General features: G+C 31.8%; 4 protein-coding genes, 1 long non-coding RNA gene and 1 other non-coding gene across 8 annotated transcripts; 3 read left to right on the top strand and 3 right to left on the bottom strand.

Moving 5' to 3' along the window:
* Positions 1 to 6,375: 6,375 nt before the first annotated feature.
* On the bottom strand, positions 6,376 to 17,238 carry Vha100-2 (V-type ATPase subunit a family protein Vha100-2). Its single transcript, XM_078189939.1, has 13 exons — positions 17,098 to 17,238; positions 15,721 to 15,900; positions 15,282 to 15,410; positions 15,086 to 15,168; positions 13,805 to 13,931; positions 13,222 to 13,398; positions 12,008 to 12,220; positions 11,675 to 11,888; positions 10,857 to 11,283; positions 9,930 to 10,057; positions 9,344 to 9,573; positions 8,110 to 8,504; positions 6,376 to 7,550 (listed from the first exon to the last, which is right to left on the bottom strand). Exons 1-13 carry the CDS (start codon positions 17,212 to 17,214, stop codon positions 7,454 to 7,456), a joined length of 2,517 nt encoding a protein of 838 aa, XP_078046065.1. The 5' UTR covers positions 17,215 to 17,238; the 3' UTR covers positions 6,376 to 7,453.
* A 19,916-nt stretch (positions 17,239 to 37,154) lies between these two features.
* LOC144475459 (U4atac minor spliceosomal RNA) lies at positions 37,155 to 37,275 on the top strand. The gene has a single exon (XR_013494875.1). It is a non-coding gene; the product is annotated as a U4atac minor spliceosomal RNA (small nuclear RNA).
* Positions 37,276 to 39,783: 2,508 nt separating this feature from the next.
* On the top strand, positions 39,784 to 45,135 carry LOC144474869 (uncharacterized). Its single transcript, XR_013494791.1, has 2 exons — positions 39,784 to 39,975; positions 44,801 to 45,135. It is a non-coding gene; the product is annotated as an uncharacterized LOC144474869 (long non-coding RNA).
* An 11,082-nt stretch (positions 45,136 to 56,217) lies between these two features.
* LOC144474902 (thiamine pyrophosphokinase 1) lies at positions 56,218 to 64,249 on the bottom strand. Its single transcript, XM_078190285.1, has 7 exons — positions 63,566 to 64,249; positions 63,392 to 63,487; positions 58,433 to 58,609; positions 57,924 to 58,186; positions 57,747 to 57,851; positions 57,368 to 57,530; positions 56,218 to 57,191 (listed from the first exon to the last, which is right to left on the bottom strand). Exons 1-7 carry the CDS (start codon positions 63,984 to 63,986, stop codon positions 57,055 to 57,057), a joined length of 1,362 nt encoding a protein of 453 aa, XP_078046411.1. The 5' UTR covers positions 63,987 to 64,249; the 3' UTR covers positions 56,218 to 57,054.
* LOC144474901 (mitochondrial protein C2orf69 homolog) lies at positions 59,995 to 62,628 on the top strand. Of its 3 annotated transcripts, none has more exons than XM_078190283.1 (5): positions 59,995 to 60,034; positions 60,959 to 61,560; positions 61,640 to 61,767; positions 61,827 to 61,986; positions 62,061 to 62,628. In XM_078190283.1, exons 2-5 carry the CDS (start codon positions 61,432 to 61,434, stop codon positions 62,580 to 62,582), a joined length of 939 nt encoding a protein of 312 aa, XP_078046409.1. In that variant the 5' UTR covers positions 59,995 to 60,034; positions 60,959 to 61,431; the 3' UTR covers positions 62,583 to 62,628. The 3 variants fall into 3 exon arrangements, with proteins under 3 accessions (XP_078046409.1, XP_078046408.1, XP_078046410.1); XM_078190284.1 differs by lacking the exon at positions 59,995 to 60,034 and having other exon boundaries at positions 60,583 to 61,560; positions 62,061 to 62,304; positions 62,380 to 62,628; XM_078190282.1 differs by lacking the exon at positions 59,995 to 60,034 and having other exon boundaries at positions 60,580 to 61,560.
* A 690-nt stretch (positions 64,250 to 64,939) lies between the features above and the next one.
* Cct7 (chaperonin containing TCP1 subunit 7) lies at positions 64,940 to 67,938 on the bottom strand. Its single transcript, XM_078190602.1, has 6 exons — positions 67,808 to 67,938; positions 66,953 to 67,213; positions 66,412 to 66,741; positions 65,852 to 66,324; positions 65,504 to 65,773; positions 64,940 to 65,442 (listed from the first exon to the last, which is right to left on the bottom strand). Exons 1-6 carry the CDS (start codon positions 67,808 to 67,810, stop codon positions 65,157 to 65,159), a joined length of 1,623 nt encoding a protein of 540 aa, XP_078046728.1. The 5' UTR covers positions 67,811 to 67,938; the 3' UTR covers positions 64,940 to 65,156.
* Positions 67,939 to 72,089: the final 4,151 nt, after the last annotated feature.

Genomic DNA, 72,089 nt, shown 5'->3' with positions numbered 1-72,089 from the left:
TTTATTTAACTAGTTTTCTGTTGCAATTGTGCTAGAAAAAGAGTTCAAGTTATTGTAATTATACTGTATTTGATTTTTCATATGTTGTTTAAATACAACATTATTGTAGAAAGCATAATTCAATGATGGATATTAAAATACATATCCTTCTTAGCCAATTAATTGTTTTTGAGGAATATACTCGTCATGAGGAAATGATTATATTTTGTGTTATGTCAAGTATATTCGTCAGGAACATCTATAATAAATTCTCCCTAATCGTCCCTGAACTTGTAAAAAATGGTTAATTTTGGAAGAGTAGATACGATTACACGAGCCTCGTAGATCGTTTTTATGCTTGTTAACAGTCGGCGGCTATAAAAACGATCCGCGAGACTCGAATAATCGTATATTTTTCCAAAACGTTTATTTTTGTCTACAAGCTGGAAGACAAATGGAGATCATTTATTGCCACTGGTAAAATATACATACAAATAGAACATCAAATAAAATGAATATGAAGGGAAATGCTAAGTTTTTGGTTACCACGCTCTAATAATTTCGAACGGGTTTAAGTATTATAAATGGCAAGGTTTATGGACATCAACCAAGATTTTTTAGAAGCAGTTACCAGTTATTATTGTTTCCTTGAAACCGATAGTACATTGTTTTCCCTTGTACTAGCTCGGCTGATTTCACTTTCCTAAAGTAATTTTGTTTCAAGCTCTGATAAATATTGCTGTGTTTCGAAAGCAATTGACACTCTAAGTTCAAGTATATTTAGTGAAAGTTTGAAGTTTAGAAAGTGCAAACTTATTATTATTAGACTGCGGATGTGTAATCTTTTCAAACGCAATAAAACGTATCAATTTTAATAAAATAAAACCGCTACCAGACCTAATAGCATTTTTAAATCTTTTAGTTAACAAAGGAAACTTTCCTCTAAATCTAATTCTTATAATATAACTATAAGAATATGAATTTGCAGAAAGATCCACGTTATAATTATTAGTTTAAAACGAGATCTGTACTGTTCGCATTTCACGCATGAAATAAAATTATTTCAATACAATTATATTTACTATTTCCTTTTAGCATTTTTCAACAGATTCCAAGGCTGCGTTTGTTTAATATCCAACTGAACAACATAACACAATTTGTTCAATCCTACGTAATCGAAGAGCTGATACATAAAAAGGATATGACACAGATAAGTGGCAATATGTGAATCTTACAGTCACTACTATCATAAGCTGAAAAGACTGTGTGATTACCCATGTCTAAACTGCAGATGCGAGATACCACGCTTCCCCTGTTTCATTAGCAACCCTCTAAGTGTAAAGGGAGAATCAACATCAAAGTCTATTCAGCTAGGGTGAACCGGAAGATTAGTAGGTGAAAACGACGATGCGTATTTCTAAAAACTCGTAGTTTCTGACGAACGGAAAAGTGAATGTGAATAACAAAATTAAAGTCAGTCTATATATAACATTGAAATACAAACTGAAAGAACAATACGACGAGATTACTAGACTGCGAATCTTACGCATTTATGACAAAAATTGGTGGGTGTAATAAGAATAATTATTAAAAAGTTTAAATGGAGTGAAAAAGTGTTAATGTAGAACATATACAATGTTTTATATTATAATTTATAGAAAGATGAAACATATTCGTGGATATATCAACATCTTATTTATTAAATTATATTAACATTGTATTTATTAAATCTATAAATATATTTATTAAATTTATTATTATTTATTAAAATATTTACTAGTATTTATTAAATTTATAATAATAGTAATAATCGTTTCGTTGAATTGAATAATTTTTGCCAGGATTTGTATTTATTACTAGACTCGCTATTTCTTTCGTTATATCTGTTAGAAGAGTTCTTTTCTTGCGATTTCTGCTCCATATTTCTTTTTGTTCTTTTATTTACCTTTTGTTATTACCTTCTCTCTTTTATATTTTTCATCACTCTTTTCTCTTACTTTTCTTTATGTTTCCGCACAATCCTTTCTCATTTCATAAACACTATAGCCGCTTTTATCCCTATTTGAGACCTACTTAAGAAAAGAGAAGCGGAGAAAGTGGTACAACCGACCCCGACCACCGATTTATAATCATCCCCGAGCATGCTTTCCAACTTGAATTATAAACTCGGGCTAACGAAACGCTTGAAAGTGCTTAGTAATGATCAATATTACGTTAGAAAGAGTAAACTTTATGATTGAAAGAAAGAAACACATACTTGCATGTTGTCGGTAAGTGTATATATTTACCTATCTATTTATTTTCATTCATAATAATTTTACTAAACTGAAAGAGTAATGGAATAGTACTTTTACGGCCATCAAATATTTGTACTCTTTGCATTCGATTATTCTTTTTAGTCACAAATACATAAAATTCGCAATCTATTCACCTTTCAGATGTATGGGAAAAAGAATATGTGTATAGGAAAAACTGTTATTTATTATTACCTATCAAATTTACAAGCATGTAAAGGTCACTAACCGTGATTTGATGAACCGTCGACCGTCACGCACCTGTTTCCTCGATATTTTATTTATCTTGGAAACAAAGAGTTTACGATAAAATGTAACTGTACCATACCAGAAAACGCATCCTCGTCACGTGGAAGTTTTCTCAATAAACTGAAACGCCGGTGCTGTTTGTATTGTTTGCATTCGAAAATGTAAAATGGTTTAGCCAGGTGTGATGTACAGTACAATTGCCACAGAAAGTATTATAACAAGTTTAAGTCTAGTTTTAGTCTTCCTGACGAAGATTTTCATTAAAATTTTGATCGATCGGTATAAAGTCTTACATTGCCTGCACTAATTGGAAACTTTAAAATAGGTTTCACGTTGGTAAACGCCACATTCGAGCCAGTAATTGCATCAGTAATTGATCGAAATGTTGTGAATAGGATGTTCGAACCGTGCCATGAAAGCAATCAATGATCCCACTTCAGTATCGAGTGAAAAGTTAAACACGCAGAGGTTGCACTTTCGTTGTACTGGAATTATCGAATCCCGGCTTTTCCTGAATTAACTAACGTTGGTTAACAACTTATGATATACATCGACTAAAGATTCTGGACATTAGATTAATTACATAAATAAAAACAGTTTAAAGAGAACACATTTTACTCCAAAAAATATTCTAGTTCTGAATGTCATATTTAAACAATTTTTGAGAACTTTGTGTCAATACATCAAGTTGGTGCACATAATTTAATCGATTAACACGTTTGTCACCGCGTCACCCATATTTGGGTGACACTAATTTCTGACCAATTTTGAAAATTTATTTTTATAGCAATATATTCGAGCAAAATGAATTCGACTATGATTTTTCGAATGCGAAAGAGTTCTAATGTCATCCCCTATGATAAATGTGAACTTTTTAGTTTTATTTTGATTAATTAAATTGCTTTAATAATGTGGGAATTTTAGTGTCTAATTGTCGGCGACGAACGTGTTAATTTAGTAGTATTAATGTTGTCATTTACGGTTTATTTACGAAAAAATCGACTACATTGATTTATCGAGCGAAAGTCTTATCATAAAGATGTGTTTGAACTGCGAAACCCAGTCTCACAGAAAAATAGACTTGAATTGATCAACTCCTCAACTGTCCAATTACATATTTCATGCTTCTTAAAGAGTATAAAAACACAATTTGTTGAAATTTGTTGTACACAAAAAGGTTCAAAATTTATTAATTCATATCGGTCTCCTTTATAATTCGTAATATTATAAATTCACATGGGAGATGAATACGTTTAAATTTTACAATTCTCTGTTACAACTTTAACAAAATAAACTGCAATTCTGCCGAGTTGCTTTCCGATTCATTGAGCGTTTAATATGTGTGTACTTCTGTCTGTACCTCCAGCAAATTGCCCTTTCCTAAACAGAAACTTTTCGTGGTATGTTTCTGGAATTGCAATTAATTTTACATACTTTCCTGTACGAGGAACATACAGATTCCACAGATCCTCGTCACGCGCATTCTACCTCTAGGTACCGCACCGCACACTGTACGTAAGTATAACTGTTCTTTCTTCAGAGTACGAGGGTACGAGACAGAATACACCTGCCGTTAAAATTCCTCCGTTGACAATAAAGTTTGTGCAATAGCAGAATTTTCGTAAAAATGTAATACTTTAGAATATTCTCAAAACGTGAAGTGTTGGAAAAAGGTGCATTTCGATATAAACGATAACCATAAATCACGCGCTTTCATTACGGGAAAATTTCATGGACACTGTATGTATAGATATAACATATTTACATAATATGTGTAGATATAACATGTATTTAAATAATATGTGTAGATATAACATGTATTTAAATAATACATCGTTTTATTTTGTTTCGTGTAATTTTCAAATCGATATACATTTGTTTATTTGAAGAAACAGATGATATTTCTCCACATTATTTCACAATTACACTCAACTATAGTCTTTGACATAATTGTTGAAACAATATCTGAGAAAAATATTTCAAAAATATATTCTTACCTTACGAATAAACTATTTAAAATGATTGTAATGTTATCTCATTATAACTTGCGATTTTATGTTTAAATTTTAAACAAGTACTTCTTGCAAAATATTATTAATTGAAGTTTTATTTAGTGTGACCAATGCCCTATTTTGTAAGATTTTTGTAAGCCTATAACGATGTTATAGATGTTGAAATTAAGATCGTCGTATTGAATATTCATGAAAATTCTTTTTCTGTTTATATTATATTATTTGTAATATATTTTTGAAAATAAATCAACTTCAAGGGCGCGCTAAAAGGAATAATGTAATTATTTTCTCTCATATTTCTCTTATCACTGTACTGATAAAATCGATTTCTTCAGATAGTTACTAAAAGTGATTGTACAATGCGCACACATTAATGTTCTGCTAAATATGTATTAGTCAAAGGATGGTTAGGGATGTGCATGACACATTCAATTTAATGCGACCTTGTTAAAATATAATTATATATGTACATACATATATAATTATTAACATTTTCGTCACTCTTCCTTGTCGTTATAGCAATATAATTGACCTGTATTGTATACATGTATAACGTCATTTTGTTATTGGTTAAGGAATGAAATACTTAACGTTGATTACTCAGAACCATTTGTACTTTAACACTAGCGTATTTACATTCCGTCCTTCTCAGGTTCGTCATTTCCTGTCTTTTTTTTTATTAACAAAAGGGTATATCATGTACGCGTCATGTATATCATTTACATGTTGTGATATATCGTGCAGTCCAGAAAGCTGTTCCAGCATCCCTTACATTATATATACATTGCTATTATATATCATTACATTCGTGATACATATTTAACAGGATATGTTTTGATCCTTGGTTAACTTATGCAATATTGTTCCTTTAAACTAGATAGAACTGACGTTGGAACAATATTTTAATTTGGCTTATTAAAATAGAATGAAATAGCTCGCTAATAATGTGAATCATTATTTTTAGTAAAAATATTGTCAATATAAGTAAAATATAAAACACTCGTACATACAATGAAGTTACTTGAAAGTTTGTGAATGTAAGAGAACTTGGTAGCACAAAAAATAATAAAAACAAATCTTGTATTAAAAACAAGTAAGCAGAACAAGAAGGGACGAAACAGAAAGAAGAAGGGACGAAACAGAAAGAAGAAGGGCCAGAAAAAATGAAAATAACAAGATCGATATTCGAAGCACATTGGTAAGTCACGAATGGATAGAGCACTGTCTGTTGAAAAGTATAGATTTAGTAAAACAAAAAAAAAGTGGAAATTCATAAACGAAAAGAGACAACATTTAAATAGAAGAAAATAAGATTGCACGTGAAAGAAGAAAAGTACAAACAAACACGTAAATATGTACTACGTATTTTAAAAATGAAGAAATAAGAAGAACAAGTGTAAGTAGATTACCAAGAACAACAAACGATAATGTTTGATAAAATGGAAAAGAAATATTAAAAATACTAGTTGTTAGAGCAAGCAATTAGCTTTTAATTAGCATTGGTGTTAGTATAATAAACTAAACATCATGTTTTCAGGCTGCTGATTTGTACAAAGAGCAGATGAAATAAAAGTAGAGAAGAAGAAGAAAAATGGCGGCATTCAAAATAAGTCTTTAAAACATTGATTTTAAAGAAAGGCAGATGCGAGAAAAAGAAAAGGAAGAGAAAAGAAATAGAAAACAGTACCTCCTAAAAAATAACGCTACGACTTTAATGAAATATAAAGCAGGACAGGCAGTATTAGACACGTATTTGTTACATAAACACTATGAACTCTCTAGAAGCACCAAACTCTAAACACGATCAGTGTATATTTCTTTTAAAAAATAACAAGTCCGCATTTATCAAAATATTGTACAATTTTTATTGCAAAATATACCTGAATACATGTATTTATTTGCTAGTCTGGTATAAAATCGATACAAAGAATCAGTTTATAGAAATTAGATAATTTTATGTTTTCTGCTCACAACTCCATATAACACATGATAGTATGTGTCTGTATATGTCAATCATAATACGCAAGTTTTCTTATTTTATAGCAACTGGGACGTGGAAGAAAAATATATAGAATATACATCACAATCAAATTTTGTAAAAAAAAGAACAAAAACGAGAAAGTGGAAATTGAAATAATGAAAATTTTAAAGCAGTGCCGAAAGCTATGGAAGAATATGGTACGGAATATAATAAAACATGCATTTATTTATTGTGTTATAATAGAAGAGACTAGAAAAAATTATCAGATGCAGACATGATGAAGGAAACGATAAAACCGAAAATCTAAAGGCAGTATATGTAACAAAGATTAGAAACGCTGCGACGGTTACAAAATAATACAGACGAGCAGCATGTTACTGTGAGCATTGCAGCGTTTCGAAACAGGAAAGAGAAAATGCGCGAAGAAGTTCCGAGGACGAGGGGAAACAAACGAAAGCACTACAAAGCTTGTAAAATTAGTATCAACAAAATAGTTACATGCAAACCACCATTTTAAGGCAGAAAGATGCAAAAATAAACATTTACCATTACTTCGAAGTCAGTTTTCTCAAATAAAATAATTTTTATTTTAATCAATACGTTTGTTCAGAAAAATATCCTTGTTCGCAAAATAACTTTGTAATTTGATCACACAATTTACACGACCGTCGAATCATTGTCGACGAATGTAAGAGATATGCGTACATTGAACAGTGTTATCTCGTGATTTTACAAAGGAACAATATTTTATACAAATTTAATACGCAAATCAGTTAACCATTTAATTTCGTAGAAAATATCTTGTTAAGAAACTTATGAATTTCTTTCCGTTCAGTCGCAATTTATAGTTTTCAATTCCTTAGAAAACGGAAAGCAGTGTTAACACACGATACAGTATACGTGTCTATTTAGAATTATTGCTGCTGACCAAAGGCTGCCTATTCTTCGCTTTCCTCTGCCTCTAAAATACTCTTGAAACAAAATGGTTGGAAGGGATAGCCCAGACCTTCGTAGAATTTGCTCATGAATTCCACCCTGAAATAATGACCTAATCGTTAACAACCGTCGGCAAATATTACTTGTTAGTGCAAGATATTGTGCTATTCAGTGGCTATTTTTGATACAAAGAGTTCAAGAAATTAATTTATTATAATATGAAAAGTGAAACAGAAAAATTATCTACTCTTTCTATTATTATATTATTAATATGACATTAAATTATATTTATTTTTATATTACTAGTACTTGTATTATATTCATATTAGAAATCGTATAATGATCATGGTAAATCAAACTTTCCATAAAACCACAATAGTAACACCGTTTTTTATGCTCATTCAAAAACCCACGACTATGAAATTCAATGCGAATTTATAGAATTTACAATTAAAAATATAATTTCGTAGATTTGCGATAAAATTTGATACTCAAAATTCTACAAGAATGAAAGATCACGAGTAACCCATACTATGAACCCTGAAAACAATTTAAAAAACCGCACAATATTCATTTAGCACAAAGAATATAATTTGAGGTACCGTGGTGTTAAACGGCGCGGTATAAATATTAATTCTGCGATTGTATATCTACTCACCAATGGAGTCGGAGAGTGTGAAGGAAAGCAGACAACCCTTCCATCATGACTAAAATGGCGAGAGTGAAAAACGCCCAGGCAGCGAAAGAAAAGAACAAGATCGCGCTGTATACATACTGGCCCCCTGAAGCCCCGAGACCTTGTCTCAGTACCATTGACCACAATACTTCTGACAACTGTCCATGGGCTAGCGACAAGGCCCATAAACGTAAATAAGAGGCAGTGTGCGATATCGTCGAAAGAACGTATTCTATAGTGTGAATGCTTTGATGGATCATAAGTTCTCCGAACGTCTCTTCCTCGTGTTTAGTACCATTTGTAGCTTGTTCACTACTTGAAGTTAGCGTTTGTGTAGGATCCGACTGCAACTCGATGTCCTGAGTAGCTCCATTGCTCTGAGAAGATTAAAACAGTCAATTATACTAATGAACAGAAAAATTTGTCATCACTTTTCACTGTCGATGGAAATTGGTATATTAACCTTCGAGTGGTAAAGTGGTGTATATTAACACTCACGCATTTAAAAGAAATATTCAATGCTCGCAGGGAACATGCTGTATCTATTAATATCAAACGAAATCAGATACAAAATACTTTGATGCAGTTTGGAGGCTCCAATTGAAAGGTATGCAAATGCACGAAGGGAGATAAAGCCCTGTCAATCATCAATTCGATAAAACAAATTTATCTGAGTTTATCAAACCCCATATAAATAATGCAAAGACAGGAGAAATGAAACTAGTTCAATAAAATTATATATCTGTGTTTTTTACGCAAAATTGCTTGGAATTTCAATCTTCTGTGCAATCAGCGCGTACAAACAAAATATATTCATGTGCAAACATTTACAAAACAATTTCATTGAGCCTTCTATTAACTTGAACATCTCTTGATTGAATCTTATTTCAAGACATTCAAGCATTTAAACTGAATTATCGAAAAGGCGAAATATGATGTTTGTGCCGTGTCTAAACACTTCAAGAACAGTCTCCTTTATTCTTTTAGATAACTCTTGAGGTTTCTAAACGATTTTTCGAACCTAAACCATTCTTCAAATAACCCGTGTATAAGGCAGGTGTCTAATTCTAAATACCCTCTCACCGAGTTCTCTAACTGTTTTTCAAATCTTTCATCATTCGTAGAAGAGTAATGGGTCTAAACTTCCTGACGCAACGCTAATATCTCAACGATTTGTTGAAGCACGAATATTGTTGCTGTTATTATGTACACTTACATTAACTGAATGTCCTGACTTCTTCTTGTGTGTCAATAGGAAGTAAACGGGTTTTCCAAAGAGCATCACAGGTATACAAACTATAGCAATACCAATGCAGACGTATTGGAGAATGGCCTGACCGGGAAACATATATTCATCACAGCCAGGTATTTTCGTGTGACCCTGCAGTATCATGTTGATGAACGTGATCAAAACGGATGGAGCACATGTTGGACCATAAGAAGGGTCTGTAAATGGAAAACCAATATGTCATACATTTTAAAAGATATTAAGAAAATCTTAATCTAAACTGTTATTATTATTAAAATTTAATAAACTTAAATTTTAGATTAATAAATCTTAATCTAAAAATCTTAAGAAAAAAATATTGGGCAGATCTTAATAAAAGGTAATACTACAAAAGAAAATAAATCCATAAAAATGCCCTAATGACTAAATGCTTTAAATATCATATTGAGGATTGTCGTAAAACATTCGATTGTCGTGAAATATTCGAATTGAAAATCTAGTAATACAGTGAGGATTACGATAGCACAATGGTTGTGTATAAATGATTTAACTAGACTTGAAATACGCTCTTTACCTTCTGAAGCGGCGCTATACAAGACCCATTTGACAAACATCAAAACCACGAGATAGAAGAACAACACAATAAGGAAAAGTAACTGCGGCAAGAATTCGAGGAACAAGCTTGAATACTTCTTGAAGTACCTGTAAAGAAATACGTGTAACAATGAATGGGTTCCTAAAACATCAAATACAACAAGGAAGTAAATATATGAAACGAATGTAATTTTCGAATGCAAAGAACATAGTACATGCCACTTATTAATAACATAAAGCGTACATACTGGTTACGCAAAGAAGACGTCTAATGAATTAAATCCTAATTAACACTAGAATGATCAAATCGACTAAAATTAGCTTCTGTTTATTTTTTCATAATTATTATAATTTCTAAAATGTATCTATGAGAAATGTTTTGATAAATTTCATTACTGATGCTAAAATTATAATAGAAATCGTACGAAATTAGAGTCTTAAAAGAAAAAATGTCATTCTTTGTTTTTTATTTATTTTTACATGTAGAATAACTCTCCAATCGGTTGTAGAGATCGAACCACGACTTTAGATACATCCTCTATAATTTCTTTTTGTCGTTTTTAACATTGTTTTGGAAACAAAGTCTATTCGAAGTCCAGAAATGTTAAAACAAAGATTTATCTATCATTCTAAGAATTCCATCATAATTGTTAGAATGCTGAAAGTTTCTAAAGTCATGAAGCGATAAAGACAGTGTACATAATTTCAAAAAACTCAGTTGTCCGAAAGAAAATACTTTGGGATGATTAATTTGTAATCTACATGATTAAAAGCAGAGAACACAACATGTTGAAAGAATTTGAACAAAGTCTCTGGAAATTACATACAGGACGATCCTTTCCCGACATTTAGGTAATTAATTAATGAATATTTTTCCTTTATTTTACTTTAGTAATAAAGAACTTACACAATATTGAAGACGCTCATGCAGACGCCAAAAATCATGTGCACAACTCCAAAAATTATGGACAGCTTCATTTTGTAGGAGTTCAAGAATATAATTTTGTTCTCAGCTAATACCCAAACTGGATCCATGCCCATGGGATATGGCGTTTGTTTGTAATCGTTTTGATCGGCCGGATTCAACTGATGTGAACTAGATTCCAGTACCGTTTTCAGATCATACGATATGGTCCAACTAGATCCGAATATGTTCATTGACTTTGAGAACATGTCGTTGTATATCACACCGGTGTAAATAGAAAATATACCCATCAGAAGTACTATATAACGACCGGCAAAGAATATGTTCCAAATTTCCGACTTCGTCTTCTGCGACATAAATTGCTTCTCCTTCAGTATCATGTACAGGGCAAACAAAGTCATAATTATACCTGTATTAAAAAGAAATATTCAAAGTAAATGTAATTTATAAATAAAATACTTCATTAGAAGTATACTAAAGTAGGATCATGTTTATCGCACATAAATATAAATATAGTAATAAATATAGTATAATATATTGAAACTATATTATATAAAGCTCATTAATATTTGATTGGTCTTTCAGAGATTTTACTAACATCAATGTTTTTTAAGGAGAATTGCTGTACAAACTAAATAACGATAGTGCTGTTATTCAAATTTTTGCATAGAGTTAAATAGAGAAAATAAACTCAAATTGGCTAACCCTTAAAGAACCCAAAAGGTTTATTCTTCATATACTATTGAAGGGTTTAATTCTCGTTAAGGATACTTTCGATCCTGCTGTTGATCTCTACTTACCATGGCCGGCATCGCCGAACATGATGCTAAATAAGAAAGGAAAAGTGACGATTGTATAAAGGGCTGGATTAACTTCACGATACGATGCCACACCATACGCGTCAATTAGATTTTGGAAACCTCTCGTGAATTTATTTGTCCTGTTAAACGTCGGTGGACTTTCGTCCGTGTAGATCACATTGAGGAAAGACGGCATGGTGCTACCGCAGATACGCTAGAAAAGATAAAACATTATAAAATAAAACAATTATCGACATTATTTCGATATTCAAACATGTCTTCACTTTTCTTAGACGCGCGAAATACATTAGATAATATCATTTGAAAACTAACCGATCCTTCATTGAGACAGTTTCTGACGATATTTAAATCGGATATTGGTACCCAACATTCTCCTATAAGACACTTTTTCGAAACATCCATGTTGAATAGATTCATCGTGTGGTAAATGGCTTTCATTTTCTTAACCATGATGGTCCAGTTTGGTAGCTCTTTGGCTACATTGCGTAGGACAAGTTGACGGTGGTCTCGTGTTTCATTTAGGATCTGAGATACAAGAGAAAAACCATAAACTACATACGAATTATATATGTACAGTATGCATCATAAGAACCTAAACGTCTTATGGCTAAACATTGATACTCGAGGGAAAAGAGGTAATGGAAACATGTACAGTCTTCTTCATTACGTTTCCATTCAGAAACTTTTAGTTTTGTTTCAGTTATTAAATTACACTAGTTTTCAAGATGAATGGAGTGTAGCGAGAAAGAACCAAAAGTACTAATATTTATCAGAAGCGTAACTATAGAACTTGCACAAGTCTCATTTGTTTGTCAAGAAGAGTATAAACAATACATACAATTCTTTAAAGATTTTGCTTCAAATTCACCCTATTTAAACTATGAAATGGGCGTTTTTGTTTAGTCTGTGTTTAGCTGCGGCGCTCGTTTCATAATTTCCAACCTAATACACTAAAATACATAAGTGGAGTCTCTTTCTTGGAGTCCCTTGTACAAATCAGTATTTTGTACACATTTCTTTTTCCCTTTGTCATTATCGACGCATACACAGCTGTATTGCTTAACATGAAAAACCAACAACGTTGCAAAAATATGAAAGATAAAACTGCAGTTATACATGCATCAACTAGTTATAAAATTCCAATTGTATATTGAAATAAATGGCCACCATTTCGAGCAACTGTGACCGTAGGAGTTGCAATGAAGTGTAAAGATAAATCTTTGAGAAATTTTAGAAATCTTCAATTATGGTCATCAATATCGTTAGACAACCTCTTTCCATTACCCATAAAGATATGGAAACAAGAATATAGAATTCCATTTAAATATCTATTTAATAATATTAAACACTCTGATTAAATTGCTTTTACTTAAAGGTGGATCATTCTGCGACGCGGTATACTACTGTATTTTCATAAAATTAATACCATACTGTATTTTTGAGCACAACTTTCAATTTGTCCAAATACAAAGACGATCGCAATACTGACTACATGAAGAATGCGACATTTTGGACGTGCGTCTCACCATGTTTAAATCCTCTAATCTGGTGCGGACGCCCATCAGCATTTCACTGCGTTCCGCGGGAGTATGTGGACATGGGTATAAAGAAGCGTGGAAACCACTGCAGACTTTCTTAATGCGACTTTTCAGCTGTTCTCCTTGGAAGAAGGCAACGAAAGCCGTTTTAAACATCTGGTTCCCCTGAAACAATTCATTAAACATCTGGGTTAATGCTACCAATACTGAAGCAGTCGAGCGATATTTATTTTCGGAGGGAACCTAGAATTTTTAAATAGAATCAATAGCAAAACCCGCGGCTTCTATTTGAAAATGATTAAGGAAGTGATAAATAAGTGACAGAAATGATCCGTTGAATAATTTGTAGATTCGTTCAAACTCAAATAGTTTCTCTAAATTTAAATTTAAGTGTTTGAGTATTTATGTGTTTACTAAATAAGCTAAAACTAACGAAATAAATGGAATTGCATTATTGAAATAAATATTGATCGTATCGTTTCACAAGCGTTAAATACTGTTACTGAATTAGCGAAAATCTTCCTAAAATGAAAACTGTTTCTCAAAAAGAGATAGGAAAAAGGAAACTAACGGTGGCTGGGTCTTCCAACGCCTGATCCAGTCCAACTTGACGCAGGAATACGTTTCCACGAGATATCCGCCATAACATTCTCTCGAAAGCCGGTACACGTTCCCGGATTATGACTCCAGCAACGAATCTGAAGGAAAAATGCCGTAGAAACACAAATCTTACAAGTTCTATAAAATGATATTTGACGGGTCTGTAAATGTCAAGGAAAATATTTGTCACAACGTGTGGAAGGTATCCCAAAACTTTCGTTGATTTGAAGTAACTTTTTTCTTAGCGAAAAGGTTGGTTACAATAACTATAAAATAAAAAACAGATCAATTAACAAAAACTGACAGACTGCTTATTTACTATAGATTTCAAATAGAGAATTTTGTGGAACTTTCGTCTAATTCTGATTTATGTATAATGACATGTAAAAATATGAATTTGAATCAAGGTTCGCGGTTACGAATTCTACGAATTGTATTATTTAAAGATATTTTAATAAAATTAAATTAACTATAATTTTTTAGGAATGAATCTATTGTTCTGTGACTAGCATTTTATTACATAATTCAAAGACATAATTATTGTATATTAATAAAAAATTATTAAACTCTGCTGGTATACTCTACAAGAGGAAATAAAAATATTACGTAAGCATAGGTGCATGGTCGTTACTTCTAACGACTCAAGTAATGAACTTAACTAGAATAAACGATGCAGATAAAAATCATTCAGTAATTTATTATTCGTTGTATAACAATCTATTATTACCATCCTATATTATGCTTGCAATATTATAGGGTAATAACGTGATCGCAGCTTTACTATGGTGATATCTTTTCTACCAAAATTCTGCTGCAGAATTCCAAAACTTTATCAGTAAAGTGCGTATCTTTGTATAAAATAAAAATTGACCCAATCAAATGTAAAACCCAATAAATTAAATAAGTTTTAATTTAATTTCAAGAAAATTAAATCAAAACACATTTCTGTTTTTAATAATTTGAATTAATTATGGTAGTAACTATATATGATGGCAGTCTTAAATTCAATTGACATTTTCTTTGTATAGTATTTCACCTAATTAATCTTAGGATAGTTCCATAAAATCCGTAATCTACTTAGCAGTTTTCTACTTTCGAAGATATGTAATAACAATACCCTACAATTTCCAACAAGAGTACAAGCGAATGGTGTGTTTAAAAAATAATTTCTAAGAGTTATCAACGTGTTACACCATCTTGAAAACAATTTTATCTACAGCATTGCTGACAATTGATAAAAAAAGCAACATACTCAAGACGTCCATGGCCGGTGACGCTCTGAATCTGTACGTCCTCGTTAGTTAGCGTCCTGTTGATCGAGTCATTGGCCTCTTCCTGTTGATACAGAAGAAGATGAGACGAATCTTGATTCTCCGACAGAACGGTAACATCGTTTACACGAAGGAGGACGATGCTATGAGCAAAAGCTGCTGAACTACTTTAGCTACCTCCGTGAAAAAGACTTGGGTCTTCTCGAGCACGTGCCGTAATTCCGTCAACTCGAGATAGTTACTCTTCAGGTTCACCGCGTTTTGGCTCAGCTCTAATATGTCGTTCCCCATCTTCTCGAGATTCGCCTGAAAATAACAATTAACTCGAGTATGTTTAATCGAAAATTGCTCATTCGTTTCCTTTGCAATGTATATACGTTACTAACTTAATTTCAGATGATAATTGAAATATTTGAGAATCTGATTTCATTATTAAACATATAAATGTGCCTTTAAAATGAGTCGAGAATTATTGTTATATAACGCAATTTTATAAAATTATTACAATTTGAGTACTGCCGATTTTTCGAATATCAGCATGTATGAATAGTTTATGGAATCAATCTATTTCAAACAAAATTCACCAACTATATATATGCAAAGAATATTTGTTTACCTCGAGGTCTATGATGGCTCTGGGGTTCGGCGCACGTGGTAATTCAGCCAGGTTATCCTGAATAGGTACACCATCCTTTCTAACTTCCGATTCGATGTAGCGAAGCTTCCGCTCCATTTCGTCGCACCGACGAACTTCGCTGACGAACTTTCGTTGAAAGTAATTGACATCGCCGTTTAGCTATGAAGACACCAATAACAAATAGAAATTATAGTTAAACAAATATTAAGCATAATGTGCAGTTGTTATACACGAGTTACTTATCAATGTTAGTCTAATATTTTAACTGAAATCGTAGTGACTAACGCCAGACATGAACAACGCGGACATTTTGTCTTTGCATTTTTTATTTCACTGAGGAAGCAACATTCTATGTATTTTGTGGTAATACAATTATAATGAGAAATGGAAAAGGCTACAGAAATAAATGTTTTAAACTTTTATATGTCGGTTCCGACTGGAAAAACTATGGAAAATCATAAAAATCCCATAACTGCTATAAGTAGACCGCGGACCTTTATGCAAAATAAAAATTATCTTCATGAATTTCAACTAACTGAAATAGAGATCTTTTCTTTCTTTAGTAATCTCAGTTGAAAATAATACGTACATGTCGTACAATTATTTTAATACATTCGTTGTTTTACATTTCGCGTACTAATTTTTATCTTGAAAATATACCATTATGGGTTTTTCAAACAATATATTACGCCGTTCAATAACTGACAAATATTCCCTCTAACCTTATAGCATGTCCGTGAGGGTGGTTACAGGGTTAACTACATTTTGGATCACAAGTTTCAAATTAGAGCATTTTTCAGTTACAAGCTGTGGTCGCAAAAAGTAAAAAAAAAAACACTGAAAAATCGTAAAAATCCTTGATAAGATGCTACCGCAAGCATTATTATTTCATTTTTTGCACACTTCTAGGAGTGATATAAAATCAAACAAGATAAGAACGGAATTTTTGGCGTTTTTTCCTTGGAAAACTAAATTTATTATTATTAAACATTATTAAACGTTATTAGTATTAAACGTTTCTACGTTGAAGTAAGCTACGATTAAATGTAAAAAATAAATCTCAAAATGAATTAAAAGCAAGATTACTTTGATATGGTTTCGTAACTATCGTTTGGCACAGCGGTTAGGGTGTTCAACGAGTTCCGAGCCCCACTGTGGCTAACTTTATTTTTCCATAAATCGTACTTACTTCCAATGTCTTATTGTACGATTTTCTCATAAATCACATCATCCAAAATATTTTTGTGCTTCCGTAATTTGTAATTACAGTATGACGTTTTTAGACTGATGATGAGACGATAAGTTAATGTCACTGATAAAATTGAATAATTAAGGATTATGTGTAACAGAACTTACATCGCGAAATTGTACAGTACCGGTTTCTCCAAGTTCAGAGACGGATTGATAGGCAGACTCTGGCTGAATGAACAGCTGGCAGAGAGCCATCGCCTCGCTTCTGAACAATGTCCCCATCTTGTAGACGATTTATGTTTTATCCTGTAACAAGAAGGAATGATAGAGTATTAATTATTGTTACCATATATTTCTCACGTGTTTACATTTAACTCCTTGCACTCGAACTGCAACTATGAGACGCCACTAGACACTGCTGCATCGTTTTCCAAGTAACTTTTATGTTATAAAATTGATTTATATTTAAAAAGTTGTTGGAAGCGTAAGTGTTGTACGATCAAATAAGCTCAATTATATATGCATGTAATACAAAAATAGTAGAAAATCAAAATACTATATGTTGAAGGAAATATTTTAGTTTCGCAGTTAAGAGCGCTCCGAGTGCAAAGAGTTGATATCGGCTGGATTATTTTACTTCCAATTGCTTCATTCAATATCAGATAGATCCGATAATTAATAACATATATAAAATACATATCTACAGCGTGTAACATAAGAGCGGGCACGTCTTATTTCTGAAAATTAGTACTGAACCCTCTACAGTGCGGCATTTTATATGAGTTCAAGATAATAAATGTAATTCGAACCGCTCACGCAATCAAAACTCTCGCCGATATAGAAACGTAGCGTTCGCGCTCTTGCGTTACATACTGTACATAGTATTATCAAGAACAAGAAGTTCGTTTTGCGCTTACTAATACCAGTTATTAAGCAAATCTTTAAAGATCAAACAATTTATAGTTTCATCCTTGATTAAATTAGAATCAGCAATCGACAATGATTCAACGAACACCGATACAAGATAATAGTACGAATTTTTACAAGCGTTTACTGCTGGAACGTTGGCATAAAGAGATTTCATTGTTTAGCTTTCCTGTATCCTACAAAACTCCAATCGTACGTGCGATATATTTTTATCTATATCATGTTCGAAGATTCCATTCTTTTACTGGCATTTTTGATGAAACGATCCCGATGGAATGATACAGTGCAATAGATATTATTCTATAAAATGAGTGCCACTGTCGTGGCATCTTAATCCCATTTCCGCTAAGATGAAATAACACAAGTTCAGAGCAATACGAAGTTTCCTATCACGGTTCACACGAAACGATAATCGAATTTATTACTAAATATGTAGATAAAGCGATAACATTGATCAGCAATTTTACAATATATACCAGCAAATGCCATATCCGCTCAACTATCAGATTTCTCGTCGAAAGGAAACAATAAATGGTTGTGCCTGAAGGTTATGTAATAAGAATAAGTAGCTCTAGACTTTTCGAGAATTGATTCAATTGTTCAGAAGCAACCATCGTGCTTTTTAATGATTAATAAGACTACTTTACTATAATACTAAAATACTTTTAATGACTAAACTACGTTTTTTTTATTTTGCTGAACTAAGAACGAACCTGGTAGACAAATTTTAAAGATGTACGTTGCAATTTTCGCAATCTTCAATTTTTTGCAATTCGTAACAACGTCAACCGATTTCAATGAAAGTTTCAGTATGCATGTAAGTTACCGAGATCTATAAAATGTAATGTTTAAATTTTTGTTATAAGTTCGGACAAAGAACTTGAAAAACACGAGTTTTATATTTTTATTTTTTGCCATTTCAAGTATTAGTAAAATTTAAAAAAGAACTATTTCAATCTAAAAACAGTTTAAAAGCTGTTTAATATTTTTGGCCAGGAATAGTAGAGCATCTCCCCCAAAAACGTGCGTATGTCTAATCGGAAACGCGACTATATTCAGTAGATACAAACAAATGGAAAAGTTATTAATTACAAGAAATCATTCAAAAGATCAAGTTTCAACATTATCTAAGAAATACACAAACTAAACCGTAAAACTGAAAGATGAGCCAAGTTGTTCGCCCATGTAACCGAACAATGTCGAGTCGCAATTCGTGCGTGACTCTCGAAGATCGCGTAACTGTGACAAGAAAAACGTGATCATATCGTTCGTCGATAACAGTACAATATCCTGTACCGCTTATGAGCACGGAGTGTCCAAATTACCGATAAAATCATGTGTCGACTTCTGTACAAGTTTGAGACGCGACTTCAATCCTGAAATCACAGAATCCAAGTACGTAATTTTTTGATTTGCGAGAATATTGTACACGTTGGTATTACCAACGTTAAACAACATTTGCGTTTAATATGACTTCTCACTATAATTTGATATTTTACCTTTCTAACAATAATGATTAGAGTATACAATTATAAAAGAAAGAAGCAAACTTTCTGATTCCTTTCTGTTGCAATTTTCGAAGGTAATTTTTATTTTGTATAAAGATCCGTAATCTAGTAATGATTGTAGATAAATCTCGTCTCAGGTAAACATAATTTGGACTTTACGGACAATATTAATTATTTACATCGATTACAAGAAAATACCAAATACAAAGATATTTCTTTCCTCAATAATTATAATTAACTTTTCATTTTATTTCTTTATCATTAGCTGATCAAGTTTGTTATAAATGCATAAAATCCGTAGACTATTGATAAGCCAATCGACGTTCAAATTATATTATCATCCGGTAGAAAACCTGTTCCAAATTATTTTCAATCCAGTGTAACATTGCAAATTCGGTCAATTTTATATTTTGGCATTATTCGTACTCTAATTTGAATAATATTAACTCTCGCTTCCAATTGGCACGTAAGAAAATAAAATTCGATGTAGAAATATATTTATATCGTTATAACTTGAAAATTTAGGTAGCTCTAATATGTTGGTTAATGAATATGTAATATTTAGAACTGTCGATGAGATGTTGAATAAATTAGCCTTTAGTTCGTGAAATTACATTTCTTGAATCTCCAAATTTCATTAGCTAGATGACAGAAATGTGAAATAATAATCTCGAATTTCTGCTAATAATAAAAATCATGCTGCAGTTATCTTACAATTCTGTAAATTAACAATCTTGTGCTTACACTTTCTATCAAATGCAATGCCCAGAATAAAGAATTTCATTTATAAATCAGAACACATGTTTGACAATCACGCATTTAACGTTAACACGATTTAAAGAAATTTTACAATTAAAAGATCGATAATTTTTATCGAACATCACGTACAATCTTAAATGTTTTTTTTTGCAGATAACCATCCGAATTAATTACAGCACTTAAATTTAAACGTAATCAGGATTTTTTTTTAATCTCGCCGACTACTTCTGCTATAAATTTACTGTTGCTGATGATGAACATTCTTCACAAACGTTCTTCCTACATTACTAGAAACGAAGCAGAGTAAAATACTAAGCACAATGACACAACGTTCGTTATGTAGATTACATTTTATAGCTCTATTATAAATTAATCAACTTAAAACGTTGATATTTTGTCCTCACCTATTACGTGTCACATTTGATAATGCGCGAAAATCACAAGCTTGCAGTTTGTTGCGAAGCGTCACGATCGAACGTAACAAATGACTAACCACTTCTTCGACTAGTGATTTCGCCGGCTAAGATATAAAAGAAGCACTGTTGTGTCTCATTGTCTGCTCCATTTTTCGTTCTCTGATAGTAGTGGCTCGGTAATCTGATATGTCCAGATTATTAAATGGCACGATATCTCGATGTATGTATACCTTTGCACAGCAGGTTTTGAGTTATACGCGCAAATGTAAATGTATTATACAGGGCGATACATACAGTGACGCCAGAGAACGTACTAACGCAATCATCCAGTGCTTAGACCATCTAATGCTAGTGACCATTTGAAAATATTATACGTCACGTCACGTTATGTGGACAACGCTTTTATCAGTTTAAGCTATTTTAAGAATCATTTGTTTGCCACACCTACGACAAACGAAATATTACAGTGGCTCGCATCTGTAATACTTGTACACATTTTCAAGCGAAATAATTCTTCTAAATTGGACCGAATTAACCAAATTTGTTGAAGCGACGAACGAATGTAAAGCTTGCGTCTTCTAATTTTTTTAACTGATCCAGGGACGTAAATTTAAACAAAGAAATTTTTACGGACATTGGATTACCAAGCTCTAAGGATAACTAAACTGTATAACGACTTAGTCCAATTTTTAAAAAGTTATTCTTCTTAAAAGGTGTTTAAGTACTTTTTTGACCCACTGCATATATAATTCTTTTTTAATATTTCCCAAATCTATATTCATACGACAATCTTTTCTCTTATTTGTACAACACGCTTGCATTCAGTTGATCGAGATTGAGAACGCCCTATAGGCGTCTCTAATGCAATCTTATCGAATACCAAACGAAATTCTCCGTCGCTCGGACCTACGTAAGAGAGCCGAGATAGAAGCTAACGTAAAGATAAGAGAAGTGAATCGTGTGTACACACAAACATAGCACCGATATAAACGCGGGCCTTAATTTACAACAATGAGCCTGGGTTCTGAAAGTATAATTCCCTTTATGACACTACTGATTGTTAGAAAGCCGCAAACACCTCCTCGCTTGTTATTAGACTAATTTTTAAAACATAGCGATGCCGTCTATTCCCAAAACAGGTTTCATGCATATTTTACGTTTTGTAACAGTAACTATTAACCAGCCTCGTCGACATTACGTGTATAAATTAGTTTTCAGACTTTTCTTTATTGCTTACTTAAAAACGATCAAAATACATTATAATTTTGAAAACGATCTCCGTCGCTTTTCATTCGTTGTCCAGTGAATTCAATTTTTAAAGAAAGGTGGTAGTTTCGATGCAACAGAGTCATGAATGTGTATCGATAAAATGATATTGTAAAGACAATGAAACAGATAATAATCGGAATGAGCCGGGACTGGCGAGTAAACCGCGCACAAGGAAACTTTCCATTCGTCCACGCGCGACAATAGTATCACCTGTTTTTCCTAAATGCAACCGATTAGATATTGTACGATGACTGACAAAATTTCTGGCACCTGCAATTAGTTGTTTGGCAAGCCTATTTAGTATTCGAAGATCATTTTTCTGTAACAGTTTGGTCACATTGGCTCCACCTTCTGCATGTATCGCAAGCTGCAAGAATTTCTCAATAACCACTCAGTGCATAATAATGATCACCCATGTTCGTTCCATGTCAAACACGTCATACCAAAACTACAAATCAATTTTGAAACTTACTTCCACGTGATCATAAAGGGAAACCTGACGTTATTCGAGTACCACGTGGTAGAAGCTGTTGAACAAAGATTGAAGATAAAACGTAGCCTTGAATCTAATAACGTTTATATTAGATTAATAAGAAGAAGATTAATACGAAGAACGTCCATGCAATCAAAATCCAGAAATCATATCAGACGTGGCGCTTATCAGATGACATCATACATTTTTCATTTCGATGATAAGCACTTTGACACTTCCAAAATTCAACATGATGGCTAAAAGATTCGATTAAATAAAATTACGATCGATTAGTTATGGAGAGCACGACTTAACCTGTGCTCCAAGTAATAATCACAGCAAAGTGTTGAATTATGTGATACGACTATCCTTTTACCTTCATTCCAAAGACGCTGTTTTTATCGAGTGGGAAACATTTTTCTGTCTCTAAAAACTTCCGTTTCTTTAGATATATAGTTGCACATCGAATCAGTAATGACTAACTTGACTCAATTTATACTCCAAACAATAATAATTAAATCGTAGAGTTATGAAGAATTATGTCACGCCATTATACTTTTCCCTTCCTTTCAAACACGTGGTTTTTATCCAAATTGGAGACATTTTCCTGTCTTTGCCGAGAGACTTCCGTTTACTTAGCCACAGTAACACATCGAATTAGTAACGACGTAGGAACGTATGAATTCCATTTTATAATTGCGTAACCCACGCAATTATATATACAGCTCGGTCGTGCGGCAGCGGCTATCCTTCGTACAGAGATTACATGTTCAGGTTAAACTCGATCATGCAGATGCTTTTCTGAATCACGATGCTTATTCTTCTATGAATTAATCAGATACTGCTACAATTAACAGACCTTGAATATAGCGGAATTCCATTTATGTAAACTAAATTTAAAAACTGCTTGTTTTTCGTGTTACGTGGACTCGATCAAAAGACACATACGTATTTTCGGAAATTACATTGTAACGTAATAGTTTTAAGCTTATTATATAAAAAAATAAATATAATAATGGATAGAAAAATGAAGAAGAAAGTAATCTGTAGACTTCGAAATAGATTCGAATGAGATTGTCATTAAAGAATTGTATATGTCAGAGAAAGTAATCTAATCTAATCTATAGCAATTTGGTATGTGTCTAGGTTTTTCCTTAAAACAAGAGACATTAGATAGTGCCAATGACAATTTTAATTGTTGTGTGTGCGAATTTTGAGAGACGTTCATGATTCCAAATATATTAAGCTTTACAGAGTCCTTGTAATTTGTACATTCTGCGTTCATATTTTCTACGATAATAAATTGTTATATAATAAGGGTAGAAAAGTTAAATATGAAAAATCATAGTCGATAGTGAGAGATAAGTGGACGTTTGTAATATAAAAAAAAACCTGATTATCTAAACCAACTTGTTTCTCGACAAGTTCATGTAAATGGCGTTTTACTGTAGATAAACTTTCCCGGTTCTACTTGGCACTGTAAATCAAGGAAATAAATATAAACTGATCAAGTTCTCTATCAAGCTTCATTCTACTATTATGATGGAACAACCACTTTCCATAATTATTATCTATTTATATATTTATAAAAAGATTAATTAGTAGACTACGGAGTATTATGATATTATTTTAAAGTACAAATTGTTTAAGTTACTTGACATAAATTGAAAATAAATAAATACATACTTCGTTGTTCAATAATTTGAATAAGTCGAAAATAATGATCTTTATTAACAATACTTTGACGAGTCGGATTCGTGATGAAGATTTCTAGCAACAACCTATTATTTTTCTACTAATAAATTATTACAATAAAAAAAAGTGATTTATTAGTATTAATATTACACGATCATTTTAAAAAGAGTAGATTCTGCATTCACTTAGTATTTCAAATATTTGCATACATTCCAAACTAAATGCATTCTACCCATGCATTTTATATACACAGTATTTGGCAACATTGGAGAAATTCATTTTGTAATTATTAATGCTTCTACATGGTCTGATCCATCACCAGCGACGTGCATAAGTCAGATCAGTGATAAATCATCCGGCGGATAGATATCCATTAGAGTTTCTCCCACCTGTTGCCAAACACCATATACTAGATAAATCTTATTCAGTCTATCCAGAAGACGACTATAATCACGCGAAAATGAACTCGCACTGCATGTTAAAAGAGAGGAACTTTTAAAAAATAGATTCTATCATCCGTTTTTCATTTTCTATAAAAGTTCAAAAGTGTATCCTTAAAAGGAATTTTCAAAATTCTAAAAATTGAAAAGCTAGAAAACGCTGTAAACCAAAAATGGGATAAAATTGATACTGCAACATTACAAAAGATGGTTTGCAGCATAAATAATCAAAATTTGAAGCAATTAGCTATAGATATGGAAATATTAAATATTAGTGGTACAATATTCTTATCATTTATAACATCTTAGTTGATTTTCTCTAAGCAAATTTCAATGTATAGTTATGCAATTTATTATTTTATATAGCTTCTACAAAGAATAAAGAAACTTTTTTCTTTGTTAAGTTGTTTTTTTATTTCTTGTTATTCCTTCACTCGACAGACTTTTAACAAAATGTGTAGCATTTTTTACTGAAGAATATTAGTGTCACACAAATTTCGTCCAGATGTAGTAAAACATTTTGCTTCACACAACTATGTTTCTACATCGTAAAATGAATTCAAATTAACGTACAATTAAACCTGTAAATACTTTGAAATATTGTTCGATGTAAAACTAGGGAATAAAATAGATCTTGAAATATTATCTCCTTTAAATGAAAGTGTTTCAATTACTGTATCCGTTATTTTTCGGACAGATAATAGAACAGTAATTGAAACAAATCACACCTTTGTACTCATCGCTAATCAATATTTTACGAAAATAATATCTTCAATCGTTGCTTAGAGCATTTTTATCTCGGTGCTAATATATTTGCTACCAAGATCCAAACCATGGATAAAGATCCAGATATCGCCTCGTTCTCTCTAGACTTTGTAATAATTGGTAAGCGTCGCGGCGGAGGTGTTAAACGATCCCGTGGTTTAACGATAAAGTTAAACAGTGGGTATTTATCATTGCACTGCGCATTTTTGCGCAAACACAAATTTTTGACGTTTGATTTACAAAGATCAGCCGACGGTCGGGTCCGTTGAAAAGATCAAGCTCGTTGAAATTCCATTGGAGTTTTGTAATATTCCGAGAACAGGTAAATCTCATAAAACTTTCATAAACGTTATCTTACGTCAGATGTTAAACAAAAATGCGATAAGGAAATGGTGTCGGACGTAAATATTTATGCAACATTCGTATAGAAACATTGAAACAGTTTCGCTTTACCTAGAAAGTTCAGTATAATTTTCACTATTTCTCCACTCTATTTGCAGACAGATAAATATTGTCAAGATTAGATAATTTCATTGAAAATACCCTTATCTGGCCAAAAGATTGTTATTGATGATTATATCATTCACGAATTAAACAAACGATCGTATAAAGGGCGAATATGAATTGTGAAAGTTCTGCAAACTGAAACTAGAAAATGTCATCAATATACAACGTGTTATATATATAACAATATACAACAAATTCACATCAAGAAATTAAAAAATTCTACCGTAACCTAAAATAAGGATAACCCGACGCGAATGTTTTAATATATTCGCAAGTCCTTTGTTGATCGGTCTCGTCCCCGACACAGAAAACATGATTATAAATCGTATCAATGTTTCTCAAAGATAATAGAAAAAAAACAATATCGAACGTATCTGTTCAAATCGTCGATAAGAATCTCATTTAAACATTACGGAAAACAAAAGAAGAAAAGAGACAAAGGTATATCATCAATGACCGTTCTACTATACAGATAAGCGTGGTACGCGATACGGAGCTCGCAGTGCAAAGTCCATTATGCACCTTGAGAAATGGACGAACACTTGCATAGAACAAGCACGTGGAAATCTTCAATAAAGTGAGCATAATGAACGAATAAAACGAATTGTCCGTGAATCGAAACTTGAACGTAGCTCATGCCAGACGAATTGACCACGAAGAATACCTTTTTTATCGGTCTACTCAAAATATTTATCGTAGAGATTTTACATTTGACTCGGTAGATACAATGATACAAAATACGATATTTACAAAACACGAGTTTCACTGATCGAACACGAGCGTTTGTATTCCATTGTACAGTATGCGATTAAGATCCTGCTATCATCAATGTTGAACTTTGTAGAAGAATAAATGATATACAATTGTTGTATACAAGTGTATTCCTGCGGAGTCTACAGCCTAGACAAAAAAAGTCTATTCATTTTTTTCAAAATTAATTTCTAATTCTTATTAATTCGTAGACTTGGTAATTGTTTGCACAAACTTGTATTTTATGCAGATTATACAAAAACGTGTGAATAAACATGTTACTATTTTCATAAGCTGTAAATAGAAAAAAATTTACGCTCTCGTCCATTTAGTCAGAACACATTTCCCACAGAACGTAGGAAATGTACGCTAACTAACGAGTTAATTAATGGTCAAACAAGCTCTCGCGCGTCAATGCCGCATTTAAGAGCACAGACGATGTATCTGTCGCGTAAAATAAGACTTTATTTAGATACAATACACATTTTCGTGTATCACATAGTCTACTCGTGATCTTATTGATTTATTCACTAATATTTCAATATTATATTCGAGCTATTTTTGATTTTCCTGTATTTTATTTTATTTATAAATTTTTTTATTTATATTTTACCTTATTTAAATAACAATAAAAAATAAAAAAAACAAAGCCTTGTTACTATTCTAAAGTATTATTTAAAAAATCTTAACAAGTGCTATTTTTATTAAGTCACAATTTTCGGTTACAAAAATTAAAAACGCTTTACAGCTTATTTCAATGCATATGTTAATTATTAATTTCGAAGATTATAATTATCACATTTTAGAGTAACTGTATATATCCCCGTTCATTTTAATGTATATTTCAATTACCTGATTACCTGATCATAATTACTTATCCTAATTATAAGTTACAAGTGATTCTATCATTCATCTGAGATTTACATTTCGTGAACAACCTGTTACCGATTTATCTTTTGTAACTTCGATTTATTTTTGCTATATTTTAAATGAGTTAGCACAGCATCGTGCGCACATCCATGTACAGTTGCAGGTCTTAGCTTTATCATTCTGTTGTAAAGCCGAAGCTTTATGCCCAGTTGTGTGACTGACTTCCTGCGAATCTAGTTATCAATAGCTTTATAGACAATCAATCAATCATGCAGCTTTTATCTGTGACAGAGCTAAACAACATTTAACAATCAACCACGTTCTCTATAGATGCTTCTATCAACATTTAATCAATTCTAATTGGAAATTGAGTTTTCACTAAATGCAGAAAGAACGACTCAATAGTTATGTAAATACAAATACGATTATGTAAGGTAATGTTGTTGTAACAAATGGAACGCGTAGGTTAAGATTAACAATAACACAATTATGCAACACCATGAATATAAACAATAAGCGCATCTAGTTGTCAATTCGAGAATAATGCGAATAATAAATGCAAAAATTGTGCAAGAAAAGGTAAGTCGCGAACATTTAAAAAAGTTAAACATAACGATTCTCTTCATTGAGGACGCATTGCAATTCATTTACAACAATTGTACCAAGCGAGAGGAAACGGAAGTTCCCCAACATGCACGTTTGATTTACTTTGCACAATAACTTTTGTACTGCAGATATAGATGGTTATAAAAACGGAAACTGAACAAAATTTTTGTTCTTCTGTTCTACGAAACAAGGTGGCCTAAAAATCGAGGTACAATAACTAGTCGGTTTCAATTAATTCTACATATAACAGTAAATTAAAAAAAGAGAATAACATTTAGATGATTTAAGGCTCCGTTTTCCAAAGAAATAAGTTTGAAAAATAATATGATTGCAAGAAAATCCTGTTTCCTGTGATACTATAAAATTCATAGCTTAACTTGCTTATTAACAAATTTATTTTGTTGGCAAACGAAGTCTTAAATGGAAAATGACTTAGCAGAATTACCACTGATTATGCCACGATTGTTTAGACACTATAGCAAGATTAAACGAACACATGAATAAAAAATCAATATATATAGAAGTTTGATGATGCACGCTTCATTTCACGAATGAAGAATTCATATATAATATGAGTTATCAACATGACACAGTTAAACATGTGTCAACGTGAAGACATTTGGCCATAAATCATTGAAGAGTACGAAACAAGGTAATATTTTTTCTCTACTCATAACAAGCACCCCTTTGATTGTCAGAATTTACTTTTAAAAAACAAATGAAAAGCAATGCATCACATTTATCATTTTTCGTTTCTAATATGTGTTTAATATTCAGACGACGATACCTGGATTCAATTGGCCCTATGTAAAATAATCTTTTTTGGTTTATAGTTACGGAACCAGGCGTCGCATGTCGTTGACAGAGTGTAAACAAGTATGATCAAGTTAGTGCAGAAAGCGGCGAAGAAATATGTATCGCGCATGACTTTTCTGCCGGTTAACGAAGACCACGAACAGAGAACCTAACACCGTAGCACATTTTTACGAGAAAGTCCCGCATTTACTATTACTTTGTTCCGATAAAATTGTATTCGCAAAATTGACTTGAAATGTTGTTTGCATAAAATTATATTCGAATAATCCTCAACCCTGAAAAATCTTAAGCGAAAATTGAAGACACTTTGCACTTGTTACAATAATTAATATTTACTGACTAGTTGACATAAAAAAACAAGTACATTTCTTTTATTTTGCGAGTTATTGTAATCTTCTACGTGATGTAAGTGCCTAAGTTAGATGTGTAGATACCATATCTGAAGCACTGCAACGTACGTATGTGAATCGAACTTTTTACCACAGAACAAACATTCTGCATACAGTTATTATCATCTACAATAGATATTTTCTGCATTTGTCCAATTAAGAGAGATATTTCCGCTTTATGAACCTCATGAATCTGTTTTAGACACTTCCACGAAAATGAACATCTTTCGATTGAATAAAATCTGGATTTTATCGTTAACACAGGAACGGTTAAATAAAAATTAAACAATCTACTATTTTATAGTATAAAGCATAAGTATTACAAAGATTGTAGCAACACCAGCAATTAAGCACGTGCGTGCAAAGAGGCACGTTTTCTGATAGTGGAAGTTACACTTGTTAGATATAGATCTTCGCGTATTTAAAAATTAAAACAGTGCAAGCGTTAAAAATTAACTCGTTTCAATTATCAAAACGATCATATTTGAATCAAGGAAATCAATAAATTCAAACGTAATTTTCACTCGTGTTCAACGGCCATTTAAATAATTACTTGAATTCCGCCTAACACCTGTCAATTACTATTCTAGTACAGCTATTTCGTAATTCAGAATGTAATTATACTTTTAAGAATTAAACGCTCCGTACAGTGTAACCCTGATTAACTGAATTATTCATGACACACGCTGTTTAGATTATCAAACAACTTCTATCTTCGAAAACATTTCATGGCCTGCGTATTTCTAATTAAAAAGAAATCTCCTTTTTTTAATTGTACATGTAGTATGTTTGTGATATTGAAGAATAGACACGAATACTTTTGATATTTTGTTATTACAGAAGATAAATATATTATTCGGTTACAACCCTCGTAGTGAATGATGTAACCGCACGAGTTACGTCAAATTTTCGACATTTCTACGTTACAAAGCGTACTTCGTCGAACTCTAAAGTGTCAAGTTTCCGCAATACAAATCACTTATTTTATTTTACCCGAATAATCTCATGTCTTTGCGAGATCGATCATTGAACATCTTACAATTACAGAGATACGATGTTATTACTAAATTGCTGACTGTATGTAATATTTATGGGGAAAATGAGTGATTGAACACAATAACAAAATTTAAGTAATCAAAGAATACCGATATACCATTTTTAATTTATTGAAATGATTAGCGCTGGGTTTACGGAACGTATCAGAATGACGTGTAATTTTTCAACCAACGTGAAAATTCTGAAGCCGCTCTTAGGATTCCGTAAAGCTATCGTTAAAGAAAGATAGAAGTCAAGTTCACTTACGATTCCTATTGAGATTATTATTTTGCAAAAAGATTCGCGTCCAATTATCGCAGTGCATCGTACATTCGCAAATGTTCTTGTAATTCTCCGTTGCTCGAAATTTCGTGACGACGACGAAGATGCAAGCTGGTAGAGGTGAATTCTCAATTAATTAGAAAAACGTATCGACTCACCGGGATGATGCAGCAAACAGCCGAGGAAGCGTATGATCTATTTAGCGATCTTTTCTACGTTTGGGAGGAGACGAGAAACGAATTACATAACAAAAACGAGGATCTAGTGATTCGACTCGATCCAACACAATACCAGATCGTCTGTCGCGTACTCACCGACTTACTTTACTGAATCTAATTCAACGCTCGACAACGTCCCACCTCCAACGAGTTTTGCGTGATGGCCGCGGCAGGGCGGGAGAGGAAGCGGCGAACTCGTGACGAGTTGTTCATTGTACATAATCGTACACTGTGAAGAGATACACTTATTCAAATCAATTCGCCGCAGCAGGTAACGGGGCTATGTGCAACACGCGGATAATTAGATCGGACGAAATCGTTTCGATAACAATTAAACAGTCGAACCATGCCAGAGCTGTACCAAATATTCCTGGTTTGTGAGCCGTGTTCGCCGCTGACTCAACAACCCCCGCAATTAAACCCCCGCGGTCGCACGCTAAAATCTTTGGAAATAAACATACACGCTTGGAAATAAAATAACATTTTTAATATTCGGCCCAAGTTTTTGAAAGAGTAGGGAGACTAGACAACATCTAAGTAAATGTTTTTAAACAATTACAATTAGTTGCAATAATAAATGATACAAATGTCACATAAAATCGGCAGAATAGTTCAACAACAAATTCCTTTTCACACTGAAAGATGTAGACATCTTCAGATTTCTCACAATTATTGATTAAGAGTCTTGAAAAATTGCGGTGATTCCTATTTTTGATTGTAGCACATAACAACCTTTACAGACTCCGATGAAACTCGCAACATGCATGTACCGCGGTGCACATAATTATAAGCTCCAGGTAATTCTTGTGTTTTTACTGATTTTTAAATGGAAATCAAAAACGAAAACTCTATTTGTAAATTTCTATTTTCGTTATTTTCGACGGTTCGATATACTTTGGCACAATAATTTGTAAATCCAATTTTAACATCAAACACTATAAGATACAAAAATATCATGGTTTTGATTTATCGAAAAATTCACACAATCTTCTTATGGAAAACTTTCTCTGTAACACACCGAACATTCCATGGGTACACTAACAATAAATGTCGCTCACGTAATCACAAGACACTATCCAAACATTAATTTTCCATCGATATCCTAATCGGACACTTAGTCTTATCAGAATTTTCACGACATTCTCAGTCGCATAACTTCTCGATTATCTAGTCTACAGTCTAACAAATGAAGAAATGCTATGCCAATGTTACCTCGACAGGCTATGTTTAATTTTCTCTCGACTTTTACCATTCAAATAAATGCTGATAAATATATAACCCTCCAATTCATTACTTGACACAACTACTCTTTCTCATTTGTTAATTATTTAAACCAATACGGTTTATTTAGCAAATACAGGATTGTTATATGCATATATGTTCTACATTACTTATTATTAGTCGCTACATTCTTACTGAATATCGTTTAGTGAAATTATAAATTATTCTTAGTCCTTCTACATCGGGATTACATAAGAAGGATCTTAATGCAAAGAGGAAAACAGTACTTGCCTTTGAGAAACTTCGTTTCAAGCGTAATACGGTCGTTCTCATACTATGCGCGTTGCTATATAACATTGCTCAGATCTTGGAATTTTGTTTCGCACTGGCAAACACCGTTGGCTATAAAACTTGCTAGTGAACTATTCAAATTGTAATGATCGAAATAACATCTAATAAAAACTACAAAATCTCTGAAAAGTCCAAGTCCAGTATACTATGACCTACTTTTGTTCATGTGATAAAATCTGAAGTAGTTTATATCTTTAACTAAACTTTGCTGTTTGATTAAGATCGCGGTAGACAGTTTTGCTTGAATTTTATGGTCACTGATTAGGTCAGTAATTGAAGTTGTGATTTCCGTTTAATTTAGTAATGTCTTTATACAAGAAATCAAAAAAACTATTAACATACTCGGTTTCTTACCGAGTTAGTTACACATTATGTAACACGTATTATGTTTGCCATAAATATTTGTACATTTATAACACGTTATGCTTGCATACTATTATGATACATTATACACATTATGTTATATATACATATAAGAAGTACATATACACGAAATATATTTTTCGTTTTCAACTATGGAATTAGGGATCTACAATATTTGCAATTTAGATGAATGGCACACTTAATTTTCTCTACAACAAAAAGGTAACGTACACAAGGCACTTTACAAATAAAAATCTCTTCTTTCATGAATTTGGTTAACATCAACGCAAAATATAAATTTGAGAAACAAATAAGTACGAAATAAATACAACCTTGAATGTAATTTACAAAAAGGGATAAAGTTTATAGTTGAAAACTTTATTCTCTCCACTGAGGATTTTTACTTCTGACAAACATAATGATTCCTACAGGGAATCAATTCTTTCGCTAAATTGGTTCTTTTTTGCCTGATTTTCAGGAAAACGTCAATAACGTGCAAGTCTCACTTGTCCTCGAGCACGTGGCCTCGTAGCGCTTTCCAGTGATTCAACGATTAATGTTCTGGAAAATTTAACATATATATTTCTCAGCTATAATTAATGCAAATCCTTATTAGTATTAATAATTTAAATTCTCCAGAATTGTCGTTCAGCTTGTAAACAAAAATGGACAATTCGGGAAGAAGAGATACGATTCCTCAAGTCTTGCGAATCGTTTTTATAATTATCGATTTTTAACATAAAAATGAGGTGCACAGCTCGAATAGTCGTATCTCCTCTTCCCAAACTGTCCATTTTTGTTTATAAAATTTTGCTATGGTTCAGAATCGTTGAAGTTTTCCCTTAAAGCCATTTTCCAAATTGTGTTATTGAAACTATTGTTTGCCTTTTTTCGTGAAACCATCGATGTAAGAAATTCTTCTTAGATCAAATTCATGTAAGTATGATCATTTGAGAAGATGTTCTTGTTCTTGAACCTGTATTTTTTTTTTACTAGGTTGAGCAAAGAATTTAACGCAAATTGCTTGCGGCAGCTTAAACACACAAAAAAGAATAGAATTTATTATTACAGAATCACATTAAAAAAGAATATATATAGTAAAAAATAAAAGGAGAAGAATGTGTACTGCATATCGACTGCTTCTCTGCCGCCATTTTGAAGCGAAGAAGGAAGATAAGAATTTTTGTTAGAGCCAAGAAAACTTTCAATCATTTTTCTTAAACACGAAGGTCCATTTTGCAGAAAGTCGGTAAGATTTTTCAGCACATTACGGGATTTATATAATGCTTTTTACAAACACGTATTTAAATAACTGGGGAAAAAACAGCTTCGCATTAAGAAATAAAGACGACAAGTATTAAACAAGTATATCATTAAGAATTAACATATCTTTAAGTGCAATAAATTGTAATTAAATAATAAACTTGCAAAGCCTGCGATTGAAAAGAAAAACAAAAGCTTAAGGATAAATCCATAAATTCACTTCTGAATTACACCGACTTAATATTTCCATAATGAATAGACTGTGGATTTCATGGATTTGCCAAAAAGTAACAACGCGTGATCGATTAGGAAAGTTTTTCTATTCTTTTCATCTTTTATATATCTGCAGATATAATGCAATATGTTATATCATACACGAATATATTTAAAAATTACTGAATGATAATACAATTTTATAAAGTGATTAAATTATTTCTAATAGTATACCTCGCATAACGTTTGAATTGCGCATTTAGTGAAATATTTTATGGGCAATTGCATTTCGTATTTAAATTTATTTATATACTTCTACCTTTATGGAACAAAATGTTCATTGCATGCTTGCCATGATAAAAGAACTTTCTAATAAATTCTACGACTTATCAAACTCGTGTAATTCTTCAAAATAATGTCTTCCAAACTTTCGGAAACGAAAATTTGAATAAACATCCACAGTCTTGATAAATTTTCTGATTCTCAGTTACCTGATGCTTTCTTATTTTCAGCGATAATATTGCTGCTCCCTAGTCAAGAGATATCTGGTATCTCATTTCGGCTGTTCTTATCTTCAGATTTCTCAGAACATGTGTCGTTTAGTTGCATAATCGCGTCACGTACGTGAATTAAATCGGAGGACTATTTTAGACGTAATATTTTAATCAGTAATCTTACATGATAACAATTCAAGTGCATATTAAAAATTCCGTTACATTAAACAATATCTTTGTTTGCCAAATTTGAAAGATTTTAAGACAATAATATTACGAAGAGTTTTAAACAATAATAGCATAAACATCTTAAAATAATAATAGCAAGATGATTCTCAGACAATAATAGCGCGAATATTTTAAAATCCCAATGGAGAGACAAAGATGAAATATGCTGAGAAGTAAGATCACAGCCAGAGATTGTTCGGCAACGATTCCTGGATTATTTCCACGCGATTTGTAGTTCGGTCTATTTATTTGGATTTCACAGTGGCTCGTATTGTGTGTAGTTCATACTGAATCGGCGAGTTAAAAGCATTACTACGTTGATCATTCCGTAACCCATTCTCCCAACATGAAACATGCCGTGGCACTTTATCACCGATGTATTTACACGGTAAGTAATTGCTCGAACATACCTACGAAATAATTACCGATGATACCTAATTATTTTTAAATATGATACGTGCATCAACTGCGACGACTACTGGCTACCTTATCATCATTCGACACAATCATTTTGCAATGCGTATGAGTCAATATTGAAACAGGAAATTGCCTTCCAAGATTATGTATTCATATTTTCTTGAGTAGAAATGAGTTTACAAACGTTTATCGTATAAAATTACAAATGTTATTTCGTTGAATTATCAATGGTTAACTTGAATGAAATTTATTGTTTCAAAGGGAAAAAGAATCAACGTTTAATATAGTAGAATATGAAATTCGCACCCATTGTATTTTGAAGCTGTGCTATTCAGAACTCTGTTTGCATTATAACGCCTTTATTTGCTCGCGTTCCTTTATATAATTTCATTTATATAATTTCTGTAAACTATCTTTAGGTGTAATTATTTCAGCAACAACATACTATTCTAATTTATATTTAAAACGCGAGAATCTAGAATTAAGAATAGACTGCGCAATTCTAAATCGAATCAAAATATCTATCTTCTTTTAATGATTTTAATAAGTTGTACACAATATAAAAGTATTTAAAAATTTTTTTAAAAACTTTTATTATTTTGTACTTGATCTAGTCATTTTTGTCAAAAATGTATAAAATCTGCAATCTTCTGATAAGTTTCTCTAGATAAGTAAAAACTAACTTACTAGCAAATCATCTGTTTTATATACTTTAATAGTAGCTTGAACTTCAATTATAACTCAAATAAAGGTACAGATATTACATTTTCTTTCTCCAGAATGACTACTAGAAATTGGATATATCCACAGGGAAGTCTAAGGAGGTTCTGCGCATTCGACGTGATACATATCTAGCAAACGATAGAGTAGGATTATTGTTATCTATTGCAAACGCTATACCTATCTCTAAAAATTATTGACTACTGTGTAGAGCTTTGTGCACACTATTTATTGAACGCTTAGCTTAACTTCGAAATACGAAGACATTCTTAGAGAAGTGCCGCTAAATCATCTACTCATAAACTAAGTTATTTAAAACGGAGTGGTTTTCTTAAAAATGTTAGGACTTAGAGATTGTGCATAAGCAATTTTACATCCCCAGTTATTCTTCTTTAGATTTTTGGAACCTGCTTCCTTTAGAATATGTCGCAATACAACACCTAGCAATAAGTTTTATTATGAAACTGGTTTAATATAATATAAAAACAAAAAAGCAATTATAACATTTGTTTATTCTACACTAAAAATAATGGACAAATAATATAATTCTTCAAAATAAATTTATAATTTATCTAATGAAGAAATGGACAATAATTTATTTAGAAATTATTTGGAGTTATTATTTAATACGTCCATATATTTTACATTTTATTAATTTCTTATATATTGAACAAGTACATGAAACTTACTTGAAATATGAATTTGTGTTAATGAATGTTTATATGAAATATTGCTTTATAGAAACAATTGACTAAGACGTTTCTCAATTATTTCTCGGTTGAATTTGCATTAAAAATTTTGTATACAGTAATAAAAATTGCAATTTTTTACATAATAATCGAAATTTCACGTAATAATTAAAGTTGAAAATTTATAATTCCAAGAAACGTAATTAAATGTCGATATTTGAAATAAAATGATTATAACACAGTAAACATCCAATTGAAACGAGCGTTGAAAGAGTTAATGAGAACTGATGAGAATAATTAACTAAATTTTCAAAATATATTTTTGAAATATGTATATATTACTAATGTACAGCATCAACTACAAATTTGAATTTCGAAAAGTATGTGAGGAACAAAACAATAAAAGTTTAATGAACGGTTTTCTGGTGCTTTGGTTGTTCATGCTACCTTAGTACTGGAAACGATCACAAGATGGCGTAACTTTCTCGCATGTACGAATGACTGTATAATCTATATAAAGATGGTGCAACTATGCCTCTTCCATCCTTGTCTTTGGGGAGCAAAGTATTCAATGATCGTATAGTGAGGGTGCTGTTGCTGAAACCAATTACAAATAAATAACTGCATCCATATTTTTTGTGTGATGCAATTTTTGGAAGCCTCTTTACCTTATAAGAGGCTTAAAATAGAGGCGATTGCAACATTCTTCCTCATTATACAACAAGAATTACTGAATTTGTATAAAAAAAAACTTGAACACTTTAAGTAAATCTTTATGAAATGTATTATGTTACACATATGATTATTTAAGTTTTTATCAACTTTGTTAAGTCCATACAAATTTTAATACATCCTAAAATTATTTCGAATAGTACAATATAGTAATTTTAGTTACACCTCTTATATCTGTTCTAATTGAACTCTAATCTGAGTAAGAAACAACCTGTTGATCTTTTACGCTTCCATTAGTTATAGGGAAATTTAATTCCAAAGGTACTCCTGCTATTATGAAATATATTAACTATTTCTGAGGTATACTTGTAACATTTACTTTACTTTTCATTTGTTATTTAAAATATATGACATGTGGAGATGCCTGATTAATTACAGGAAATACTATAACGTAGCTCCCTTTTATTTTTGACATCACATAGGCGTTCTTCTATAGTCTGTTATTGGTACAGTATATGGAACAATACTTATCATTACTATGTTTGCTAAATTTTACAAATATCGATATTTTTCTTTCTATTGGATAAATACCTTAAGATGAATGGCATTCAATCTCCAATATTCAAGAAAAAATAAGAACTTTGCAACGAAAAACGTTAATAGCGACCATAGAACATTCTGTAAGAATTAATAAAGACATTGCTCGATGTGGAGATTTCCAAATAATCTCATATAACTCCATATCCCAAACGTGTTATACAATACGTAAAAATGAAAATATTTAACAAATAAGAATAAATTATGATGATTTTAAAGCAGTTCGTGACTAATGAGCCACCCTGTACGTAGTACGATGATAGAATAAGTGAAGTGACAAACTGACATTAATACAGTGTAGCCTTGTGTATCTACATTAACTTGCAAGGTAGCGAAGTGTGCGTGTTGCGAGTACTATAGTGTCGAGGGCGGGGCTTCGGAAAACTAATCCAAGATAGAAAGGTATGGGAGGCAAAAATGTGGGAACATTTGTTAATCTTTTTCTTTATTTGAGATTCAACAAGTTTGTGTTATCTTTCGCTCTAAGTACATTAAGAGAAATTTCCGATAAACCACAAAATAACACTCAAACACACATACAGTAATGTAAAAGATTTGAAAGCATGTAGAAAAATAAGAAATTTATTTTGCATTTAACAATACGAATAAAAAAAACTAATAAGTAGTAAATATATTACGATCAATCCTATTTACCAAATGAAGATTTACACATTTCTCATAATTTTCAGGATTTAAAGAAAATGAATTATATTACTTCCCAATTTCTTTTAATGATTTTAATAATATTCGCAATGATACAATTTTTTTTAAAATTTGCAAATAATCCATGTCTGTAACCCATATTTTTTTATGTAATCCATATTCTTTTACTGATATTAACACAAGTATTACTAACAATAACAAATTCTGATAGTGTGGGGAAACTTAACAATGTCGATTTTGCAAAAATTAGTACTGTTTGAGAACTTTGAATCTCGAAATAACTAGAAACAATTTTATAAAAAAAAAACAAATAAACTTGACCTTGTTAGCCTCATCCAGTATTAATCTGCAGCAGTGAAAAGTGGAATAGTAAACCTACTCGATGTCAGCCACTAACTTCAAACGCAAACGCAATGTACTGAAAATAATTCAAGTTAAACCTTGAAGATCATTTTTCTGCATTAATAAAAAAAAAAATCTTATCACTTCTCGTTGACACTTCTCTTTATTTGCAAACATTCATAATCGTGTTGCTTTTTATCGATTGTACGTATTTGTTCGATTCATTGTCACTAAGCGGCACAATTGACTGTCAGTTGGTACAACAGTTCGTTGATAAGCCTTTCTTTGAGCTATTTCTTAAGAACTGTTTTTATTTATTTTTTGAACTCTATTGCAATATGTAATTGGTATAGATATGTAATTTTACACAGAAATGAGTTGTACTAAATCCGAATAAAATTTTCGGGATAAATACAAATAGCTAATAATCGTAAATTTTCATTCTTTATATATAACTATTAATGGAAATAAAGTTCTTCATAACTATTTCAAGAATCGACAACAATTAAATTGTATTTAATAAAAGTTTTAAATATATCGTCATTAGTTGATGTCAAGAAAATGTAAGTAATTACGAAATGTAATCCAATTATAATTTTTGTATATGCACACATATTTCTTAATAAAAAATCATCCATTTAATTATATTTCGACACTGTAATTACTAATAGAGTTTTAATTTTAAGTAAACTTTTATAAATTCAAAAAATGTGAAGCAATAATAGTAAAAACAATGCATGTCAGTAAATTAATAATTATTAATTGAGAATCTTAATGTTCTTACTTTTCTTCACATCTTTTTGTTACATCACTACTCCATAGATTTTATTGTTTAATCTCCGTAAATAGGTATCCCTATGTTATACATTTTTCCTAAGAGTGAATTATCATGGATTAGCTGCCTTACGTTAAGTAGCAAACCAGTACGTTAGCGAAAAAAAAAAGATAAAAAGGACCTTCACGAATGCAAATACTCCAAATGCATAAATTACACACTGCGCAAGTGCAGAGTGTATTTACGGTCACGATCGTTTGCGGTTCGTCTTTATGGAACATGCGACGATAAATCCATCGACACGAAGTGAGGTTAGCATTGGTCACTTATATGCTGAACTTCTTTAAACATTTATATATTGAACTTCATTTGCGAAGTGCTAGTTTGATATTCGAGAATGTTGTGACGTGGTAGATACGTTTAGGTCAATTCATGTTATTCTTGTAGACTCTTCAGTTAGGTTAGTGCACATGAACTTTGTGCTCATGAACTCATCACTTTGAGATTTAAAATTCCTATCACCGTAACGTATTATAATAAAAATAAGTATTTTTACGTATGCAGGTAAAGGTTTCTCATTTTTTATTTGTCTTTCAGTTAATGGAACTCAATACATTTAACGGAATGCGTTTAGAATCTTGCATTTACGTAATATAAAGGATAAGGTTCTATTCGAAATAGTTGATTTTGATGAAAATTATTTAATATCTCTTGAACATTTTTTTAAACTGCAAATGAAATAATAATAATAATATAGTATATTACATTAGATAATGATTTCTAGACTAATCATGTTTAAATAGTTAAGTAATTGTTAAGCATCACGACAGCTAAGTTGCAGTAGCAACAGTAAACATTAAGAACTTGTAACACAATTCTCAAGAATCTGTAGATGGAATTTTAATATACCCCAAAACAATGAAATCATAATTCTTTTGTAAGATCATCATAACGTGATTCAAAATCGACAACTTTTAAAGCAATTCCTCATGTTAACATCTATTAAACCAAAGGTATAAAATCTAAGGGTGGGCGAGTACCCGACATTTCGAGTTAGGGTAGTTTGCTCGAGTTCCGGTCTCGAACCAATTCGATTCGATCACACTCAACCTAAACCGAGGCTCGGGTAACCGAAATTTTCTAATAAAATCACGTAATAAAGGTCCCGACTTATAATTTTGTAACACCCTGTACATGTGTAATAATAGTCGTTTTGACGAACAGTATCTTATTGTTAGTAATAGCTTGCAAACCTACCCACCCGTGAATGCTTATATATTCGTGACATTGATTACAGCGATTCACAATCTCAATCACAGCGGGTATTATGCAAATTATGATCTATGGTGGAGACTATTACAACTCAATGCATTCTTTGTTCAATAATTGCGTGCATTATGCATATCTCAGTAAATAGGAAACGTTAATTGACATTTCTTCTGTAATGCTCCGGCATTAACCGACGTCATGCTTGTCATACCATAAATTCTAAAATAACAATACATTGTATCCGTGCACATTTTACAAATACGGGAAAACTTATATTTATTTTAATATTATTTTTACAATGAAAATCTTTTAATTACTGACGGTCACATCTCTTTAACGTAAAATAACGCATGAAAATGAGAATTTGCAAGCTAGCAATAACTATTTATAACGTATGTTATAAATATTCAACAAGAATAGATAAAGCTTGACAGTTGCATTATTTAAAAAAAACTCTTCTTATACATGACAAATGAAAATAGCTCTTTATTTTTGACGATTGAACTTTTTCTTAATAAGAAAGACAAGAAATATCTCCAGAAAATATTTCGACTATTATAAAATACGTACATTTCAATTTTTTGTTGTTAAACGAAAAAAATTTCCGTGGGAAAAGTTACTAGAGCAATACTTTATATTATATGACATTTTGATTTCAATATTATATTGTCAACGATATGCCTTCTTACAGTGTAATGAAGATATTAATTATGTATATTATTTTGTATTATATGTTATGAGTAGCATAATCTTGCAACGTGCAACAAAACTTTTTTAAACGACTGCTATGAGCGAAAGGGAAGTAAATTTTTAAGAAGAAGAAGATATTAACTTATTGTCATTGTAACAAGTCTCGTCAAACGAAACAACGTTTATTTAAACTATTTTTGTGTTATGATATTTAAGGAGTTATGAAACGATAATTATAATTGTAATAAAAAATGCTTCAAAGGTAAACATCAGAGAAACGAAGGAAAGACAAGAAAGAACGAAAAAATAGTAACAAATATATGGCTTTATTAAATGTTCAAAGTGAAGACCTTGAACGTACAAGCACTTTCTTCAATCGTAACACGTTTACTATAACGAAGCACTTTGATAATTAACGTCATCCTAACACGCTTCTCTAAAAGTAGAAATGTCATGTGTCACTCCCTAACATGGAAACACCTAAGATATAGTTCGTCACTGTTTACTTACGGAACAAGCATTTTAAATATTTTGCTAGAAAAAGGAAATTATTTACACAATTAAATTTTCTCCAAACATAATTTTTTAAATAAATCGCAAAATATTTGCCAAAATTGAAGTAATATATTTAACTGCATCAACTTATTCAGAAGAGCATCCAGAAAAACCCTGCGCAACTTAGGGGTTTAAAAACCAGCGTTCTATTCTTTCAAAAATTCGTTACCTTAGATTTGTATTAAATTCACGAAAATTGATTAGAAACATTAGCTGAAAGTTTTACGTGACAAAAAAATGCGTGGAACAAACTTAATAACAGACAAAAGCATCAGTCAGGTGGTTGACTCAATACCGATATCGATTGCAGTCCTACTGACGGTCACCCTTCAGTTTTATTCCCCTCCTGAAAAAATCGATACCTCGCTTTATTTATATCTCTTGTTCGGCGACAGAACGTTTAGCCAATGAAATCACAATAGATTTAAAAAGGAATTTACGATTGACGAAAATATTTGGCAGCTAGACAGTTCTACCACTCTCATTCTCTTTCCTTCGTCTGACGCCATCTTTGTCAATCTTGTTCCGTCTGCCAAGAGATTCTCTGCTGAGGAGCTAGACACTGTTGACATTCATGACCGCCTTATTACTTCGGCGTCGCTGATGTAAGACACGGGCGCCAAATTTTATACTTTGAAAACTGACCTGACTGTGCCACATGTTCCAAAATTAAAGATCATACTTCAGTAAAAGAACTCGGTTATGCCAGTTACGAAACGTTTTCATTGTAATTTAAGAGTCCGTAATGAATTCACATTTTATACCGGATATATTGTAATTATTCTTTCACTCTTACTATTAGCACCTGGATTCAAATCGGCGTGTCTGTAGTGCTGCAGCCTTATTTACTAGACGCAGAAAGAATTAATCAATTAGTAAATATTTAATTTCCAAATCAACCTAAATCCTTTGTTGGAACAGATGCAGATCTATTTCGAGCATCTGATGCAGGAAAACACTTTTACTCGATGATAAAGCATTACTACTACGGAAAGTATTCCATATGTTGTCTGTTGGCAATAATTTAGGTTTTAATATATTCTTATTGCAGTAGTGAGAACGTTATATTCTGTACTAAGTATTTAAAATAGTGATCTAATTATAAGATAACTACAAGGATAGCACAATTTTTTAAATTGTGTTGTTATTAGGCTGCAGATTTTTATGCGTTTATAACAAATGGGGATTCTTAAATTACAAGCGGCGTGTAACAAAAAAAGGTTACTGATTAAAATTGCACTTTAAGTTCAATTTTGATGAACCATTTCAATGTTTATTGTGTACATGGTGCGGACGAAAGCTATTTGATTTAATTTTTGATATTTATAAAAGATCTTTATACAATTTGTAATACAATAATTATTTTCATCTTGTCATTAACATTATATTCATATAATAATAATATAATATAAAATCATACAAACGATATGAAAATCTATTATGCTTTTCCATTTTAGCCAGCATTGCGAGGGATGATTTTCCACATGGACTTTATTAGTTGAAGAAAGCAACTTTTCCATATTTTAGTTTTTATGAAGTAAAGTATGAAAATGAGAATTTTCATAAAGAATTTACGATGCAGACATTATAACCCCATGACACAAAAACACTTTTTTTCAGTGCAACAAATATAAACTCAAATGGTCTACTATATCTATTTTTACGTTCATAAGGTTATTTACACCTACTGTCTGACATCGTTTTGATAGCAGGGCGTAGAGTACTCGGGCCAAGCATGGCCACATGCTGGTTAGAACACCTGAAACGCTATCGGAGAATAACAATTCTCTCACATGGCTCACATAGATAGAAGCTATCGCTCTAATTAATGAAAGAGCTCGTTGACGATATAAGCCACTTATAGTTACCCTATCGTCACTGAGAAGAATATTTTTAAAGTAATCGTGGCCACAAATATAGATAGTTTACTATATACAAATTAATATATGAAAAATAGTGCAAAGATAAATACAACAAGTATGAAAGTACACAACTTTGTTCATCCGAATCAATCCATGGTCGACAGCGATTATAAGAATTCACGGATAACCATGTATCAGTTCAATATTTCTTATGCTGGATAAATTAACAAAACCAATACGTTTACGTTGATTTTAAATCTAGAATTCATAATTACACAATATATTTAATACTGAAATGGAAAATAATGAATTCTAAATAATGCTAAAGATTATCTAGACAGCGGATCTTAACCAGATAATGTAATTAAATCATGGTAAACCTTTCTAAGATGAATAGATGAACTGAAAAGCAAAACGTCAAGGAAACATCCGAATACGTTGCCATGAATAGAGTCTAGCAGTGATAAAAAATAACTATTTCGAAATGCTTGTAGGAGGGAAGTTAGCTGAAGCATACAAACGCACTACACATAATTCGAGGAAATACAACGCAGTCAGCTGTTCCGTGTGACCTCGTAACCAATTCCTGCCTAAAAGTGTATATGGTTCGCGACAAGGCCTCATTCGGCTTTGAACCATCCATAAACCTCCCGAGAAAAAACACTGTCGACCTCTCTGACTCGACTGAAACGCTGTTGACGACGAACAGCGTTGTTTAGTTTTGTATTATTATTCTATTGCTGCCTCATTATGATTCCAGATGCACCGTCTACTAGAATCGTAGATCGCTCCAAAACACACATCACGTTCACGCGCAGTTGAAATGTCTAGGCCAACGACCCATTTAGTCGTCTCGCCGATAGACAATATGCATAAGTTATTTTCCGTCCTGAAGTCATAGCTCCAATTTTAAGGAATCCACTGCAAAATGGAATCTAACCAGTCAACTGTGGATCTTTATGTGATTGTGGCATTTCTTCATTCTTCAATCAATAGAAGACGTGCTTATTAGCAAATATTAATGACCAGAATACAGATTATATATGTTTGTAACAAAAATGACTAGGTCATAAATAAAACTATAATGATTTTTTATTACATACAATTTATTAAACTTGTCTAAGTTGGTAAAGTGAATTCGTTTCTCGTCATGGTTTTCTTGAAAGGATCTATGGAAAGTGAGATTTTCATAAAAATCTGCTGTGTACTGATAATATGTGTACTAAATTGCGGGATTCCATGCAATTGTCTGAACTGATAGTTGTCTAAACTAATTATAAGAAGCTGCAAACATTAGAGAGACATTCTTCAATTCTTCTAAGGTCAATTAAATATAGTAATCTCCCGATTATGATCTGGACTGAATAATTCTCATTACTCAAATATTATTAATATTAATTACTTGTCCTAGTAACTTAATAGTAACATAATATTTGAGTAATGAGAATTATTCAGACCAGATCATAATCGAGAGATTACGGTATTTAATTGATGAGCCTAGTAACTCATAATTATGCTTTAATGGAGACGTGTATAATGATTTAGGAGTATTCAACGTATGCAACAAAAGTGAAAAGATCGTAATACAGGATTTACGGGTGAGTTGTCTAGATCGAACCTAACACTAACGAAAACATTGCTCAGTTCATCGTAATGTTTCCAGCAGCTGCACTTATATGCAGTATGAAGTGAAAGTGGGACGTGTTAGAACAGCGAGATTGTTATTTAGCCTGCAGAATTTCTTTCTGTAAATGTTTTATATCAATTACATAACAAAAAATCTTCTTGAATACAATATTAGTAAACCGATGATCCAAATTAAGAAGATGGTTCGTCTTAAATTGACCGAGGCCACTACTTCAATTTTTTAAGTACATTTAAAATAAATTAAATGATTATTTAATTTAACATAAATTCACATAAATCTTGTTTTCGTCAAGATTCAAAAATGCAAATCCTTTGGCATTTTTCCTTTGCATTCGTCTGCAGCTTTCAATTGTTTTTTGTTTTCCATGCCAGAAAATTCGTTGGTCTAATAATGTCACACTATGCAAGAAAAACAAAACAAATTACATGTACGTGAGCGGGGTATTTTCAACTAAGTTTTTACTAAAAAATATTATATCACCCTTTCAATAACCATAAATTATACAGAACAAATTATTCTCAACAATTACGATTAAAAATTGACAGCATCGAATGCATTCCATCGGAAAATACCAAACGAAATAGTTTCACACGTATCAATTCGAACAGTGACGCCCGACAGAAGGTTAATTGTGTTTGTACGGGTGTCAATGGCCGACAGATCTAACAACTACGACAATTCCCCGGTAGTAGAGATCAAGCGTCGCCATTCATGAACTTTAACTGTTAACACTCTGACCCCAGGGGTTCATCTACATACCGCATATAAGTATTATTATTCAACTATCTAGTTTCTCACAATCAATAAAAATTTTGCCATATTTGCTTAAATACATTCAGGGTTTTGTGACAATTTATAACGAAAATATTCGGACAGCTTTTGAATCGCGATGTCTTTTTTACTTCCTTCTTTGCAACAAACTAGAATGAAGTAGAAAGTGATTTGCGTTCTTAGGTAAATCTACTAGGATGAAAATAATACAATAGTATTTTCATTATCGATGTTTTATACTTCTCCTGTTCAAGTTTGTCACAAATATATTAAAACCGCGGTCTGTTTTTCACACTTGATCCTGATCCTGTATTAGACAATAGAACATAAGGAAGATGCGAAGCATGCAAAACACACAACCAATGGACGGTAATACATAAGTGCTTTATTTATGGCCCTGGTCATAAATCAGTTCACCTCTAGCCAACTAATACCATAAAGTGTATATTCAACAAATCGCGTGACAGTAGAGAAAAAGCATAAGCCCCATCGTCTTTTACGCTGTGCAAGACTTTTCAACAGCGGGGCTACTACCCAATAGCGTCGAATGGGAACTCAACTAATTTAGACAGTGTTTCTTATCCTAACCTTCCTCCTATCTAGGTCTACTCCTATTGACGCCTTCTACTTGCCCCAGACTCAGCCAAACTATCCGCTGTTGGTTAGAGATCTGGTAAGACAATCTCCACCGCACGGCTAAAATAAACAATTCTGTGGCAACGTGCGCTAGTGTTGGCGAATCTACAACGTCTCTGCGCCCGTAGTCCTATAACTAATCTACACGGTGGACCACCAAAACTGCGTAGCTTATGCTATTCCGTCGACAATGGATCGTCTCAGTAAAAATCGAACTCAAAACTCTATCGAGACTTTTTTTGAAGTTTTCAAGATCATCTTCGAATTTTTCAGGTAAATAAGTCATTTTTTTATATTTACTAGTTCAGTAAAGAAAATATGTTGCGTGTCGTAACAGCTTCCAATTTCATTAACACTATTTTTACCGACATTTTCTATTATACAATTTACCGAATTCATTTTGTGACGACTATAGCAAAGTCGAGAAAAATGATTAAAGATTAAAAATGATTAAAGGATGTCCTCCAACCCCTTTCGTAAAAATAATATTAAACAAAAGTCATTAAAAGACGTCTTTTGATACTTTCGGTAGGACTAGTGTTAAAACGGGCGAATTGAAGCACTTGAAATGATCACAAAAACTCCAAGAGAGACAAGTTGAAAAATTGATTCTGATCCTCTTGAGGCTCCTTTTAAACTGCTTAAAAACGTAAAATTATATATTGTAATAAGAAATTTATTTAAAACTATATAAAATAAAATGTATAAACCTACGCTAAATCACGTTTTGTGGTTCACCATGTATGTAAAGTGCCCCATTTACATCGGGCACCTTAAATATTTCGCTGATTAGTGACAATTAAATTCCGGAGTTTTAAGCGAATCCCAATTTTCATAAAACACTGCATGGAAAGATAAAGAACAAATTCTATTTGCTAATCAAAAAATGTCTAATGGTAAAAGTAAGATAACTACATCGTCGATGGTTGTTAATGTGCACGTCTTCAAGTAATTTAAAAATGTGTTAGTGCCATAAATGTATAAAGATAAGCAGTCTACTGATAATAAACAAGAATGTTATAAGAAAACATGGGTTAGATATAAAGAGGCAAACTTTGGGATGAGCAAACATTCTTTCCAAGGTAAAATGTTTGAAGGTTCAAGGTTATCGCGGTTGTTCTTTGAATGAGATAGTAAATATGGCCACATTACAACCTAGGGTCAGACGGATCCAGTGACCTATAATATAGTTATTATCGTGTGTCTATAAATAGCAAAAATAACGTTAGAATTGCTAACGTTACGTAGAGAAACAATAAAAATGTTCAGACAATTGTTTGTTTGTCATCTATTTTAAGCACTTGTTAGAACAAAATTTCTGTACTAATTTCTTTTATTGCAATTTTTCTTTTACGCAATTAGCCTTTAAACTTAATCATACCTTCCTAGAAAACATTAATGTAACATTTTTGTTGTCAATAATAAACAAGATATTTCAGGTGTTCCATTTGAACAGGTCACACTATATATACAATGTACGTGAAACGCATAAAGCAAAGCTATTGTTAGTGTTGCACTATATCATTGTACTGAATACTGTTCCACATGTTGGCGTAAAAAAGACAACCGTAAATAATTAGGATTTGCTTTGTAAAACCTATAGATTCGACTACATTAATATATCACTGATTGTAAACAAACTGATTATATTGCAATTCTGTTAAAGATATAAAACATCTAATTCGAAAATACTTCCTGTTAGATATTCATTTGTGTTATATTTGTTCATACAATTTCGACGATAATTCTTGCTGCAGATTTATCAGTAACTCCATTAAATCTCCTCGAAACTAAATGAAATATCAATAGTAGAAAATATGTGTGTCGATGTAATATCTTGTAAGGTGCAGCCTTCGCGAATTACTAGTTTGCGCGAAAACGCATACGACGAAATAACGGTAAACGATTCGATGCACGTTTCTCTGGTTTCAAAAACCACAGAGCGATAATGCCACTTCGATATCACGGGCTAGAACAGTTTCGCGGTAGGCTCTCTAACTTTCATTCGCGATTAATTCGAGCGATGTTACATTGATCCTAAAGCTAGTCAATTATAATATTCAATCTTCCATTTCATTGTTCCTTCCGATCTTCTTGAACCCTTACAATTATTCATTACGATTTCAAATTTTTTCCAATAAAAATCTTTTCGATTCTGTAATATCTTTCAATTCTATTTCTCGATGATCATGTTAAAGTTTCATGTATTCGTACAAAATACAATAAAACACAATTGTATCAAATGACTTGAATTTATTTTAGATGATAGGAGCTGACTACGAGACAATTACTAAAATGATTTTCATAGTTTTGCTATTATTTGGAGTGACAAAATATCTCCCATTTGTATCGATTAAAAAATGTATTTTAATCATTGTCTAAGTAGATTAGTTCCTCTATCATCTGGGGAAAATTCAAGGTATTTGAAACAATTTTTAAAAAGTTACTATGTTTTTAAAGTTTAATATAATAACTTTAATTAAAGCAGTTAAAATCCAGTGATAAATATTGCCCAATATCAAGTATAGTAACGTTACTGTAAAAGCATTAGGTTAATGATAAAGTAAGATAAGACTTCGGATTGCAACCAGAAAAAAAATCCCTTGCAACTTATCGAAAAGGTTACATTTGCTAGCCGAACTGCTATGTACGTAATAAGCAACGCAGAAGGCATAAACGAGTGCTAGCGATATAGAGGGTGTGTCCAGACACGTTTGTTTAACACACAACTATCGAATACTTGAATAAAATGAGTTTCACTGTGAATTTGTTTGAATAATAAAGCGACACATTCTCAAATTTCTTGGAACACTTGAGAATTTACAATCATGCATACAGTGAAACAAATATGTATATGTTATAACTGCGTAAAGTGGTGCCAAACGTAATTCCACAGTGTTGAGCATCAACAATCCAAGCACTGATCTATATTGACCTTTTGCAGACATAAATATTTAAAAACAATACGCCGATAACTCTACAACAGCTTGGTTTATTTTGAAGTTTTCCCTGGACTTTCTTAAACATTTTTAATATCAAGAAAATTTCGCTGTTCTATTTTTAGATTTTTAGAGGAATTATACCCGAAATAAAATTAATATTAAAATTGCAGCAAAATTATAAATCGAAATTTATATTTAAAAAAAACGACGAATTGTTTATTAACGTGGTAAACATTTGGAGTTTCCCCAATAGAGTACACCACGCGATATAAAAAGTAATTAATTACCAGTTACGATTAATAATAAAGCAGCGGAAAGCCCTTACGACTACTTGGTTCCATCACCTAATTTAATAGTATTCCTCTATAGTCTAGCTACACGCAACAAGGGTATTGCTTCAGAGGTTGCTCAAGTTTCCTAAAAGGTCATCAAGTTTTGCCGACAATACACAGTGCACACAAACGAATCAGTTATTATCAGGTTACTTCTGAAGTTTCCTACATAAGTATAATTTGTAACAAAAAGACAAGTATTCAATTTCTTAAGAATTCATTAATTATGGGCTTGGAACAATTAAATATAATAAAGTAATTAGTGCAATTAAAGATGATAATATCGATAAATTGAGACATGTATTGGACAAGAAAGTAAAATTATCTTATCCTCTGGAATCAATAAAAAGAATGCAAGAGCACTTAAATTAAATTACTTATAGTGATTACACAAATATGATGAATTGTTACGATTCTTGTCGGTGATCATCTCGGAATAATGCGTTCTCATTAGTGAACGACTATGTTATCTGAATCACTGGAAACATTAAGAAATGTTAACCCTTCTTCATAATTTACTATATTGCGTCATCTGATTCTTATTCCACATTCACCAACGTAAGTATGTAGTTCATCTACTCCATCTATAAACGATAGTGAACATACACAGCAACATTCATTGCATCACTCGAATATTCAACATCTAAACCTTTATGTCACTCAATTTTAGCGCCGAAGAAATATTATTTCGCTTCATTCCTTTCTACAAAAATAAGTCACACTTCTGTACGATTAAAAAATTTCATTACAGTATTGCAAAATTCTATTACGATCCGAGAGATATGAGCATTACTCCAAAAACTATTCAAGCTTGTTGATCGAACAAAATTATTATCATCTGCGCTGGCTGGCATAAAATGTTCAACGTTTCTCTTAATTGGATAAGAGTTTATTTAAACGGCCGAAAATTATTTAAATCAGTCCGCTTGTTTACTTAATTATCTGATAAAAAATATAGAGTATTCAGTGGCAATATAATCGAAACGGGGGTGGTAGATAAAGAAAACCCAAGTCGAAAGTACAACATTGAATTTTCTAAACGTGTTCCCGGGAAAATTCAATCTCGATATTCACTGGATGCACTTTTACTAAAAAACAATTCAAAATATCAAAGGTCTTATCAGCGAAAAACGGAAACTTCGCAAAGAATCTTTTCCGGGCTTTAAACTGATTAATGAGTTACTTTCATGGAAATTCACTTTTGTATCGGCTAAACGAACCACCCTGTATACAGATCACCGCTTAGATCAAGTCGGAATCAAACACCCAACCAATCGAGCAAGTATGAAAATCTTGGAGGCTCGAGCACATTTATGAGTCGACTTCGGGCTGATGCAGTGAATATTTTGATCGGTACGTGCTTGTTGACTTACCGGACTGGAGCAGCGGCGAAACAATTGATGAATCATTTGGCGTGTTCGATAGTGTGCACCGAGTATGATTGTGAAACTTTCACCAATGAACTCGCGAATGACTAGAAAATTAAGAAAACAGAGAGGCAAACGATAGCGACCGGTCGAAAGACGGCAAGGAACTGGCCAGTGGCCGCGACCCCACCATTGCGGTACATCGTCGCTGAGGACGCCAACGAATGTAAACATCGCCACAGCTGATCATTCTGACCTACAGGGTGGTCTGCTAGAAACAAGCCGTCTTAATATTATCTTGTGTAATCAATTCACTAGTATCTCTTAACGCGAAAATTAAGTGAAATCGAAAATGGCCAGCGTTATTTTCTTCTATTGGTAACCGGTTCTCATTTTAGGAAAAGCCTTAGATACTTTTATACTCGAAGCTATTTTAAATTAAAAACTAACTTTTTGGATATTTACATTTTGAACAACTCCTTAAATGCATTCCAATTTAATAATGTAAAACTTACTTTGAAGAATGTAGCAAATTTTAATGATATTATAATGGTATTTTAATGATGTTTTAATGTTGTTATTCTTCAAAGTAATTTTCTGTATTCTCCCCAGTATAACTGGGATCGTGAGACGTCAAACATTCTATTGTTATTTTAGTTTGTAGTAAAAGCTTAATTTGTCATATTTTTGTTATATTATACGCTAGATTAGAATAAAATGTATTCGTGCTCTAAATTGGCGTTTTTGGACAAATTATTAATATTTATCCCTTTGAACTCGAACATAAACGCTACGGATAATTCGTGTCAAAGTGACATTTCTTTTTAATTATTATTATTATGTAAAATACATAAATAAAAACACAAAATCTGCTATTTATTAATTCGTATAAAATTTCGTGACAGTATAATCATTTTTATTTCAATTCAACATTATAGCAAAATTTGCTCCGAATTGCTGGTAGATACATAAAAAAATCTTCAAATGCAAAGATATAAACTGCTTCATAAAACAGAAGTATCCATCAAAGTGACCGGTCATTAATTTTTTAATTTACAATTATTCAGATTGTAAAGATAGTACAGATAAACTCGTTCAAGATCAGAATAATTATCTTGTTGTTACTTCAATAAACTAATATAAAACATTTCCTTTTAGTGCTTCGTAAATCTAATGTTAATTGTTGTATATTTACTTGTTGCATGTAATACTGCTGGCGTTTCAATTACGATGACACTAAATGTGTACAAACATGAGTACGATCTGCGGATAATAGAAACATCAAATGTTTGGGTACTGTGCAAAATTCTTTTTTTCTGTAGTTTCCCCATTGATATAGTTGCATTTTTAAAATACTGTCAATAAAGCGGAACGTATGAGGATAATGTGATTTGTCAATAGATATTGACAGTACATATTGTCAATATATTGAGAACAATGTTGAGAACTTTGTTACATTGGGAATATTATTGATCATCAAAGACCATCCTAATGTATTAAAATCAAATCAACCAAATCACTTGAAGCTCCACAGATGTAAGTTCAGCATATTTGCTGTTATCGTATGTAACTAAATTAAGTTTTTGTTTGCAAACTCTGAGTTTTGCAACACGGAGAACCAGGAACCATAACTATTATAATCAATCTAAAAAGAATCATTCTATAACAATTACTATGTTGACTCAAATGTTTTTAGTTACGCGTAATACATAGTTATATTTGACTAAAGTTGTTCTTTGTTCATAATTATTAATGATGACGGAAAATTTGTTTAAAATCGGTTGCCAATATCTGTCAATCACGAAAAAATTTATTTCTGTTGCTTATAACATTTATCGGAAACGAATACTCTATTTCAAACGCTTGTAACAGTTACAGGTGACAGATATAATTTATTTCGGTCACATATTACAGAGCATGTTTGATAAATAGTTATCAATACTGTAAGGAGTAAAAATGTCATGGGAACATAATATATGCGAAAATGCGTTGTAGAAGCCACATTTGGTAAATACCTGCACATAAACCATAAATAAACGATTTTTCAAAGGGACAATTTGTTTTTAGGGAACAGATATTATAATTGTAATCGTAATCTAGCGTATTAGCTATTATTTAAAGAATTAACTGTAAAGAAAAAACAATCATATTTCTACTTGTATTGATTTAATTCTCAGCTATCGTTGCGAGATAAAATAAATGTGTTTAAAGACGTATTCGCATATATTGGAACACCTGTTCATTTCAAAAAGAGATAATATTTCATACACGTTACTTATACTTTGTTAGTGTATGTTATTGTTATTAATCCGGATTTTTATGCTAAATTAAATCCGTATTTATTTAACACGGTAAATGCCAAAAACCAAGACTACCTGACCAAAAACTCCCACAAAATCCAAGTAATTTAATTCATAAGCTCGTTTGCATTCTGAACATCCTAATAAAAGTCAGTTTGTTTGAATATATATTGCAATCAAAAATAATAATGAGTACTTTATACATGTACATATACACTGACAATGGAAGATTTACTGAAAGATCTCAACTGCGCCGCTTAATTTAGAGCAGCTGTTCTTAAATATACATACATACTAGCGTCGGAATGTAAGTATGCTCAATTGAACAATATAATTTTTTTGAGGTTACTTCAAAGGACTTGAATTTTTTTAAGATGTTATTCCGACTAGTTTTCTATGGAATAGATATACAAAAAGTTTCTTAGATTGCGATTGACTGGGATTATAAAAAGGATTTAAAAACCTTGTCTCACCCCATACAAAAAAGAGTTCTACATGCATGGGTGGCGTGGATGCACCCTGGGGTGCCTAAGACGATATTATTCTTCATTTCGGGCGCTAAGGCAATACTCGAACGGTTGGAGCCAGAGACCATTTGCAGAACTTAGGCTAAACCACAGTAATATGTAGGATTTTGAGAAACCCGCAAAAGATCATTGTCGTGCGACTTTCCATAACGCGACAATACGTCTTGTAATTAACCGCGCGTACAAACGAAAGTTACATGCCGGCCCTATTCTGTTGACATATTATGTAGGCCCTAGGGGGACGAATTGTTGGGAACAGTGAATCACCCAGTGATCGTTTAATATTCCTCGTGAGCTGGCTTGGATAACGAATACGCAAAAACGAAAAACCACGTTTTGTTCTATCATTTGCGAGCGTTAAGATGCTTTCCATCTTATGCTATTTTCCCCATTTTCAGGGATCAAGACGCATCACGCTGTCATACCGCTCTTGCTTCGAGATCGCGGTTCAGTTTTCATAAGTGTTAAGTTGTTTTTTATTTTGAACGTTTTCCTCGGGGATGTTCTGTTTCCATGACTTTACATTTCAGTCGTGTAATATCGAAAAGACCGTTACCGTGCTCTTGTGAACGCGTGCATTCGAATACCGCGCGCGTTGATTTGCGTTCTGTTTCATCTACCGTGGCAATCATTTTTAATTGCGCCTACCATCTGCGCTCTGCAATTTCGCGTCTTTCGAGACGCAAAATTTTCATATCAACATCTTTTGCTATGAACAAAGAACTGTTGCAAAAATTGTATTAAGAGCGCGCGCTCACGAATGCAGCCTCGTGGCTAAATGTTTTGTGACGATTGACGAGGGTTAAACAATCTGGAGTCGTATTCCCGAGACTTTATTTTGTTCTGCGAGATCAATTTTTTTCTTTGAATCCTTGTGCGTCCATTCTATCTAGCGAATGTCAAGAATTCGAAATCGGTTGAAAAATCGTCGCGTTTCGTATAACAGCCTTCTAGTGCCTGACGCCCGAATAAGTATTATCGGGTTTTGTATTGAATTCTCGAACATCGCATTCTGTGTCGGATGGACCACGTTCGTACGACAGTGCGTGGTCTGGTCTACGGTCCTATAAAATCCCGGTTGTTGCACCATTCCTCTGTATTAGAACCCGAAGAAAAGAGACAACCTTACAAGACACTTAAAAAATAATTAAAAAAATGTATTAACTAGATACTAGTCCATTTATTTTTCACACTAATTATTAGTGGATATAATTTTCTTCACTTGAATTTCATATACATATTTCGTTAACAATTATTTATCCTTGCATGCACGAATAATCTGAAGTCAACGCTAAGAAATATTTTTTGAAATCTTCATCAAACTTTAAATCGTTAAAAGTTTGCAATGTTATTTGTATATGCATTAAAAAATGTTTAAAGCTAGATTATATACTTAAATTACACCTGCTGACTATAAGATTTTCCAAAATGTACAGAATCACGACCGCTCCTCTAAATTTGTGTCCTTTCGTTTCGCCAACCTTTCCAAGGCAGCTATTCTTCCTCCATACGAATTTCCATATTTAATAATACTCGGTTCTGCAAGTCCAATACTTTGCTACCGTCAGCCTTCACCGGAGTATCCAAATACGACTTCCCGAGAACCTTGGTTGTTAAAATCCCACTTTTGACATAATTAAATAATTAGGCTGAATTGTAAACAAAACTTGTATTCCTTATTTCGCAATGAAAGCCATAACAATATTACATAATATTTTTTATATTAAATAATCATAAATAATAATCATTTAATATTAAATAATCATAACAATATTACAGTTGATGTAACGATAACGAGACTTTTAACAAGTTAAAAAATTGTACTATAAAAAATGTATTAAGATAAGTTAATCTATGTTAAATCTAGAATTAAGATATGGTAAGTTATGTATTTTTATGCGTTGTATGCTATAAATACTTAAGTCGATCAAATCACGAGAAGACGTTTCAGTGTTATATTCCTACGCATGCATCGCCTTAGACAGTTATTTTTCCTGACTATACTGGCTGAAACAGCTTCTATCCTGCACAAGTTGCATAGGCTTGAGCTATGTTATTAATGATTTTGAAAATCCCTACAATTCTTTTTCTCACATTGCAATTCTCACCCGTTTCTCACAATGCTGGGCACCCAGAAATTCAATATTGGTAATAAACAAAGCTATCCACAGTAAATGATAGTACGTAATATCCGTAGAGTCGATGTGTGTAAAATAGAGCATTTGGTGAAGTGCCCCATGCATTTATGTGGCCACGGGGAGTGAGACACGCGACTAGAGTCAGGAAGTGTAACCTTCATGATCTAAATGTTGCGTCTTAGATAATTCTGAGTCTCGTAATGTAGAGTAAACTGTGTGCCCTCTTCCCACCTTTTTCATGCATATTCCTTACAAGTGTATTATTTAAATTTTTATAAATTTCGTCATGACATATAGAAACTACTATTATTATAAAAACTAAATTACATTGTTTGAAGTCAAATTGTGCAATTTTAATCATATATTTCCTTAAGTGGTTTTATATCCATTGTCCATACTACTAATGAATCTGTCTGGATAGTTACATTAGAACAATTGTCATATGTATTCGAAGTGCTTACCATTTTCCCAAATTGCATAGTTGCATTATCTGAAAAATGAACAATTTTCTGTTTTAATCTAATTTAATAAATTATGTACTACGGAAGTGTTTAAAATTATGAAACTTTTAAGACCAAACGAAAATTGTTACTTTTTAAATCTAAGAAAATTAAGAAAACTAAGAATCGTTTTATAATGGTCCTTTAAATAAGTAAATAGGCTTACCTAAATTCCATTTTAAACCAGTTGTACTTATACGCTTAACAGGTGATCCAATTGGTATAAGTCCGCAACAGCTATTAGATTGCACTAATATTTCAGGAATTGTTATATTATGAAACCCAGGCTGTAGAATCCATGTCAATGAATCACTAGCAACATGAATAATCTAAAGTAAATGAAATTGAATAAATAAACCTATTAGCATAATTAATTTAATTAATTCGAAGTATTATAATTAATGGGCTATATATTGTATTTCTTTAATTTATAACTATAAAAATCATAATTACAACGAAGTTAAATTTACACCATAGTTACAGGCTAAATAAGAAATATATCTTTAAATTGCCAAAATTGTCTAAAAATGCAAAAATATCATTACCTTTGTCTCGTCTATAAGTTTGTCACAAAGGAAAAGTGTATTAATATTTGCAAATATATGGTCTATTCTTCCAGATGATTCAACAAATGTATATATCACTTCCAACTGTAAGTAGTAATTTTTTCCTCTTATTCAAAATTATTTACCATAAAAAAGTCACGTAAGATCCATTATTACATTTATATTTTCTTCACTGGCATACTGCTTCACCTGATGTAAAGCTTTCATATAATCTGTATAATTCTGATCAGGTGTATTAATGATTCTTGTACCCATGGATTTTAATTTTTCAAGAATTTCAGGGGAAGAACTATCCATGTCACCAGTAATTAAATTTGGCAAATACTGAGAATGTTTCCCATGTAGAAGATCTATATCTTGTGTTTTTAAGTATTTTAACCACCTATGTGTTCCTCCATCAACAGTGACCTTAATTTGAGCTGAATTATTTAAGATGTTATGTATGATACAATATAAATAAAACAAATAGTAAAAGGAAATATTGAAATAATTAAAGAAATAAGTATACGATTGAACTATGCTATAATTCCTATTACCATATAGAAATTACCTGTCTCTACATATTAATTTAAACATACTATATACTACTTGAAAATATTACTAATAATTTAAAAAGCCACAAACATGACATATTTTTAAAATGTTATGTAAAAATCAAAAGTTACCATTTTCCCAGATTTGAAGTAAAATATTACTGTTCCAAAGAAGTGGGCGATTCAATATAACTATAGCATATTTATGCTGTAAACAACTTTGGAATAGCTGCAGAGGATTCCAATTTGATATACTCAAATTTGCATTACTTTGCATAATTAAACTCAATTTTTTATATTTCCTAAAACCTGAAAAAATATTCAGAAAGTTGGGTTAGAAAATTATAGACTATATAGTAAAAATTTATATGATAATTATCGGGCTCTGCAAACAAAGTACAATTTCAAACTACATATACAATAGCTGTAAAATGAAGTATCTCTGATAATATAAATCAAGGGTTAACAGTTTCTCTCAAAACTACCACTTACGTATAGAGAAAAGAATATGGAATATTTCACGTACATTAACATATTCATATTTTGTGCACCGCGCAAGGTCAAAGCCTGAACGAGCTCGGACTCGACCACTTAATCCTAGTCCTTCGACCATACGATACATTGTTTGTGAATGTGAGAGCAAAATGCAAACTAGAGTAATGGGTCCTTGCTTCCTAAGTAATCCACCATTTTATTGCTCATCCAATCCGCAGTGGAGCTTACTTAGTAATATCGTTAGCCAATCAGAACAAAGATAATTTCTATATTGATTATCGCTACAAATTAAGCTGTTGGCCTAAAGGTGTGTAAGAGTAAGATCCATTACTGTAATACATACTGTAGTACAGTGATGTCTCACCGCATTGACCCATTTCTACCTTATCATATTGCACCTTCTAATCCCTACCATTTTAAGCGCATCCAGTTTTGTGCAGTTGGATTAGAAAGAGAAAAAGGTAATGATTGAGAGAGACAGAACGAGAGTAGCGAACTCTATGGCGAATGTCCACATGGGGGGAAGAGAAACCTAGGCCGTCTCATTTATCCATGCTTGCGGTTTCACTCTTTTCGCGCATCCATTTGCCTGGTGCTCCATCTGAAACACTCGGCGCGATATTCGATTTGTTTTTTTTTCGTCAGCGGTATACTACCACCCATCACAAATACGAATTTGTACATATCACCATATTCCTATTAAAGAACGCAATTAAATTCCTATAAATTAATAATCAACGAACGCAGCATAATAACATCATTTATGATTAGAAAAGAGTAAGACAAAACAAACACATAAATCCGCACACATTATTTATAAAACATACAATACATTTTCTATAGTTTTATACTCTACTATACAATACAAAAAAGGATTCTCTAACTTGTAGCTATTAGCTCAGTATCATCCTCGACTCAGAACATATAAGAATTCACGACATCTTTTGAACCCAGGATGATACTAATTGCTCGGGTCTCACCACGAGGAGTTCGCTGCTTTAGAGACTCGGAAGAAAGTTAGGATGAATAATTAAGGGTTAAGGAAACGCGAACCATTTTTTCGCAATACTGATATAAAATTCCACTAGTGTGGATCAACGGTCAGCAATAATCCATGAAGGTCCACCCTGAATCAGAGCATTTCACGAGAGCAGAAGACAACAAGCACACCATGAAAAACAACTATCTTCACCGGCAAGCACGCACTAACTGATTGAACAATGACGCTCCGCTGAACAGGTAACCGACAGTAATCTCCACCACTGATTTCGATGTTGCGAATTATTAAATCAAATTTCTTTCATCAATAAAATTATCAATTCTGGATTTTTAATATTTATAACGATTCCGTTCGTTGGAAATATGGGCAAGCACCCCCCTTAACTATTTTACCATTTAATTTAGTAATGAAAATAACTGATAGAATCAGGGATGTAGAGTAATTCTTTGAGCACAAATGTTTCGAGAAATAATTGTGTCAATAAATTGATTGAGTCGTTAATAAATTGACTGCTTCTTGATGTTTAATATTCACAAAAATTCTTTTTGCCAATTATATTATTAAGTACTAAATGTTATTAAAGTAGAATAATTAATAACGTCAAACACACACAGTGATTGTAGAACCATGAATGTGTTGAAGAATCGTACTAAATATACTCTATTGATAAATTTATTGTTCCTAGTTGCGTAATGGTTTTAAGAATTTTTTTCCTAATGAAATCTTCTAGTACTCTCTTGTCTATTTTACCATTTAATGATTAAACAAAATTAACTAACACCAGATGTGGTAGCACGAAAAAGTTGAAAAATTTTTTTATAGAACGTCGAGAGTTATGACTGCGACCCAGCGATATCTATATTTAATCTTTCTATTGCAAATGAACTGATAATAGTAATATCAGCATCAGATGCTTCATCCACCTTCTGGTTGGCTTTTGGATTTCTTTAAAAATAACATTTATATATTAAATTTTGCATTTCGAGTAAATAATTATCTTTCAGAAAAAGATATGAAAACACTATTCACTTGCAACATTATTTCATTCTCTCGGGCTAACATTTAGGACAATGAAATAATTAATTAGACTGTATCCTGCATAACTTGTCGAAATTTTCTACGAGGCGAAAAGTACAAGTCTAATATCGCGCCGCGTGTTTCAGATGGAGTATCAGGTGTATGTATGCGCGAAAATCCCAAGCATAGTAAAGGGAGTTAAGCTACATTAATCGTCGGTGTGACTGGTTTCGCTTGTAGTTGTGCTGATTTGTTTGCTCGTTCGCCACTTTCTCTCCTTCTCTAAAACTATAAGGGTTGCATTGTTTAGTTGTGGAGTGTCAACCAATCAGAGAAGGCAGTTTTTGTACCATACCTCAAATTTGGAACCCTTTTGCCCCTGGCATGGTACAATATGGCGAGGCAATACTCACTGCTCACTGAATATGCCATCTGCTACCCGGTTAACCATAGTCCAATCCCTATTGTGTTTACATATATCTTAAGTCTATAAATTACTAATAAAGTATACTAAATAGATATTTGGTTTGTTGTAACAATTTCAAACTCGTGAATTACCGGTAATGTCAAGCGTGACATTAAAATTTTAGACTGTGGTTTCAGATTTAGACTTTGTGAAATGTCTTCTAAAATCTGTATATGGAAGAAAGTACCTGGTTTTGTTAGTCGTTTTAATGATATAATTTATTCGTATCCAAAATCATTACCATGTCAAGACATTCTCATATATTTTGGAGGCGATGTGCAGGTCTGTGTAGAACTATTCAATTATAATTACCAAAATAAAATTATTCTTTTACTAACATGTACAATGCAATTCTTTAAAGGATATTCAAGAATGTATGGAACGGCACCCTGACAGTAAAAAATATGTAGAGTGGAGTCTAGAAAATACTGCTCATATACTTTCAACAAATTTTCCAAATAAACACATAATTGTCATTCGTCCATCAAGGTAAACAATGAAACAATAATATGTAATATTATTTGCTGTAATGTTGAAATTTATTCTAGAATACATGATAAAGTATATGGCAGCTTCAGTTGTTTTGATAATTTTGTATCAACAAATGAATATGGTGATCCATCGTTTTCTCCATCTCATAATGCTTTAAAACATTTGCAGGAATTGATAAAGTCCTCTTCACAGAATTTGAAATTATATAAGGATGAGGTATGCTTAAGTTAAAATTCAACAATAATATAAGTCACAATAAAAAGTTCATTAAAGTCCATTTGTATTGCTAGAATCCTATTGATCTTAATAATAACAAAACAAGATTAACATTAATGGGCTTCAGCAAAGGCTGTGTTGTACTGAATCAATTTCTTCATGAATTTCATGACCATCTCAGTAATCCAGATTCTGACCTAGAAATTACAAACTTTGTAAAACTAATTGAGAGCATGTGGTGGTTGGATAGTGGACATGGACATTCCAAAGATACATGGATTACGAATAAACCCATATTAGAGTCGTTTGTAAAATTAAGTAATATATTTAATAAAATTATGAAAAGAGTTTTTATACTTGTTTCGGTTAGGTTTAACATTTGTAATGTTACAGAAATAGAAGTTCATGTACATGTCACACCGTATCAAATATGTGACCTTCGGCGTCCATGGATTCGTGAAGAAGAAAATCAATTTTGTAGTTTGTTACGGAGTATGGAAGTTCCTGTGAAACGAATTTTACACTTTGCAGATAAACCAAGAAGTTTGTTATTACATTTTAATCTTCTTACAGCTATTAGAAATTATATTCAGTAATATCTTATTACTTAAATTGTTGAAATACATTTTTATATTAATACTATTTTGTCTTGCTCTAGTTAGCCATTGTTATATTATTGTTATACAGGGAACCAAGCAGTGAGTATAAGGGATGTTATTGAAAAGACTGAGTTAGCTCTGTTATATCATATAATTTACTATTTGTGTGACAAATTATTTAAATCCTTACAAAAAATATTAATTGTACGATAGATTTAACAATATATTTCTGCTGTTATGAATAATAACACTAGTAAGTCATGATCATAAGAAAAGCATTAATATATTAACTATAAAGACTGTTCTTTATCACTACAATGACTATTTACTTAAAAAATGGCAAAATGCATGACTAGTAGTTGATAAAATGATAACTCCATTAACAACCTAATCCAGTAATTCTGTTAATATTATTAAAAATGGTTGCAGTCACGCATCAATTATCCAAATTTGTGTTCATCTTAAGTTCATTGTAAAGTTATTTGTAAACACTTATTAGTGCATTTATGATATGTTAATTAAAATTCTCTTACATCTTTAAGTAAGTAGAACTGAAAAATATTTGGAACAGTGTTATACAATGAAAAATTTTACGTACATTAATATGTTAACAGCATAGTCGATAGAAGACTGATATACGTATCTATGTCAAATAAATATATTTGTGTCCATGGTGTATTAACATTTATTTTGACATTTGGACTTATGATAATCTATGTTCTCAGAGCCTGAAAAATAAATTATTTATAATTAGTAAGAATTATAACAAACAAACTTTTTGTACTTTTTAGAATAGTAACAACTACCATTGCCGGAATGTGATAATTTGACTTCTCCCCACTCATCAGATCCATCGCAACAGTCACAAACTCCATCATTAACTTTATAAGATGATATCTTTACTGAAAATTTGATTGATATTAGCTATTATCACTGCAAACAAAATAAATGTGTAATAAGAAAAGTAAGGAATTAAATACGTGTAACTTGTGAAGACGACTTCTGACAATAAAAAACACCATTGTTACAAGCATTGGTACCAGGTTCATCACTACCATCTTCTGGACAATCACAGTAATCATCATTAATTTTCACAAAATCTATCTCTGTTTTTGAAATAAAACAGATAAATTTTTCTTCTGAATTTGGTAGATATTTTAATTGGTCTTTGTCACGTGTTCCACGTAATGTACCTACTTTATCCAGACTTTTATTATTAATATTATATTTAGATGTTCGCACTGATTCACTAGTTAATTTTTCTACAACCGCTTGATTAAGTTGTTTAAAATAAAATAATTGATGAACAACAAAAATAATAGCAACTACAAATACACAGATTAACGTGTATTTAAACTTTTTCCGAAGAAACCGGCGTTTCCAAGATACTTCTGTTTTCATATTTGCCAATTTCGTAACTACAGTACTGTTATCTAGCAGTTCGAAACTGCTTTGTTTGTCATGTACAATTTTCTTTCAATACTCGTTGGTAGTTTCTTTCTTGTATTCCAACCATTTGTTATCGATTTCTCAAAATCATTTAATCACGTGAAATATATATTTCCTTATCTCACTAAAAATTGTACTACGTTTTAATTTCAAGAACTGTATGGTTCGTGTTGCCTAGATTAAGCATGTGTAAATACATTGTACATATGTACAATATAATGCTTCTGTATTGTACAAAGTTGTAAACTGCTACATAGAATGAAGTTGCCTGCAATTCAGCAATGTCACGATTATCGAGATCGTAATTTAAGATTTAAATTTAATAACGGATATTATGAAAGTAATTATAATTTTACGGAGCTTTTACATTTTCTTGAATTTAGAAATGATAATAAAAATAAAGTTGTTTTATTTAATTTTAATATTAATGAATGCAACAAAATCTTACTAATGTAGAAAACTGTATAACATTTCACACGAAACGATCGGGCTCAAAAATATTAAATGATCATGTAATAAACATTGAATATAAATCCCAGTTAATGTCGTTATTAATAAAAGCATTAACTTAAATGTATTGAAAATATATATGCATATAAAAGTTTAGTCTTAATATTTTATATTTAGATGTTTAAAAAAAGATACTTTATTGAGAAATTTTATGAAGTAAAATAAAATAAAGCCATTTTATTGAAATATCTTACGAATAAAACATGAAAATCATCAAGCGATTAACATTAAAAATAAATGAATGATCGTTGTTTTTAAACGTTGACATAAGTAAGAATGACAGGTACAGAATATAAAAACATTTTCAAGCATGCAAAATTGGTTTAATTTTTCTACTTAAAGTAGAATTATGTAATCAAATCATGTTTCTGTAATTTGATAAATGCACAATACTATTTAATATGAAATTTTTCTTATAATTTTAATGATTGAATGTTAAAATACTTGTACAGTCCGATGAGAATTATTATTACAAAGTAAGAAAAAAACGTGCAAAAAATTGCTTGGAATATTATAATAGATTATTAGTATATAAACAGTTTTGTTCCAATACATATATTATCAATATTAAATATTCAAGCTTATCATTTTCGTTCAATAAACAAAGCAATTTTACATGGGTCGTCCCAAGCCACGATTCATCTGAGGTTGCGAATCCTGACTGCTTTTAGGACTCTTAATAGTTTCATCAACTGATAAAATAAGGCAAGCTGCTTCAGTTGCGGCAGTGAGTGCATTGATTTTTACAATAGCAGGTTCCCATACGTAAGCTGCCATATTATCTCCAATATCTTCAGTGTTGATGTCAACGCCATAGGTGTACATGCCTTTGTGTTGTGTTTGTCTTAGTTTATTCAAAATATTTGTTGCGTCGAAACCAGCGTTATCGCATAATTGCCTAAAATTGATATTATTATGTTTCATACAATCAAAATAATAATTAAATAAGACTATCATACCTTGGTATAACTTCTAATGCACGAGCTATAGCTGAAATTAACAGTTGTTCTTTGCCTGCTATAACACGAGAGTGATCTCTCAAAGTTTTTGATAATTTCATTTCAATGGCGCCACCACCTGCTACACAGGCATTAGTTTTGATCATACGCCTTACTACCATTATTGCATCATGTAAAGATCTTTCAGTTTCTTCTAAGAACTGCTCGGCTCCTCCACGCAGTATAAATGTACATGTCTTTGTACGCACTCCTTCATAAAACAAATTGAATCTGGAAAAGAGTACTTTGAAATAATACCAGTTATATATATATATTTGATATAATACCAATATATACATATTCAAATACCTCTCTCCACCAATTTGTTTTTCTTCGAACATCTCACACTTTCCCAAATCTGAGTCTTTAATATCATGTACTGTTGTTAAGATACAACCACCACAAGCTTTCATTGTTCGTTTTAAATCTTCTTCAGGAACTCTACCAGCACAGAACATGTCTCTATCTGCGAAATATTGTGTAGCAACATCACCAATAGGTAATTTTGATAATACAACTTGAGCACCGCTCTTGTGAATCTTATCTAATTTGTTATATAAAATTTGCCATTCAGCGTCAACTATCTTTTGATATTCAACAACATTATCTATTCGTATTTCTGCATTGTCTCTCTCTGCTTTGAGTTCTAATTCTATATTCAACAAAGCAATTTTACAGTTCTTATAGTTTTTAGGTTGCATTTCAAATCCAGCATATGAAAATGTTTTTTTAAAAGCAACGCCTTTAATTAATTCGGAATCTTCTAAAGATCCACCAGACACCTATGCATAAAATATTTTATCATAACAAAATAAAATTTAAATGAACTTTACTCATTTTTTGCTGGATTAATATCTTCTTGTTCTTACCTTTTTGATCCCAATCATATTAAGGGGCAACAAATCATCAAGCATCATAACAGCTTTCACAACTAAACGGCTGAAAAATTCTTTTTGTTGATGAATTAACTTAGAACTCATAGATGTTGCCGCACATTGTTCTAAAAGTTCTGTAAGTTTTGTTTCCTGAGATTTATCAATCTTCACACTAACAGCTTTTATTACTTCTATAGCTTTTAGAAGTGCAAGACGAAGAGATTTAATAATAATACGGGGATGTACCCCTTCCTCGATGAAAGGTTTCATTTGCTTCAAGAATTCTCCAGCTAATAAGACAGTACTTGTAGTACCATCACCAACCTACATAAGGGAATTAAAATTTATACCTAATATAAAAGTAATTGAAAATAATGTTCGAACAACATTGAAGTAACTTCATATCTTTTACATGTTACCAGTCTACAAGTTCATTGATATACTCTGTTAATTTTCTGGTAATATTTCACTTGCATATTACCATTAACATTTTTTTACAGAGTTAATATGATATCTTAAATTAATGAATATTTACTTCTGCATCTTGAGATTTAGCAATATCCACAAGGATCTTAGCTGCAGGGTGGACAACTTCTAAGAGTTTCAAAATAGTTGCACCATCATTAGAAATAGTGGCTTTTCCATTCTGGTCCACTATAAGTTTGTCCATTCCTCGAGGACCTAGAGTGGTCCTCACAGCATCCGCCACTATTTGGCACGCATTTATATTCGATATCAATTGCTGCTTTCCTTGTGAAGCATCTGTTCCCTCTTTGAGTAATATTATTTGGGGTTGCTACAAGAGATATTATATAAATTATCTTAACTGTTATTAGTAATAATAATGATTATGATACTGTACTCTCATATATCTTCCCATTTTTCTTATATCACTTTCAGGTATATGAAGTAATTAAAGTTTTCTCTGAACATTTACCATATTTAATAAAACAAATGAACTACAGATTAAGCTACCTTTTTGTTTCTTTTTCTGTTATTTGAAATACTAACAAGTACTATCTAACCAGTTTAATGAAATTTGTACGAAAAGTAATATTTTACTATTGAAATTCCTGTTATAGGTATACTGTGGGTGTAAGCCGAAATTAATCGCCATATAAGGTTAGAACTGCTCAACCTATAACTTAACGATCATTTTCATGCATATTAATCGTTGGTTTACATATATCGGTCTTATTTGAGTGTTTTATCTATCAGCGTAAAAAACTCTATTATTTGCATACATGAAAAATATTTTCTATTATATTCTGTCATTGTAGACAGAAAGTAGCTTATAACGAAATTGGAAATGTGTGAAAATGTGCTAAAATTAGTACATTGAAATATCATTTTAATTACTATTGAAATAAATATTTCACTTCTTATTTACCATTTTTGTAATTTTAGTTGTAATTTGACGGATTTTTCAATTTCACTCACTGTGCACGAGCACAATTATTACTCTAACCTGTAAAAGGTATTCGAGATGATTCCGCTAGGATACACTAACACATAGAGGACCTACTCTGTGATTCAAGAATTACAGAAGTATAAGCATCAAATCACAAAACGGAAGTGAGTGTGAAATAGAGTTTAATTACATTGCGATACAATATTTCACGTTTTCTGTAGAAATTAATTTGAAGTGAATTTCACTAACTGAAAATTAATAAATAAAAACTTTAAACTTAGTTAAAAAAGAATGATAATAATAATAATAATAGATGTAATAAAATAATGAAAAGTATAGAAACAACTTAAAAAGGATTATATTATTTTGAGATACATTCTGAGTATGTTAATCATCATTTTCAACAATATATTTGCACTTACGCGTATAATTATGTTTAAACTTTTAGTAGACCAATATTCTTATATCGAATTAACATATCATTTTATTAAACGGTTTTATAAATAATTTTTCTTTTATGATAATTTCTTTCATCATAATTAATAAAGCTTCATAAAATTGTTGCTGTAAAATAAATTGCACATAGCATTCCATGTGCTTTGTTATGTACATTCACAATCTCATGGTGCATCCAATGCGGAATAGTGTCTACTATTTCACAGCGTCTCACTGTGTTCTCTGTATAATGCGACATTAACGTGATAATATTATATTATACCATTTTTCCAAGAACATTATTCAGTAATGTAATATTTTGTCATTAAATGTTTTACTTGCAAGTCTTGTAATATTATTTAGAAATTTTGAATTCTGATATTACTGCATAGTTCTTATAATAACAGAAGTTTCTTATTGTCAATATTATTGTTTTAATTTTGTTATTCTTATTGAGTTCTAATTAATTTTTCACTGAAGCAATTAATCAAAACAGTCAGTGTTTGTACCTGTTTTATCCTTTAACCGCGTGTTGTGATAGATTATAAACAGATGGCGCTGGATGAAAGAAAAGGAGTAATATTTCATTTGTTGAGAGATATGCAAGATATGAAGTTAATAGGGGATTTTAGTGTTCGTTAATATCGTGATGGGGTGATATTATAATTCTTGACCTAATTACGTGAATAGAAACTAGAATTTGACATTTGTTGCATATTTATTTTTAAACGTAACTGTATTCTCCACAAGCTCAAACTGTATATATTTATACATACATCAAATGCCACGGAACCATCTATTTCTTCGAGAATAGCTGAACCACCGCCGAATTCACTCTAGTCGAGTTGCTGCGTTTGAACGATGTACTCATTCTTTTAAAATACAATTCCAAAAAGTGTATATTGTGTGTTCTTTAATACTTTTACTTTTAAGTGTCACTCTACAAAATCGTACTTTTACGTATACTTTCAAGCACGAGGTAAAAATAAATCACGACTTTTCATTTTAATGATCATTTTATACATTTTTTGTATGTCAACTGCGTTTTTTAAGTCTGAGTGAGATGGTTAGGATGATGACTTATTCCAACGTAGATTTTAGGTCATTTTTCGTTTATACTAATAAAAGGATTAGGGATATTAGGAAGTGTAAGGTGCTGCGGATTTAAGTTTACCAGTTGTCAGTGATATTTAGTTGATCTTTCCACCCGTAGTGGTATAGTATATGACTAAAATTCAAACGATAGAACTGATTGATGCTGTATGTATATGTATAATCTTATGCCCTACATCCAATGTATAAGCAAGATGCTGACCTTACATCTTTGCACATGCGTAAAAATGACTCCCACCTGATGACGATGAGCCAATGACAAATCGATATGTTCGAAATTTTCACGTGAAAGCTCGAAAGCTTTGACTATTCCTCAGAATAGTTAATAGTGAAATCTCTGTTCCGATGCATGTCAAATAGTAAGTAAACAATTACGCGTGCTTTATTCGTGTGGATAGTGCTACTGTGGATTTGAAAATATAAAAGGGTATATCGAAATTGTAAACACAATAGTTGCGTGTCTGTAATCCCGCCAGTATCTGAAAAATTAATTCTTTTATTTTTCCTATTTGACATCACTTAACTGCGTAAGTGTTTCCGGTTTTTTTCGCAGGGTAGATAAAATTATGTATTCTCGCAATGAAAACTTTATTTAAATAAAGCAGTATTTACATTCTATAATTATATTTGACAAAGTGATATGTCTTTTCATTTGGCTACGTACGAAGTTATGTAAGACGTATGTTAAAATGTAATTCTTCAATGTTTTAACAGTGTTTCTATATTTTCGTGTTGTGAAGTAAAATATGTATACACATCATACATAGTTCCACTTTTCAATGACGTCAATTGTAAAAATATTTGAACGATCTTGTTTCGCCAAGTGTAAGTACTACTTATGTCGTGGACGTGTCAATTTTCAGTTTCCTCATTTGGAGTCGCATTATAACGATATGTACGTACTATTGCAATGATGCCGCCTTAAAACAATGTGACCAAAAATTTGATAGATAGCAAAAGAAAATCAATTTCGTTTTTAAATATTTACTGGAAATTGTTTAACACTATTCCTACCGGGACCGGTCAAATGACCGTTTTCAAATTTTCAATTGGAATTTCCTACATTCAACGTAAGTGAATCGCCTTTAAACTTTACGACTTTTCCTCATATATATGTATGATACATTTTTCAATATTCGCTTATTTTTTTATTGTTTATTTTCTGAGAAATATTTGTAGTCTGTCTTACCTACCACGACCGGTCATTTGACCGGTAGTATGATTAATACATTTTTATAATAGTTTCTCTCTAAGATTCAATGCCAAAACTATAAAGTCGTTACAAACAAAAGGTAATGTAGTTGTGGCACGATTTTATCCGAGAAGTACCTTCCAGAAAATGGTTTACTGCACTTCCAAGTGTTTACAGTTCTCGCTCGACTATAGGGTTAGCGTTGTTTATTTGCTTGATTGATATCCAACACGGTCCAGATCCTCGAATGTTCTTACGCCATCTTATCTACTATGACGCAAAATAAATAAACTTATAACTGAAGAAAATGTATAGAGGTCTTCCCACGAATTCAAATCAGTATAGTCTTGCGACACGAACAGAGTGCATCGAAACGTGAAAGTCACAAAGAGCATACTTGGCAGTCTTTTATTATTATTTTGTAATATTTTATATTGTATTACGTGTTATAAGTGCAATTTTGTACGATGTACGTAGCAAATATATAATAAACGGTTTTTCATATTTGGGAAAAAATGAAAATAGAGAACCATCAGTTCCTCTTGGAGAGTTTGTCACTATGAAATTAGCAGAACCGTATGTGGAAGAAATATAACCACAGACAACTTTTTTACAAGCCTACCTATGGCAACAAAACTTTTAGCAAAAAAAACTATGATTGTTGGGACAATTAGAGCAAATAGAAAAGAGCTACCAGTACTGGCAAAACTGAAAAACGACGACATGGCACTTTTCTCAACCAAACTCTATCGCTCAAATAATTGTATGTTGAAAATTTACAAAGCCAAACCATGAAAGAAAGTTCTAATTCTCAATTCAATGCACAACTCCGTACAAGTTGAAGAAAATGACACCCGAACACCGGAGACAATTCAATTGTACAATAGCACCAAATTTGGCGTAGATGTGACCGATCAAATGGCCAGAAATTATTCGGTGAAATCTAAATCTCGGAGATGGCCTTTGCAAGTATTTTTTAATATCTTGGATTTAGCCGGGATAAATGTATGGGTGTTATATAAAGAAACTACGGGAGGAGAAATTACAAGACAGGAATTTCTATTCCAATTGGCAGAAGAACTTCCCATCGAATACCAACAAGAGCTCGGCAAAGAAAATCAAACAATACCCATCGCAAGTACAAATACAGGTTCCAGTGAACGGAAAACATGCCAGATAAGGTATTGTAAAGATAATAAGACGAAAAAAATCTGTCTAAAATGTAAAAAGTACGTATGCGGAAAATGTACATTTGAGAAACGCATATATAAAAAATGCGACGAAAAAGAATAAAATGTAGATTATGTACTCTTGAACAAAAGAAAATATATTCTTATACTGGTAAACTGGCTATTGGTCTGCATACAACATTGAAAAATATAAATTGTGAACGACCGGTCATTTGACCGGCCGCGGTAGGAATAGGTATACGTGAAGTGTCGGTAGGAATAGTGTTAAGAATACTACAAACAATAATATAATTTCTTACGAAATAAAATAACTTAAATGTTTTTGTTTTCG

Source organism: Augochlora pura, chromosome 9 (assembly GCF_028453695.1).
Source record: "Augochlora pura isolate Apur16 chromosome 9, APUR_v2.2.1, whole genome shotgun sequence".
NCBI classification, from domain to species: domain Eukaryota; kingdom Metazoa; phylum Arthropoda; class Insecta; order Hymenoptera; family Halictidae; genus Augochlora; species Augochlora pura.
Note: the sequence above shows the minus strand (reverse complement) of the source record. Positions and strands in the feature narration are given on the sequence as shown.

Bases quoted from the DNA above. Each gene is read 5' to 3' on its own strand.
- Vha100-2 (XM_078189939.1), bottom strand. From the start codon at position 17,214: ATGGGGACATTGTTCAGAAGCGAGGCGATGGCTCTCTGCCAGCTGTTC. The intron at 15,411-15,720 runs GTAAACAAATAT...TGTTATTTTCAG, and splicing joins GAGCCATCATAGACCTCGAG to GCGAATCTCGAGAAGATGGG. The intron at 10,058-10,856 runs GTAAGTTCTTTA...ATTTCTTTACAG, and splicing joins ATGAGCGTCTTCAATATTGT to GTACTTCAAGAAGTATTCAA.
- LOC144474901 (XM_078190283.1), top strand. From the start codon at position 61,432: ATGTCTTCTAAAATCTGTATATGGAAGAAAGTACCTGGTTTTGTTAGT. The intron at 61,768-61,826 runs GTAAACAATGAA...AATTTATTCTAG, and splicing joins ATTGTCATTCGTCCATCAAG to AATACATGATAAAGTATATG. The intron at 61,987-62,060 runs GTATGCTTAAGT...TTGTATTGCTAG, and splicing joins TGAAATTATATAAGGATGAG to AATCCTATTGATCTTAATAA.
- LOC144474902 (XM_078190285.1), bottom strand. From the start codon at position 63,986: ATGAAAACAGAAGTATCTTGGAAACGCCGGTTTCTTCGGAAAAAGTTT. The intron at 63,488-63,565 runs GTATTTAATTCC...TCAAATTTTCAG, and splicing joins GTCGTCTTCACAAGTTACAC to TAAAGATATCATCTTATAAA. The intron at 57,531-57,746 runs GTAATGATATTT...CATTTACTTTAG, and splicing joins AACTTATAGACGAGACAAAG to ATTATTCATGTTGCTAGTGA.
- Cct7 (XM_078190602.1), bottom strand. The intron at 66,742-66,952 runs GTAAATATTCAT...TCCCTTATGTAG, and splicing joins CTAAATCTCAAGATGCAGAA to GTTGGTGATGGTACTACAAG. The intron at 66,325-66,411 runs GTAAGAACAAGA...TTTTATGCATAG, and splicing joins ATATGATTGGGATCAAAAAG to GTGTCTGGTGGATCTTTAGA.